This window comes from Carassius carassius, chromosome 41, assembly GCF_963082965.1.
Source record: "Carassius carassius chromosome 41, fCarCar2.1, whole genome shotgun sequence".
Classification (NCBI taxonomy): Eukaryota; Metazoa; Chordata; class Actinopteri; order Cypriniformes; family Cyprinidae; genus Carassius; species Carassius carassius.
The window spans coordinates 5,643,565-5,715,653 of NC_081795.1; the positions used below are offsets into that span (position 1 = coordinate 5,643,565).

The window sequence follows — 72,089 nt, forward strand, 5'->3', positions numbered from 1 at the left end:
AGTGACAAACAAAAATACCCTAAATACAAAAAAAGCTTCCGGAAATGACTTAAATCTTGATTTAAAATCTACAAGATGGAAAGTTTGAGTTAGAAAAGTTAGCAAGAGTGCAAGTGTAAACACAACAAGGCTGTTGAAGCAAACTTTTGAGTACCGTAGATGTTATCCTGTTAGCACCTTATAAGTATCCGCCTTTTTCAAGACAAATAAAATAAATATATATATATATAAGTGGGGAATTACTGTATTTTATGTTGTAGAATAAAACATCAAAATATCTTGAGCTTGTGTTAACCACAATCCTTATTTCAGACATTTAATAAAAAAAAAAAATAATAATAACAATAATAAAAAATAAAACCTTGACATTGGGACAGTGGAGGTTGAAATACAAAAAGGCAACTTATAACTCACTCCTGCAGCACTCTGTTGCACTTAATGAATACTGAGATTTGTTACTGCCACACTTTCTGTCATTTACTCACCCTCCAAACAGTTGATGGTAGCCACTGACTTCCATAGTATTATTTTTTCATATTTTTCCGAAATGTTACCAAAATTCTTCAAATGGTCTTCTTATGAGTCCAACAGAAGAAAGAAACTCATATAGGTTTGGAACAACTTGGGGTTGAGTAAATTGACAGAACCTTTATTTTTGGGTGAACTATCCCTTTAAGAAACCAAGCGCTTCCAAAGCATTCCAAAGCCATGCATTTAGTATGTTTCTTGCCCCATATTGTTTCACCTGATTCCAGACAGACACAAAGAAAGGCATTTACTTTCCTGCCATGTTAAGACCCTGCTTGGCTTTCTATTGCACAAATAATGCACCATGGCTCTTTGATTGCTTGGTAAAGCTATGGATGTAGTCTTGATACACAGCATCTAAGCAGAGTCTATGTGGTCTTTTCTTTCTTAGCCTTCTTAGTACCATATTTCCTGCCCTGACTCGTGTCACAGTGGTATATGAGCATGTAAACTGACAGTATGTCTGCATAGTGCTTCATAAAAGTACAGTGTCTGTATTCAAGATGTTTTCTGACATGGTAGAGGACCAGATTTATGAATTTCCATCAATCAGTCCCTGATCATTTGCAAACCTATTGAATATATGCGAACTGCCCATGCAGATGTCATGTAGCTGTTAAGACTGAACATTCAAGAAAGTTGTTGAACAGCACCAAATGTTATTCCATAAAGCAGCTGATATTAGTGTGTGTTTGTGAGTTTACAGTGCTCACAACTGAATGCACCAGCTGACCTCACTAAACAGAAAGTGCCCTCAGTTTATCAGACTCTATGCTCAATATCTGACCAACTGCCCAATCTCCAACCCAATTATTTAATAATCTACTTCGACTAATCAGACCCAACTGATATCTCAAAATCCAGCTGATCACCTTCAAGTGCAGCCCAAAAGTAAAAAAAAAAAAAAAAATAACATAGCCTGACACCTCAAGATCCAACATTTAAAGTACAGACACCAAAAAATATATTATTTTCAAATAAACTCTCCATATGAAAAACAGACAATGAACAAAAGTGCCGTTCATGCCGTCTAACCAAATGCATAGGCATCAAAATCAATGTGTTTTCTCAATGGACTTACTGCACATATTTCACCACACATTATAGATTATTTCCCCAGACACACAGATGAGTGCCAAATATAGAAACACCCCCCAAAAAAGATAAAAATAAATAGAAATACCATTTCCAAGAGGACAAATATCATCTCACGGGTAAAAGTACTATTTTCACTCTTAGATCCGATTTGGACGATTCCTCTTTATAAAACCGCTAATAATATTTAATATTCAGACAGTTATCTCCAATATAAAAATATCAAATATAAACAGTTATAGGAAACCAGGGAGATTTGATAATCCTTCACTGTGTATTTTGCATGGTCCTTCTTCCTTCTAGCTTCTATTTGTCTCCATGGCTGTAATTCGCTGGTCACCATTTATATAGCAGTGTCCCAGAAGACAGTGGTTTGGGTGGAATACGGAGGGGGCCCGAATTTCTTGCCCCCGTTGGTCTTCTTCCAGCTGGGCAGGATGGGCATGCTGTCCTGTTTGCACAGGGCTTTGTCTGAAGGTCTCTGTCTGGCTTTTATCTCCTTGCACAGATGACGTTTCTTCTCGATCGTCTCCATCATGGTGCTGTCCCCACATGCCCAGGGCATTGGGGGCATCTAATGGGTGGCAAGGGTGAGATAATGTTGGTGTTTGCAGAGCTGTCTTTAATTTCGAAACCCCTATATTTTTATGGGTGAAGGCGTTCACCGTGTTCTTTTAATAATAAAGGATGTGTTTAATAATTCATGTCTTCTGTAAGTCAGAGCAGTCAGAATGTATTGCTGTTCAGTTTAATGACCTCTCACGCACACACACACACACACACACACACACACACACACAAAATAAAACACTTCTATAAACAAAACAAAATTGCATGAGCAACCATAGCTCTGTTTCAATACCTAGGGAGCTGCCTACATAGGCAGCTGCCTTCTAAGCGAGCACTCTAAGTGTCATGTAAATAATAAGTGAGTGATTTGGATACACTCTATATGGGCAGCAACTCTGTGTCATACTAATGGGAAGAACTTATTTTAGTTAAATAAAACTAAAACCATAAAAAACTTTTCATTACTTGGAGAGAGTATATATATATACAGTACAGACCAAAAGTTTGGACACACCTTCTCATTTAAAGAGTTTTCTTTATTTTCATGACTATGAAAATTGTAGAGTCACACTGAAGGCATCAGGGGCTATTTGACCAAAAAGGAGAGTGATGGGGTGCTGCGCCAGATGACCTGGCCTCCACAGTCACCGGACCTGAACCCAATCGAGATGGTTTAGGGGTGAGCTGGACCGCAGACAGAAAGCAAAAGGGCCAACAAGTGCTAAGCATCTCTCGGGGAACTCCTTCAAGACTGTTGGAAGACCATTTCAGGGGACTACCTCTTGAAGCTCATCAAGAGAATGCCAAGAGTGTGCAAAGCAGTAATCAAAGCAAAAGGTGGCTACTTTGAACAACCTAGAATATGACATATTTTCAGTTGTTTCACACTTTTTTGTTATGTATATAATTCCATATATAATTGCACATGTGTTAATTCATAGTTTTGATGCCTTCAGTGTGAATCTACAATTTTCATAGTCATGAAAATAAAGAAAACTCTTTGAATGAGAAGGTGTGTCCAAACTTTTGGTCTGTACTGTATATATATATATAGGGTTTCTCATATTTATTATGTTAAATTTTAATGTAGTAAAGTAACTAAAACTGAAATAAAAATTACATAGACATAAATTAATTTTTTTTAACTAAAATTAAAACGAAAACAGTGAAAATGCACAATTCAAAATAATAATATAAATATTTTTTAATATAAATATTATGACAGTTTATTTCAGCAGGGTTTGATGTTACTATAAGCTAAAAAAAGTTCAAAAAGTGTGGTAAAATCTATTTTTAATTACTATTTGAGGCTCTGTTGTTATTGTTAACGAAGTGTTAAAAATCACTTTTAGTAACTGAAGTAAAGCTTAAATAAAATAAATATAACATTAAAAACTTTACACAAATAATACACGTTGCTTTGGCAATTAACTGACAGTTGAAATTAAAATGACTAAAACTGAAATAAAAATCAATTAATGCTTTTTATATAAATAAAATGAAAAGAAAAATGCACACAACAAAATTACTTAAACTTAAACTAAAATTATAATGGAAAAATGAAAAAAAAAAATATATATATATATTTCAAAATGTTAATACTATATTTGTATATAAATAATATTAAATTAGCATAGTTTTGAGGTTATTTATAATAGGAATACATGCGATACTGCATTCAATTTTGGGCAATACAATGTTTTTAGGAGGCGGCATAGAGTAAATGAAAATAAAATGAGGTTTTAGGTTTTGTAACAGAGCATATTCAGTATTTCAGACATGCACGCACACACACACACACACACACACACACACACATACACATACACATACACGTACACGTACAGTGTTCTTTAGAAGAAAGAAGCAGCAGACAGACAGAAAGTACAGTGGACGTGGAGAAGGAGAAGACATTATTTTGACAAAGTTTTATTTTATGTCTTGTTGGGGTTAGTTTTATCTCTCGCTTTTTAGATTTATTTGGGTTAGTTCAATCACAGTCACTAACAATTAAACACAACTGGGGAGTGAGAGTAGATCAGACAACACACTAAATGTGTTTTATGGCTTATTATGTTATAATATTCTGAGTGAAATTGTATGGCTATATGGTATATTGTGTGATTCGTGTATGACATATCTGTTTTGTATGGTATATTACTGTTCCTATAAAAGTTTTTTTTTTTTTTTTCAGCAGCTTTCATCAGTTGTACTATAAAAAGCGTGTTTTGGTAACCGATGCCCCAGTCTCTGTGAAAGTGAATTTATGTGGTGGAAAACATAATCATTATTACAGGATTTTTGTACATAATACAATAGCGCTTAAAACCTGTTCAAATAAGGCCACACAAAAAACAGGAGAGAGAATTTGACATGTGACACTGACATAAATACAATGTCTGGATACATATGTACACACATCAAACAGCTGTTTGTTTAAAGTTAACCACTGAATAGAAACTGCTGCACTTTTTTTATTAACAGTGGCACCTTACTCATGGCTCTTTCTTTTAAAGCAAGTAAACATTTGTAAAGTAAACAAAAAAACTAAAAATTCAATTAAACTACCTTTCAAAAAAATTGGGAAAACTAAAAATGAATTAAATAATACTTTTATTCAACCAAGATGCATTAAATTGATCAAAAGTGACAGTAAAGACTAGATTTCTACTTCAAATAAATCCTGTTATTTTGAACATTCTATAAATCACAGAAAAAAAAATATATATTATTCTGCAAATATATTAAACAGCACAATAATAATATTAAGAAATGTGTTTTGAGGACAAAATCAGCATATATGAATAACTTTGGAAGGATCACGTGACACTGAAGACTGCTGAAAATTCAGCTTTGCCATCACATAAAAAACATGTATTAAAATAGTATTTTAAATTGTAATAATATTTCACAATATTTTTACTGTATTTTTGATCAAATAAATGCAGTCTTAGTATAAGGATATGCATGCCTTTATTGTATGAACCGAATAAAATAAATGCAACTGAATAATTGAATAATTTGACAGCTTTATTGTAAGTGTGCATACTGCGCTTGTTTTTGGCCATTTTGTCCATTCTATGAGTGATTTTCAAGCAGTGTTGTAGGTCCTAGGGTATTTTGAGAAAAATGTGAATCAAATTGTCAATACTTCAGTCAATTTTGTAAATAAGTCATAATGTCTATGCTTTGGATTCGGGCTATTAAGAATTAGTTTGACCCATTTCATGGCATTACCAGCTGTGTTTGATGTCTGTACATCTGAGGAACCCAACCACAACGTCTGAATCATTGTGATAGAGGCTGAACAGACTTATGATGCTGCTGGTCGAGAGTAAAGCTGTCCGCCGCAGCTCTGAAGAGGCTCTCATTCAGATCCAGATCAGTTCAACCTTCTCTCAAGTGCTTAAACTGTCTGATAAATAAAACCCTGATTGTGGATCTGTTGGCATAAACTCACAGAGCACAAATTAAATGTGAGAGCCTCTTCAAAGCATGATGGGAAGGCAGCCCTAATCTGGACTAAACACAAACAACACACACATACGCATCTACATAGACAGACGATGAATGCCGTGAGCCAAAGGAAACAGAGCAGCAGACAGAATAGGATGTACACAAAGCTGTTGGGTCAAAGGTCAAAGACATGAAGGTATTGCCAACAGACACGGAGACAGGAACCGAACTCCACATGCATGCCATTGCTCGCTCATTCTGAGGAATAAGGGGGTTGTACCTGGAACGGAGTCCCGCATGGATGGGCGGAGGCATCGGGGGCATGTCTCTGAGGCGTTCCAACAGGGGAGGGGACTCCTGATGTGGATGCAGAGCGACCAAGTTTACACCCGGCTTTTGTTTCTAAAATGTAAGAGAATATGTTGAAGAATTAATCTATGTTAACTAAATGTCTAAAATTAACATCCTTATTCATTTTTTATGGATAGGACAGACCTCCAAGCATGGTGGTCGGGCTAATGGAGGAGTGGCCAAAGCGACTGGGTGTGGCTGTGGGCGTGGCTGATTGTCCTGTGGGCGTTTCCCAATCCTGTGATTTCGGAGAAGAGCTGCGAAGGGCTCTGTCCCTGCTGTCACTTCTGCCTTTACTTTCACCTAGAAGAGAGAAAAGGAGGTAGAGATTTCAGTATTCTGTATAAGTCTTCAGTTGTCTGTTTTTATGAGAATGATTTTGCAGATTCACTTATGAGTGCTTTAATTTATAATAACGCTGCAGTACATATATATTACCTCTAGGTGTCACAAAAGAGACAAAACAACTTATTAGCTCATCTCTATTTCTGCAGTATGCAGTATGTATATGTGTGCAGACTTTTGAGATACTAAATTAAAGATGTTTTACACATTTACCTATGCTCAAACAACATTTCTTTGTTATTATCCTCCATTTTTTCATCTTTCATACAGTCAATCCCTTTATCTTTGTATTGTTTTTCATTCCATTCCTCTCCTAATCTCCCTCCCCTCACAGGGGATCCATTAGCAGTCACATTCATCACGTCTTTCTCTGGCTCTGAAGACATTATGGAAATTGCTTTACTAACAGATGAAAGCTTTTCAATTATTTCAGCTGGCAACTGTATCTGAATGCGTGTCTGTATCACCCATATAGACGTGTGCTTAGCTATATTGTCTGACACTTATGGATGTATGAATCGAAAGTGACATCAGTGTTGTATCAGTGTGTGTGTATGTGTAGCGACTGAAGCCTTATGCTTATAAAAGGCATGAATCTTGCATCTACGGTTGCAAAACAGAATTGTTCCATGCTGTTTCATAGCGATTGCATCTTAAATTCATTTTAGCACCTAATTCAGTTTAGGAATAGCTATCTTTGCTACATGCACACAGTGCCTGTTTTTTAGATTTGAGAACCGTAAATTATCAGCCAGTTATTTTTAGTGAATCATAAACATAGTATGGTACAACCAATGTCGTCTGATTCCCAGATTAATGACTCGGATTAATACAGTACTGAGCAACCAGTCTGACTGCCGAATGAATGACTTTTGTGAGCTGATACTTTTTAGTGAAATATAAACAATAACATACAGAATTCACAACCAGTGTAGTCTGATTCTCTAATTATTTACTGTTATGAGTCAGTTCTTTTAGTGAATCAAAAACATAATATGCTGTAACCACCAGTATAGTGCGACTCCTGAACGAATGTTTCTTATGAGCAGATTCTTTTTAGGGAATCATAAACATACAGTCTGGCACAACCAGTGTAGTCTGATTCCTGACTGAACAACTCTTACAAGTCAGTTCTTCTTAGTAAATCAAACGCAAACAGCATGGTTCTACCAGTGCAGTCCAACTCGTGAGCAAATTATTCTAAAAAACTTGTGAGCCGGTTCTTTTTTGTGAATCGTAAGCATACAGTAGGGTACAGCACAACCAGTGTAGTCTGACTCCCGAATGAATGATTGTTATGAGCCAATTCTTTTTAGTGAATAAACATACAGTAGGGCACACATAGTGTAGTCCAATATATATATATATATAAAGTCTCAGATTAGCTACTCAAAAACCTTATTTACTGTACTCTATATTTCTGTAAAGACACACACTCGCACACAGGGGTTTCTGGCCACGTCTGTTGAAATCCCGTTACTCTGTGGTGTCCTGCTCCATTAGTCTACATTTAATTAGTGTCCACTGTTATTAGCGTTGAGCGCTAATGCTAAGACTGTAACAAATTGATCATATTCCCTTGTTAACATGTTCACCAATAATGCCTGGATATACTGTAGTGTTTGAGTGTGTGTGTGAGAGAGAGAGAGAGAGAGAGAGAGAGAGAGAGAGAGAGAATGTGAGTCAATTAGCAGAGGAAATTTTAGGTGTGTGTGTGTGTGTGTGTGCTGGCAGGACTGTGTTCTTGTTAGTGTTCACAGGGTCAGATTGTTCTACAAGGCTTCTCAGCTAACATCAGCCAACATAGGAACATGTTCTCCTCAACCAGTTAGAGTGAAATGCCATGCCAAATACCTTTTGGCACTCAGATGAAATGGACACAAACAACACCACTGAAACAAGACTAGGCACAGCAGGAGCCAAACAAGAAACACGTTGTAGTTTGTCTCCCAGGTCAATTCTTGTTTTGGGATCTAAAGGTCAGCAGCCGATTGCACAAAACTTACAACTAACATTTAGCTATAATTTGTTTATAATTACAGCTAATGGATTTCTTAGCTTAATGGATTTGTTGCAATCAAGCCCAGAGGTGGGGAGAAACAGATGAGTATGGAAGCCCTTTTCAGTCTCAGAGTAAAAAATAAAACAAGCTAATTGTGTGATTTAAAGTTTTAAAATAAGACATAAAGTCATAATGTGGGATATAAAGTTGCATTAGTGAAGTTTACAAAGTAGCAATTGTGACAAAGTTACAACTGGGAGGTATAAAGTTGTGAAGTTGCAATTACCCTTTATTTAGTTAGTTAGTTAGTTTTTACAGTGAGGTAAAAAAAAGGCTTCCATAGATAAGACTGAAACTGCAACCAGGACAAGTTGCTTTGGAAGTGATAGAAAGCTGTGGAGGTATGTAATTAAAATAAATATAAAATCTGCAAAAGCACATGCACAACTATGCTTAACACATGCATAATTAAGCCTTCCTAGAACTTCTTCAGCATGTATTATATCAACATGCAGTGGCTTGGATTAAAACAACAAGCTTGCTTGGATTAAAACTTGACAGAATCAATGCTGCCATAAAGGCACATTAGAAGTAATAGAAAACAGTGATGTAATGAGCTTTGAAGCTGCCCGAATGAAATTATGTCATAATGGAAAGTATAATACTATGTAAGTTGCAAATTTTGTTGCACTAGAAGTAGTTTGTCTCTGTTTAATGACACATTCTTGGAAGATCTTGATCAGAATTTCTTTTCGGTCATATTCTCTATTTTCAGCCTGACAGCTAACTGATCTGCCATTATGTTCATGTTACTCAGATCAGCTCTCTATGTCAAAGCAGGGCATAACGTAAGCAGTTCTGTGCCTCTAAATTATGCTAATTTATGACAACCTCAGAGCCATATATTAAATGTGTTGGATCATTATTAGTATATGCTAATGTAATGTGACACTTAATTTTAGAAACTATTAAGCTATTTGATGCTTCGAGAAAAGCACTATTACATTTAAATACAGCTGTAAACATTAAGGCATAACAGGAGACTGCTATCTGTTAAGAGACATTTAGAACTATTTATGGGCACTTTTATAAAAACAAACTCATATCACATTTCAATTAGACTGTTCCTTAAAACAGATTATTGCACAAACTTCATTGCGTGCCACTTGACAATGGCACATTTTCAGACTCTGTCTTTCTGGCGCCGAATGGAGTTAGTAGAATTCCCTAACAGGATTTGGACCAGGATAACTGCCCTGAACAGGAAGAGCTCAGTCACTGATTGTTTTATCCCTTAATGGGTAGATCTGAAAATACCTATTGACAGCGTTAAGTTTAAGTAAGACTGACTTGGTAACTTTCAATATAGGATCTGTAGAGAAGGAAGAAGGTTTATTCAATCAATAATAATCAGATTATTTGAATACTAAACAGGCTCTGCCATATACATTTTGGCAGATTTAATCAATAACTGTTATTATATTATGACTGATAGCTGATACAATGGTCATCCAAAGATTATTAATCTTTACGATTAAAAATATCTTGAGACATTAATCAGATAAATGCAGATAATAAATGATTATGCATAAAATTTATATATATATATATATATATATATATGTATGTATATATGTGTCACAGTGTCTGGGTTGTGTTCCCTGGGTTTCCACTAGGTGTCCTCAGTTCCCACAGTGTTTATCATTTATCACTTCCTGTCTCCTTATTTGGTCACCTTCCTCCTTGTTTAGTTAATTGATTGTTCCCCACCTGTCTCCTGTTTCCCCATCATCCTTTTGTGTATTTATACCCGGTCTGTCTGAGTCTGTGTTACGGAGTCCTTGTTTAATGTAATGTTAGTTCATGTCCGTCAGTTCTTGCCCTTGGTTTTCCGGGGAACCAGAGGAGGTCGCCGAGGAGGGAGTGGTCGAGAGGATACTCAGCACCGCTCTCAACCAGGGCCGCCCTTCGACCCGGGGCTCGTGTGGGATGGATTAGAGCCACCGTCTCACCATGGCGGACGGAGAGGAGAGAGGAAGCGCACGTCCGCCACAGTGGCGTCACTGCCCATGATGGCCGCTAGTCCAGCGCCACGAGGCAGGATGGACGCCAACACAGCACCACAACCCAAGGCGATCACGAGTCCAGCGCCGCGGTGCAAGATGGCCGCCAGCTCAGCGCCAACGCCCAAGAGGGCCGCTGACTCATTCTTGGACTATTTCGCTACGCTGTCCAAGATCCTAGAGATTCCCAAGACGGTTGACGTCATGGCTGCTGAGCCAGCGCCACAGCACAAGATGGCCGCCAGCCCAGAGCCACAGCACAAGATGGCCGCCAGCCCAGATCCACAGCACAAGATGGCCGCCAGCCCAGCGCCACAGCACAAGATGGCCGCCAGCCCAGCGCCACAGCACAAGATGGCCGCCAGCCCAGCGCCACAGCACAAGATGGCCGCCAGCCCAGCGCCACAGCACAAGATGGCCGCCAGCTTGCAACCACAGCACAAGATGGCCGACTCAACGCCTGAGTCTCCAGACAAGGTGTCACCGACTCGCCAAAATAGAGGGCGGAGGAGGAGGAGACAGGCGTCTACCATTCCTCAAAGCCCAGAGGACGTTCCCGAGGCGGTGCCCGATGCTGTTCCGGAGGCCGAGGCGGTGCCCGATGCTGTTCCGGAGGCCGAGGCGGTGCCCGATGCTGTTCCGGAGGCCGAGGCGGTGCCCGATGCCGTTCCGGAGGCCGAGGCGGTGCCCGATGCCGAGGCGGTGCACGATGCTGTTCCGGAGGCCGAGGCGGTGCACGATGCTGTTCCGGAGGCCGAGGCGGTGCACGATGCTGTTCCGGAGGCCGAGGCGGTGCACGATGCGGTTCCGGAGGCCGAGGCGGTGCCCGATGCCGAGGCGGTGCCCGATGCTGTTCCGGAGGCCGAGGCGGTGCCCGATGCTGTTCCGGAGGCCGAGGCGGTGCCCGATGCCGAGGCGGTGCCCGATGCTGTTCCGGAGGCCGAGGCGGTGCCCGATGCCGAGGTGGAGGCCGATGCGGTGCCCGATGCCAAGGTGGAGGCCATTCCCGATGCGGTGCCCGAGGCCGCTCCCGAGGCCGTGACCGAGGCAGTGCCCGAGTCCGTTCCAGAGGCGGTGCCCGAAGCCGAGGCGTCTCAAGTCTCCACAGGCAGTCCAGAGTCGAGTCAGGTTCCAGTTGACCCTCCAGAGGCGAGTCAGGGGCCAGTGAACTCTCCAGAGTCGAGTCAGGTGCCAGTGACCTCTCCAGAGTCAGGGCCAGTCACCGTTGAACTTTCAGAGTTAAGTCAAGTCACTGGGTGGTCTGCTGCTCCGCCCTGTTGGACTCCGGCATCGACCACAGGGGCGTGGTGGTCATCTGCTCCACCCTGGAGGACTCTGGCCTTGACCACACGGACGTGGTGGTCTTCCGTTCCGCCCTGGGGGGCGTTTGCCCTGACTACACGGTTGTGGTGGTCTTCCGCTCCGCCCTGGAGGACTCTGGCCTTGACCACAAGGGTGTGGTGGTCTTCTGCTCCGCCCTGGGGTCTTCATGTTGTGTGTTTTTTTTTTTTTTTTTTTTTTTTTTTTTTTTTTTTTTTCTCCCCTTTTGTTTTTGTGTTAATGTCGGTCCCTGTTCCTTTCTGTTAGTCTGGCCCTCCGTCCCTCCCCCTGAGCCTCCACCTGTCCGCCTCCCTCCTGGTCTCTGTTTTGTGTCTGTCTTGGAGCGTCTGGGAGCCGCTCCTTAGTAAGGGGGTACTGTCACAGTGTCTGGGTTGTGTTCCCTGGGTTTCCACTAGGTGTCCTCAGTTCCCACAGTGTTTATCATTTATCACTTCCTGTCTCCTTATTTGGTCACCTTCCTCCTTGTTTAGTTAATTGATTGTTCCCCACCTGTCTCCTGTTTCCCCATCATCCTTTTGTGTATTTATACCCGGTCTGTCTGAGTCTGTGTTACGGAGTCCTTGTTTAATGTAATGTTAATTCATGTCCGTCAGTTCTTGCCCTTGCCTTGTCTTCTTGTTTATGTTATGTTTGGATTTACCGGTTTTGACCCTGCCTGGACTGTGTATTCTCTTTGGATGACCCCTTATTAAAGACATACTCGCAATTGGTTCTCTCTCCTGTGTTTTCCATAACACCGAACGTGACAATATGTGTGTGTGTGTGTGACTATAGAAAGAAAAAAAGAAATACTTTTATTCAGTGAATACACATTAAAAGTGACAGTAAATACATTTATGATATAAAAAAATATAATTTTATAAAAATATACAAATATTATTTTAAATAATAATTCCAAAACATGATGTTCTTTTGAACTTCCAATTCATAGTATAATCCTGAAATGTATTTATTATTATTTTTTTAATTTAAAACTTTTTTAACACTAATAAGAAATGTTTCTTGATGAACTTATCACTATATTAGAATGATTTCAGAAAACATTTTTACACTGAAGACTCTAATGGCTGCTGAAATTCATTTTTTCATCACAAGAAAAAATTGCATGTTAAAAAATATAAAAAAAACAAACTGTAATATTTAATATATTCACAAGTAAGTGTGTGTGTGTGTGTATAGATAGATAGATAGATAGATAGATTAGAGCTAAAATATCTGCAAGGTTTTTAATTCAATTATAAGATTAAATCTAAATATGGATGAGTGCTTTCTGATCATAATCTCACATGTGCCCACAGCCGTGAATCTTAGCAAACTGATGTTGAGCTGTAAACGAGAATGAGATTCTGGTATGTTTTGGATCACTGTGACAGATTCTTCACTATCTCTGGCTTTTCTCTCTGTGTGTCAGGGAAACACACACACACACTAATGCAGACAGCCTGTTATTCTCACACACCTCTAAACTCTGTCAGGCACCAAGCCCAAATCAAAGATCCGTGGAGGACATACTGACAGGAGGAGTCTGTGTGTTTGTGTGTCTCTGCTGGACTGGGTAGCGTAAAATTGACTGTGATAGACAGACTGACCTGCTTCAGTATGTGTGTGTGTGTGTGTGTGTACCTGTGTGGTGTATATGCCTTATTATATTAAGGTGAATTTAAGTTTGGCTTCTTATGAAGCTAAGGAAAATAATAACAATAGAAATGTGTGTGTTTTGTGTGCATAGACGGTTCAACATGATAGCCTTGACTTGTTAATCTGAAGTATTTCAGAATGAATCCATTACAATATTTTTTAAATTAAGATTTGAAAGGCTCATGAGAAAGGCATTCAACAACTCTTTGCAAAACAATCTGGCAACCTTTACGTTAAACAGTGGTTTTGATATGAATAGGCTCTGTTTGGGGTGGGAGAATCTGGGTCATTGTCTCGCTCTCTCTGCCCCATACATTATGAGCATGTTTCACAGTCTGTGTGTGGGTTGATCGTTCAATTTTTAATCTGTGAAAGGGCTCAAAGACACGCTTGCACACAGACACACCTGGAGTGATGGAAGTGGACTGTGGAAAAAGGACATGAAAGCAATCTCTCCTCCACCCACGGGAAAAATAACAGTCTGGAAAAAAGTCCTTAGCTGCAGCTCTCAAGACGATTACACACGCTCTTTAAACCCAATCAGGCTTTGCTCTATGAGACAACATCCCTCACTTTGAAGTTGTAAATGAGACAGCTACCAATCACCCCCAGATATCTCACAGTTAACCCTTCAGTTCCAGTGTTTGCCAGGATTAACATTTGTGGATCTAATTAATTAAAAGGCATAGTATTCTAGTTTGCTTATTTTCTACTTGCACTGATATTAATAAGGTTATAAGGTATAATAGGAATTACTGTTCTTTTGAAACTGCGGGCATTTGAACATTAACATTGTGGCCTCATTCACTTCCATTGTAAATGTCTCACTGTTGGCCAGAATCTTTTTTCTTTTTTTTTTTTCTTCTTTTTTTTAAATGAGACAATGACGGACAAGTTTTCTTCATTATGGGAAAGGTGAACAATATGTAAACAATGGGAGAAATGCACAACAAATATCTTATTAGACTGAACCCATTATTGACCAATGCATATAGTTGTAAAAAATGTATTGGCAATTTAAAGACTTCTAAAACCTGTCAAGTTCTTGTTCAACAGTTTGGGGTCAGAAGTATTATAATTTTTTTTTTTTTAAGAAAAGACATTTATAATGTTACAAAAGAGTTAAATTTAATATACATTTAAATCTAATTGAATACAATCTTTTGAATAAATAAAATCAAAGAATTAAATAAATCAGTATATTAGAATGATTTCTGAAGGATCATGTGACAGTGAATACTGCAGAAATAGGTGCTCAAAAATTCAGCTTTGTCATCACAGGAATAAATTACATTTTAAAATATATTAAAATAAAAAAAACAGTTATTTTGAATGGTAATAATATTGACCAATATTACTACTTACAGTATTTTTGATTAAATAAATGCAGCTCTGATGAGAATATAAGACTTACCGACCCCAAACTTTGTTTTTGGTACCATGTTTAGATCAATTATAACATTTTCACTCACCATCTACTGACTCCTTACTCTTGCGGTTTCCAGAACCTTTCTTCAACATGTTACGTCCGGAAGAGAACAAGTTGCTGAGATCATCCAAAGGACTGGTCGGTGTACGACTGCCTCGACCTCCCGACCCTGAGCTTGAACCCGAAGCAGTGGAGACGTTTTGCATGGACCCTCCATGCACACTGGATGAATTCGAGAGCCGTCCACTTTCACGTGATCCATGTGGAACTCCAGATGCGCTGCGAGGAATTGTCCCGGTCATGAGAGCGTCGTATGGTGGGGGGCGCTTCAGCGTGAGCGGCGTTAATGCGCGACCCATACTGACGGGGGATGGGCAGGCGGAGTGGCTCCTTGGGTAACCGTGTGCTGCGGATGACCCGTCACTTTTATAAAGCGCAGATGGCAGAGGAGGAGCAGATGATCGTCCTGATGCTGTGATTGTTTGCTGCTCCTTAGTCTCTGCAGACTTCTTATGATGATGTTTATGGTGGTGGTGGTGTTTACCAGACACCTGCTGCACCTCCAGCTGTGGTCCAGGCTCGGCACTAGTTGGGGATGCACCAGATTTCCCATATCCGACATTCTCCAACATGGGCAGTTTGGTGACATCTAATGGAGTAAGAGGGGATTCGTCAGAGTTGGGGGAACACTGGGCTGGTGCAGGTGGAAATACTAATAGAGGAGGTCGATGGGAAAGCAGATTCGGGAATGGGGCGGGAATGTCACACAATGAACCACGTGGAGTGGTGGGTCGTGTTAGTTCGACTTCCGGCACCAAAGCAGTGGGACATTGCTCCCATCGTGACTGTAAGTGGTCTAAAGATGAAGGTAAATCATCGAAGGCAGGATATTTCATCTCCTCATACACACTTTCATCTTGGTCATCCTCTTCGTCGCCATTAGCGCCGGCAATTCGACTAAAGTCTCGTAAGATGTTCCCCACCATTTCTATATAAACAGGCTCTGCCTCATCATCAGTGTCGGGGGCAGGGCTTTGATTCTGAGATGCCGACTTCTTTTTGTGTTGACGCGGCAGAGAGGCAGACTTAGCTTTGCTGCCGTGGTTTTGAAAGTAAGACTCGTCAAAGGATGTGCTGAGCTGGGTGTTGGGGTTGCGTTTGGGTTTGGGTGGAGGCATGCGACGGTACTCCTCACTGCAGGGCTGCGATTTCGATGCTGTTGGTGAGAGATCGGAAATGTTTAGGAATTCAACAGTGCAACTAATATAAAGTAGATAGCATAGCATAGCAGGAAAGTATTACATTATTGAAAGGTGTTATCAGAGTTTCAAGACATATAGTAGCATGATCTATTAGCACTGCTAAACCTTAGAAGAAGGGTAGCCCAGTCAGCATGTATTATTTTTAATGTCATTGCTTACCCACAAAGGCATATGGGGCTGCACAGGGACATTAATTGTCTATTGTGCATGTGATCGTCTTTGATGCTTCACGTTTTGTTCGTTGTGCTCGCATCACTTCCCACCACTGCCCTCTCAGTACAGTCACTAATCCTGAATGTGTGCGGTTATGAAGTGAGTTAATAGGCTTCTCTAAGGACTTTTTAATGAGAATAGAGTTTAACACTCTGCTTGAGACAGGATTAATTATACACAGTTGAGCTAACAGTGCTGAGAAACGAGAAAAGCAGGCTACGCTCGGCGTGTTCTCATTTACTGATCTCATCTCTCATTGCACTGAGTAGGGCTTACCTGAATAAGTTGACTTTATTTTGTTTGTGTGTGTGTGTGGGGGGGGAGGGGGTATAATAGGATATATATGTATGTATATATATATATATATATATATATATATATATATATATATATATATATATATATATATATATATATATATATATATATGGGGTGCACCGAAATTTCGGCCGCCGAAAATTTTTGGCCGAAATGGCATTATCGGTTTCGGGCCGAAATAAAAAAAACTGCCGAAAACGTAAACCGAAAATGAATGTCACCCGCCCCTCCCATCCGTGAGCAAGCGCTTAGGTTTCACTCACGGTCGAGCTGTTATCACGCGTCTGCCTATCAAAGATTAAGCATGTCAAAGGGCTGTCACAATCAAAAAAAGCTTGTCACAAAAGCTGCACAATCGATCGGACCAACCAACACAAGTTTCGAAAACGAAAACAGGGAATCGATTTTAACGGCCTTCTCTCGGAGCGCGTCCAGCTCGTCACTATACGCTCGCAGCGAACGCGCGTCACACAGCAACTGCAGGTTCTGACACACACTTACACACACTCACACACACACACACACACACACACACACACACACACACACACACACACACACACACACACACAGAGCCTATTAGTGCATAATATCAATGTAGACTTCAGTAATGTTTTTCATTGATGTTATGGCAGTCCACATTGCTGACTTGTGCGCGTCTCAAGCGCCCTCTTTACGTTCGCCCTAATGCCTGTTTAGTTGTCGGTGGATTTGTTGAAAAACGGATCAACGCCAAATATAGGCAATTTACTAACGATTCAATGAACACTTTGCCTATGTCTCAAAAATCGAACAGGATTTTTTTTTTCACAAAAGTGACAGCCCTATACGAGAGGACACCAAAGTTGCAATATGTAACATTTGTTCTGCAAAAATCTCCAAAATTGTGGATTTTTTTGCACAATTTTTAAAAAACTATTTTATTTGATGGAACATAAAACTTGAAGAATAATTATTATTTATATTTATTGTAAAAAATATTTTATGTTTTGTTATGTAACTGTTAATAAAAGTTTGATTATTATATTGTGATTTTTCAAATCAGATCCATTAAATCCAAGCAATATATATATACGTTTTTTAAAGAAGCCATTTTTGGCTTCAGTTTCGGTTGTCGGCCAAGTGCATCCTAAATTTTCGGTTTCGGTTTCGGCGCAGAATTTTCATTTCGGTGCATCACTAATATATATATATATATATATATATATATATATATATATATATATATATATATATGTATATGTATATGTGTGTATATATGTGTATATATATATATATATATATATATATATACAGTGTTGGGGAGTAACTAGTTACATGTAACGGCGTTACGTAATTTAATTACAAAATTATTGTAACTGTAATTAGTTACAGTTACTAAGAAAAAATGAGTAATTAAATTACAGTTACTTATGAAATTTTTAACGATTACAAAGGGGATTACATTTGAATATTTACACACATCCACATACAGATTTAACTCATTTCTTTCCCAATTGCACTGACTATTCTGAGACATACCGCCCTAATCATTTCCGGGATGCGGAAATACAGTCTGGTTCGTAGAATCCAGTCATAAAAACGAAATGCCTAACGCGGACGAATATGCCACATTTTTGATGACTAAATCAAAAGTAGGTCAGTACACTTGAATCAAAACATGACATCGACTAGTGTCTGTGAATATTAAGCCCCAAAAATGCAATATATGACTTGCACATTCTGCGTGTCTGTGGAAATCAGGCGCGGACTGGACACCGGGAGAACCGGGACCGATTTTGCCCCAGTATTTAATATCATTATTGTATAATTGCCTGCCGAATGTACTAAAGCGATCATTTGCGAATCCGCCATTTGATAATTAAATCTCTAATAAATCATGAAGTGTTAGTCATGACTCGCGCGCTCTCCGCGCCTCCGCCAAACAGTTTGGATCAGACTCAGAGTAATCAATGCGAGAGAGAGAGAGAGAGAGAGAGAGAGAGAGTGAGAGAGAGTGAGAGAAAGACTGAGAGAGAGAGAGAGAGAGAGAGAGAGAGAGAGAGAGAGAGTGGACTGCTGGAGCAGAGAAGCAGAACTCCTGTTCAGGGTTTCAGGTCAGTTTCATTTGTAAAGATGCTTTTTTGTCTTTGTTTTTTTATTTATTTAATCAAGCAGCAGCACGTTGCTCATCCGTCATCACTCAAAATACTATATAAAGGACATCATTATTATCTGTTGTAATGTTACAGTAGTAATTTAGCTGAAAAAAAAAATCAGATTTTTTAAATAGGTTTAGGGGGAGCTACGACAGACAACAACACAACCCTTACGAAAATTAACATTTTAATATTTAACTATAAATCCAGAGAAAATGGTTACTATTGGTTAACTGTGGTAACCAAAAATGTAAAATTATTTTACAAATGTATTTATTTAAAAATCCATTTGCAAAAAAAACAAGGTTATTTTACTTTTATATAGGCTAATAAAAGCATGTTTAACTTTTGTAAGGGAAAAACATGAATCGTGTACAGTATTAGGATTTTTCTATAAAGATATTGTAGTATTGTAGAGTATTGTATTGTAAAGTATAGTTTTGTTCAATCTTGAGTATTAGTCATGAGAGAGATGGATAACAGGGCAAAATAAAGAGACTGAAGAGAAAAATGGAAGTGAAGGTGCAGTTCAGGAGACAACTTTTAATTATTTTGCATGTCCCCAAATTAAAGATTTAAACCTTTTTTTTATGTCAGGTCCATACAAAAAATAGTTTTGTCCATGAAGTTGTTTGTATGAGGTTGAATTTTCCAGTCTGAATTTTTTTCCCAGTCCGCCCCTCCTGTAAATTAATGGCAAAGACATGGTTTCATTTACTACACATAGGCCTACTGAAGCTCACATTGTTTTCAACCTCTGCCGCCTCAATATAGGAGTACACGAGCACATAAACATAATTTCTAGAACTGTTCTGTGTCACTTCATGTGCATTTTACTTATTTTGAGAAAACTATCATCATATACAGAGACAGCAGTTTAAAAAAAACACCAATATTTCAGGAGTTTATTACACAGAATACGTCACATGCTTATTAGATAACTGTATTTAAGTTGATGTATATGCTTTTATTTATTATTCATGAATTTTCACAAATTTATAAAAGTAATCAAAAAGTACTCAAAAGTAATTAGTTACATTACTTTAATAAAGTAATTGAAAAAGTTACACTACTATTACATTTTAAACAAGGTAACTTGTAATCTGTAACCTATTACATTTCCAAAGTAACCTTCCCAACACTGTATATATATATATATATATATATATATATATATATATATATATATATATATATATGTATACACAGGTGCACCTCAATCAATTAGAATGTCATGGAAAAATGTAATTATTTTAGTAATCCAGCTTAAATTGTGAAACGCACACAGACTGAATTAGTTTAAGTCTTTGGTTCTTTTAATTGTGATGATTTTGGCTCACATTTAACAAAAACCCACCAATTCACTATCTCAACAAATTAGAATATGGTGACATGCCAATCTACCAATCAACTCAAAAATACCTGCAAAGGTTTCCTGAGCCTTCAGAATGGTCTCTCAGTTTGGTTCACTAGGCTACACAATCATGGGGAAGACTGCTAATCTGACAGTTTTCCAGAAGACAATCATTAACACCCTTCACAAGGAGGGTAAACCACAAACATTCATTACCAAAGAAGCTGGCTGTTCACTGAGTGCTATATCCAAGCATGTTCAGAACAAAAAAATGCAGATGAGCTGAAGGCCACCGTCAAAGAAACTTGGGCTTCCACACCACCTCAGCAGTGCCACGAACTGATCACCTCCATGCCACGCCGAAATGAGGCAGTAATTAAAGCAAAAGGAGCCCCTACCAAATATTGAGTACATGTATAGTATATGAACATACTTTCCAGAAGGCCAACAATTCACAATAAAGGTTTTTTATTTTATTTTTATTTTTTATTGGTCTTATGAAGTATTCTAAATTGTTGAGAAATTGTTGAGAGGTGAATTGGTGGGTTTTTGTTAAATGTGTACCAAAATCATCACCATTAAAAGAACCAAAGACTTAAACTACTTCAGTCTGTGTGCATTTAATTTATTTAATACATGAGTTTCACAATTTAAGTTGAATTACTGAAATAAATAAACTTTTCCATGACATTCTAATTTATTGAGATGCACCTGTATGTATGTGTGTGTGTGTGTGTGTGTGTATACTGTATGTATTTAAAATAAATAAATATAAATAAATGTGTGTCAGAAAATGTATTGATATAGATATTAGTATTGTTATTATTATTATTATTATTATAATACATTAAAATATTTGTATTATAATATATTTAGATATTAAACATTATTAATATATATAATATATAATAAATTAATGTATAAACGCGTATACAATTACATATACATACATATATATATATATATATATATATATATATATATATATATATATATATATATATATATATATTGTTATTGTAAATTAATTGACTATAGGAATATATATATATATATATATATATATATAAGTGTTGTCATTTACATATTTTTTTATTAAATTATAACAGACATACTGGCATATTATTGCCAGTAACTGGTGATGTCAGCTAGAGATGCTAGGCTTTGCTTTCTGAATGTGGTGGGAAGAGTTCATGCAATAATCAAACAGGCACAAACGGGCGGTTTTCTACACATACTGGAGGGCAGAGAGAAAGATATAGAGTGGAGAAAACTAGGTCATTTTAACTTCATGAACGAATTTCATCCTGACTAATAATTTCAGCGGAAAGCGACTGTTTCAATTTCTTTTCTGCCCTCCCCCTCTTGTTTACTCACTCGCTCATTCTCCATCTTTATGTCATTTCTCAGCTGAGCTCAGTGAAGGGCAACTTGACTGACCCGTTTCTTCCAGCAATGGCAGAGCGAGGTGTGCGTTTGTATTTGTGTCTATTAGCGTGTCTCTTGCCAGCAGCAAGATCAAGTAATAGTTAATGGGGCAGCATGGAATGTATGCTAATTTTTTATCTCCTGTAAAGCTGGCTGAAGCTATAATTACGTCATTCTCTAGTGTGTGCATGGATGGGTTTTTGTTATGTAAAGGACATGACAGGGATTTATATCAGCTTTGTGGGGGAACTTTGTGATTCACAGATGAAAAATCAGCAAGAATGACAATATAATTTCACTTATAATTCAGAAAAAGTCTCAGAGAGAGATCACAGCACCTCACCCAAGTGACAGAATGAGGACGATTTTACACACATAACAAACTTGTACACCTTGTAAGAACCTCCTATATACTTCTATTATTTTTAAATTTAGTTGATTATAATTACTGCACCCCAACACTACATGGGTGTTCACACTGAAGAATCAAATATAAAGACTGACAAATATAATAAGATGAAATAAAATAAAAGACATTTTTGTAAATGGAAAATACTTTGGTATGTTTGGTACTCAAAAAAAAAAAAATTCTTACAAGATGCTTTTATTAAGAGGCCAAAGAAGTGCAACATGTTCAATGCACAGACAAGTATCATGAGATTTTAATAATAATAATAATTTTATGTATATATATGGTTATGTGTGCAAGATTTTTTTTTTCACACTGACAGCCATTTCAAAGTCAAAGTTATAATTCAGAACTTCACAGAACTTTCACAAAAGTGGTACTGCTATAGTTTAGCAAATTGTTAGGCCTCTTCATGGTTGGCACAAGTGCCCCCTGCTTCAAAAGCAGAATCCTGTAGGAAATGCTGGAGTGTGGACATATGCCTGTGGATGTTAATGTGTGTGTATGTGTGTGCAGTGTTGGGGAGTAACTAGTTACATGTAACGGCGTTACGTAATTTAATTACAAAATTATTGTAACTGTAATTAGTTACAGTTACTACGAAAAAATGAGTAATTAAATTACAGTTACTTATGAAATTTTTTACGATTACAAAGGGGATTACATTTAAATATTTACACACAACCACATACAGATTTAACTGATTTCTTTCCCAAATTGCACTGACTATTCTGAGACATACCGCCCTAATAATTTCCGGGATGCGGAAATACAGTCTGGTTCGTTGAATCCAGTCATAAAAACGAAACGCGGACGGAATATGCCACATTTTGGATGACTAAAGTAGGTCATTACACTTGAATCAAAACATGACATGGACTAGTGTCTGTGAATATTAAGCCCCAAAAATGCAATATATGACTTGCACATTCTGCGTGTCTGTGGAAATCAGGCGCGGACTGGACACCGGGAGAACCGGGACAATTCTCGGTGGCCTGGCAGCCGATTTTGCCCCAATATTTAATATCATTTTTATATAATTGCCTGCCGAATATACTAAAGCGATCACTTGCGAATCCGCCATTTGATAATTAAATCTCTAATAAGTCATGAATTGTTAGTCATGACTCGCGCGCTCTCCGCGCCTCCGCCAAATGGTTTGGATCAGACTCAGAGTAATCAATGCGAGAGAGAGAGAGAGAGAGCGAGCGCGAGAAAAGAGTGGACTGCTGGAGTAGAGAAGCAGAACGTACTCGGTTACTAACGTAACCTCGGTTCCCTGAGATGAGGGAACGAGTACTGCGTAAGCTAGCTTACGCTATGGGAAAAGGTCCCCTTTTCTCGAGAATATGAAGCCAAAAATTATCCTTAATTTTTAAATAATGTAAAACGCAGTGCTGCAGCACAGCAGACCCAAGCGAAGCGGCTCGCGCGCTTATTGGCTGTGCTGCGGCAACTGCAGCAACCTATGGTGAGGCGGCGGAGAGTAACGAACCAATGGGGGCGCTTCGCGCCCATTGGACGTCAGAGCGCGCCAAAATAGGCGTGGCTGGAACTATATAAGCCACCGCTTCACCATAGGGATCAGGTTTTAAATCGACTGAAGCGATCACCCGGTCCGAGCACATAGCACGGCAGGTTACGCAGTACTCGTTCCCTCATCTCAGGGAACCGAGGTTACGTTAGTAAACGAGTACGTTCCCTTTCGAGAGTACTCTCGTACTGCGTAAGCTAGCTTACGCTATGGGAACACAATGTAAAACGCCGTGTGTGCTCGGGAACTTCGACCTGTCACAGCCCGAGGCGAGAGCTCGGGGCTTTATAGCAGGAGAAATCCCAGTCCCAACAGCCAACCTTAGTGAGCTTTATATAGGGAACGAAAAAAGGAGGAAGTGATAAGGCTAGCACGTCTATATAGAAAGTACCCTGGCCTGCAGGGCAGGGACTTGCAGATTATAGAATCTAATAAATGTGGACGGAGAGGCCCAGCCTGCCGCCGCACAGATATCATCCAGTGGTATCCCGCAGGACCACGCCCATGACGAGGCCATACCTCGGGTGGAATGGGCTCTGATGCCGAATGGGCAGTGAAGGCCTTTAGATTTGTAAGCCAGCGAGATAGTGTCTACTATCCATCGCGATAGGCTTTGCTTCGTGGTGGCGAGACCTTGGGTGCGCCCACCAAAGCATATGAAGAGCTGGTCCGACCTCCTGAATAAGGCGGAGCGCGCAATATAGGTTTTGAGAGCCCTGACGGGGCAGATGAAGCTCGCGTTGCTTTCGTCGCTTTGCGAGGAAAGGGCTGACAGCGAGATGACCTGCGCTCTGAACGGTGTTGAGAGCACCTTGGGGACATAGCCGTGTCTTGGTCTGAGAATGACTCTGGAGTCATTAGGCCCAAACTCGAGACAGTCAGCGCTTACAGATAGCGCATGTAAATCCCCCACTCGCTTGACTGAGGCCAGAGCCAGTAGAAAAGCGGTTTTGAACGAAAGAAGCTTCATATCGACAGACTGAAGCGGTTCAAAAGGGGGCCCTTTAAGGCCTCTAGGACCGTAGACAGGTCCCAGGAAGGGATTGAAGGGGGTCGGGGAGGGTTCATCCGACGAGCTCCCTTAAGGAAACGTATGACCAGTTCGTTTTTTCCCAGTGATAGGCCGGCCACCGGAGCATGAGAAGCAGCAATGGCTGCCACATACACTTTGAGCGTAGACGGGGATCTGCCCGCATCTAAACGCTCCTGTAGGAAGGAGAGTATCTCCGTCACGTCACATAAGTGAGGGTCTAGGTTCCGTGTCCCGCACCAGGTGGAGAACACTGACCATTTCTGCGCGTACAGGCGCCTGGTTGAGGGCGCTCTGGCTTCCGTAATGGTCTTTAACACTCCCTCAGGGAGGTTCCCTGGTACCCGTTGAGGGGCCATACATGAAGGGCCCAAAGTTCGGGGTGGGGATGCCAGAGCGCGCCCTTCAGCTGCGTGAGGAGATCTTTCCGCAGCGGTATTGGCCATGGGGCTGTACTGGACAGCTGCATCAACTCGGAGAACCAAGGTTGGGTCGTCCAGAGTGGGGCTACTAGCAGCATAGCACATCTGCTCTTCCTGACCCGATCGATGACCTGCGGTAGCATCGCAACCGGTGGGAAGGCATAAAGCGGGCGTCTGGGCCAATCGAGGGCCAGCGCGTCCCTGCTCTTTGAAAAATATATTGGGCAATGAGCGTTGTCTTCTGAGGCGAAGAGGTCGACCTCTGCCCTGCCGAAGATGCTCCACATCAACTGAACCGTTTGTGGGTGAAGAGACCACTCCCCAGGGGGAACATTCGCCCTGGAAAGCATGTCCGGGCCCCGGTTCAGGATGCCAGGTACATGCGCTGCCTTTAGCGAGCGCAGATTGTAATGTGCCCATGTCAGAAGACGTTCGGTCAGGGTGTGCAAGGTTTCTGACCTGACACCACCCTGGCGATTTATGTAGGCCACCACTGACATGCTGTCTGATCTGACCAGAACGTGGTGGCCCTTTAAAAATGGGAGGAAAGCTTTCAGGGATAGTTCGACCGCTATCATCTCCAGACAGTTTATGTGTAACAGTCGCTCCGGGCTCGACCAGAGGCCGGAGGCAGACCTGCCCTCGTACAGGGCGCCCCAACCGAGGTTGGATGCATCTGTCGAGACTACTTTCCATTTCGAGACAGCGCCCGTGCTTACGCCTAACTGATACCAGTTGGCTATTTTCCAAGGGGCCAGAGCTGTGATGCAGCCGTGGGTCACCCTGATGCGCGCACGGCCGGAAATCCAGGCGCGCGCTGGAACACGGTCTCTCAGCCAGCGCTGTAGTGGGCGCATGCGCAGCAGGCCCAGTTTGAGAACCGCAGAGGCTGATGCCATCAGGCCTAGCATTTCCTGAAATCGTTTGAGCGGGTAAAGAGACCCGGCTTTGAACGACACGGCTAGATGCTGAATAGTGAGAGCGCGCTGTGACGTCAGACGCGCTGTACATGTCACAGAGTCTATCCCCAAAAAGGAAATCCTCTGGCTGGGAGACAGAGCGCTCTTGACAGTGTTGATCGTGAGACCCAGGCATTCTAAATGGCTGAGGATCCAGGATCTGTGTGTCGTCAGTAGTTCCTCGGAATGGGCTAAAACTAGCCAGTCGTCGAGGTAGTTCAATACTCGCACTCCCCGCATTCTCAGGGGTGCGAGAGCGGCATCCATGCACCGTGTAAACGTACGGGGCGCTACGGAGAGGCCGAATGGAAGAACCATGTACTGATAAGTCTGCCCCTCGAAGGCGAAGTGTGTCTTTGTGACACTTGGGGGAGTGTGTATACATGTAGGGGTGCGTACTGTGTAGTGGGCACACTGCCTACATAGAAAAAGCTCTTTTTGTGCTTTATTGAGGTCGCCGTGAAAACGGCGTTTGTGTGCAGGCGTGCGTGCATTGTAACAGGCTCGTTTACTGCAGTATATACATCTCCAACCGCCTTTAGTGAGGGGATTGGAGGAAGCATGTGAGGTTTCTTGTGTGGTGGTCCGGCCGCAGCGGGACTTAACCACGGTCTTTTCAGCCCGAAGGTCAGGAGGGCTTCGGAGGCTCGGGTTCAGCACAATCCTGGGCCGAGGTCCCCGTCTCTCTGGCGGTTTGCGGCTCGTAGAGCAAGAGCGGTGCTGGGTTTTGGTCGCTGGGCGAGACTGTAAGTCTGGCTGCGATGGCTTCGAGGTCTGAGGGGGCGGCGCATTTCTACGGCGTCCCGCAGCAGAGCTAGAGCGTTTCGGCAGGAAGTGTCTCATTGCCTGCGACGTTTTCTGAGCCTCAGTGAAGCGTTCAGCGAAACCCTTAACCGACTGGCCAAAGAGGCCGGAAGGCGAGATAGGAGAGTCGAGAAAGGCGGATTTGTCGGCGTCTTTCAATCTCCGTGAGCGTGAGCCAGAGGTGTCGCTCTAAAACAGCGAGGCTTGCCATGCTTCGGCCGATCGCTTGTGCTGTGGTCTTTGTCGCACGCAGGGCTAGATCAGTAGCGCTGCGGAGATCTTTAAAGTCATAGGTATCTGGGGCAGACTCGTCCAGGTTACGGAGAAGTCTGGCCTGAAAAACCTGCAGCACAGCCATGGTGTGTAGAGCCGAAGCAGCTTGACCAGCGGAGGTGTAAGCTCGGCCAGCGAGAGCTGAGGTGGTGTGGCACGTCTTGGATGGATGCACAGGCTTCGACCGCCATCCTGCGGCTGAGGGCGGGCAGAGGTGTGCAGCAATAGCCTCCTCGAGAGGGGGGAGGCTCTCGTAACCGTGGTCTCGGGCGCCGTCGACAGAGGAGAGCGCTGACGAGACAGAAGTCTCTAAGCGTGCGGAGAATGGGGCTTTCCACGACTTCGTGAGTTCATTGTGAACTTCCGGGAAGAAGGGGGCGTTTCTTTGCGGAGGGGCCGAAGGGCGCCCCTGCAGGAACCATTCATCCAGCCTGCTTTTAGCGGGCTCGTCTGGAGGAGACCAGTCGAGCTGAAGGTCGCTGACAGCCCTTGTAAGCACGCGAGTAAGCTCCGCGTCGATATCAGCGCGTTGTCCGGTGCAGCTGGGTGCTGTAGGGGGGGGGGTCGTAGAAGTAGTGTCAGTTAAGCTCATTAATGAGCAAATGTAGGGAGGTTTTTACCAGAACTGTAACATGTACCAGCATCTTTTTAAATTCGTACCAGTATTTTTAATATGTATAGCATTTGTAGTGTGTTCGAATGTGTATCAGTACTGTATTGTGCACCGCACTTTAACATGCACCAGCACTTTATTGTGCATTGCACTTTAAATGTGTAATTGTAATTGCAATGTACTTCAAGTATTGAAGCTCTGATCCTCTTGCACTTTGGTCCCCATCTGGTTGCCAGTTATGTACCCTCCCCTTTGTTGGATGTTTTATGTTTTATGTAGTCTATATGTTTTATGTCTGCCTATGCAGCAGTACCCTGTCTCTAAACCAAATTTCTCCCAAGGGAGACGAATAAATGAACTTGAACTTGAACTTGAACTTGGGGTCCGCAATGGAGCCCGACCATTCCTCACTACTGGACGCGGCGAGAGAAAGGCTGTCGTGTCTGTCCTCTTCCGCCTCAGGCGCTCCAAAGGAGAAGGGGGCGCTGGTGAGCAGGGACTGGCGCTGCTCGTCCACGAAGAGGACAGGCGAAGGAGAGAGAGCGGGCGAGGCACGCGGGGAGTGTTCCGGCGTGAGCTCGCGTGTAGCAGTATGCTCAGGCATTCTCTGATCGCGGCGTTTCTTACGCGGCACTTGAGAGAGAAGAGGCGGAGCGGGTGGAGCATCGTGGCTGGTTCGAGCTAATCGAGCCCGCAGGGTCGATATAGCCATGTCGTCGCACTCAGGGCAGCCGCCCTTGGAGAGTGCGCTCTCAGCATGCTCGCGGCCCAGGCAGGAGACACAGATGATGTGGCGGTCCTCGCTGGGCAGAGGGCCTCGGCAGGAAGCGCAGGCCCGAGGCATTTGAAACAACGCCTCGAATTCTGGAGGAAAAAAGTGTGATGCAGCGGCAAACACACTAGCTTTGTAAAGGATATAGTCACACCGGATGGCGCAGCAGGAAGCGAGTGCTGAAGGCGGCGTCGAGATGAAGCACGAGCCGGCGTCCTCAGATCTGCGTTGCAGTGCTATCCCGCTGAGAGGCTTTTCGATGGCGTGTAGAGGCTTCTCCGGAGAAGACAGCGAAGTGCAGGTGAGATCGCTGAAGGAGATGAAATCTGATCCCTATGGTGAAGCGGTGGCTTATATAGTTCCAGCCACGCCTATTTTGGCGCGCTCTGACGTCCAATGGGCGCGAAGCGCCCCCATTGGTTCGTTACTCTCCGCCGCCTCACCATAGGTTGCTGCAGTTGCCGCAGCACAGCCAATAAGCGCGCGAGCCGCTTCGCTTGGGTCTGCTGTGCTGCAGCACTGCGTTTTACATTATTTAAAAATTAAGGATAATTTTTGGCTTCATATTCTCGAGAAAAGGGGACCTTTTCCCATAGCGTAAGCTAGCTTACGCAGTACGAGAGTACTCTCGAAAGGGAACTCCTGTTCAGGGTCTCAGGTCAGTTTCATCTGTTAAGATGCTTTTTTTGTCTTGGTTTTTTTATTTATTTCATCAAGAAGCAGCACGTTGCTCATCAGTCATCACTCAAATTACTATATAAAGGACATCGTATTATCTGTTGTAATGTTACAGTAGTAATTTAGCTGACAAAAATTCAGATTTTTTTTTATAGGTTTAGGGGGAGCTATGACAGACAACAACACAACCCTTACGAAAATTAACATTTTAATTTTTAACTATAAATCCAGAGAAAATGGTTACTATTGTTTAACTGTGGTAACCAAAAATGTAAAATTATTTTACAAATGTATTTATTTAAGAATAAATACAAATCCATTTGCAAAAAAAAAAAAAAAACAAGGTTATTTTACTTTTATATAGGCTAATAAAAGCAAGGTTAATTTTTGTAAGGGAAAAACATGACTCGTGTACAGTATTAGGATTTTTCTATAAAGATATTGTAGTATTGTAGAGTATTGTATTGTAAAGTATAGTTTTGTTCAATCTTGAGTATTAAAGTCACGAGAGATATGAATAACAGGGCAAAATAAAGAGACTGAAGAGAAAAATGGAAGTGAAGGTGCAGTTCAGGAGAGAACTTTTAATTATTTTGCATGTCCCCAAATTAAAGATTTAAACCTTTTTTTATGTCAGGTCCATACAAAAAAATAGTTTTGTCCATGAATTTGTTTGTACGAGTTTGAATTTTCCAGTCTGAAATTTTTCCCAGTCCGCCCCTCTTGTAAATTAATGGCAAAGACATGGTTTCATTTACTACACATAGGCCTACTGAAGCTCGCAGTGTTTTCAACCTCTGCCATCTCAATATAGGAGTACACGAGCACATAAACATAATTTCTAGAACTGCTCTGTGTCACTTCATGTGCATTTTACTTATTTTGAGAAAACTATCATCATATACAAAGAGACAGCAGTTTAAAAAAACACCGATGTTTCAGGAGTTTATTACACAGAATACGTCACATGCTTATTAGATAACTGTATTTAAGTTGATGTATATGCTTTTATTTATTATTCTTTAATTTTCACAAATTTAGAAAAGTAATCAAAAAGTACTCAAAAGTAATTAGTTACATTACTTTAATAAAGTAATTGAAAAAGTTACACTACTATTACATTTTAAACAGGGTAACTTGTAATCTGTAACCTATTACATTTCCAAAGTAACCTTCCCAACACTGTGTGTGTGTGTGTGTGTGTGTGAGAGAGAGAGAGAGAGAGAGAGAGAGAGAGAGAGAGAGAGAGTGTGTGTGTGTGTGTGTTGTAAGTGAATTTGATGACAGTGACACAGGAAAATATAGGGCACTGTGTTCCAGAGGACAGCAGGTGCATGATGTACCTTCCGCTCATAGCACAGCACATCCATCTCTCTCTCTCTCTCTCTGTCTCTCAATCTCTTTGTCTCTGTCCCTCACTCTCTCTTTGAAGCAGAAACATTGTGATGTTGTTTCCCATAGAAGATATAATTTAATACAGATATTTATCTGTGTTTGTAAGTGTACGAAAATGCATTTATATTGATCTCCCTCTAAATTAGAGGTGAAATAGTCCCCACAAATGAGATATACAACACAGATATACGCCTAGGGACACCACATGCCACATTTCATGAAGTTTAATATGATGCTGTTTATAAAACACAGCTCATTATTTATGATGATGAGGTTTTGCATGTGTATCAGTAGCTCTCTCTCTATATATACGACATACGTGTTCTCTTGACAGTAGGTCAGCACAAAGGATAACACACACTAACATACACAAACAAACTTTCACATATGCTTAGAAAGATCATAGGGATCAGATGGAGGAAGAAAGAGGGTTGTAATATTTTTTAAATATGGTGCTACAGCATTTCCATGTTTATTTGGATATGGACCATAGTAATTCCATGGTCTTAAAGTCCCATGTAAATATAATCATATTAATCATATGCTATATATCAAAGTACCATGGTTTTACCATCTGATACTATCACTTTACCATGGTACCATAGTATTTTTGTTAGAGGAATCATATGGAGGAAATGTATTTAGAGAAACATGGTTTTGTACATGTACCATGGTTATTCCATGTTTTTTTTGCACATTTACCATAGTAATTAAGCTGTATTTTTTGAAGTACCTGCATATCATGGTATGTGAGCATAGTAGTCAATCAGTACTATGGTAAATATCAAAGTACCATGGTACCAGTAAAAATAAACAGTAAAAGCAGAAAGTAAAGAATAAAGAAAAGTTGGAGAAAAAATGTTTTCTTGACATATGCAGTTGTAATCCCATGGTTTTGGTTAAATTATAGCACTTTTTATGTTAAAATGGCATGTTTATGAATATGTAGCATCAGTGTACCATGGTGCCACCATAGCTTTTTTGTAAGAGGAGTCATATGGAGGAAAAAGAGGGATATGAACAAATGTATGTAAAGTAACATGGTATTACCCTAATTTTGTACATGTATTATGGTTATTCCATATTTTTGGACATATAGCATGATAATTCCCTAGTAGACTTTGAAGTACCTTATACATAGTATGGTAATTTAGCATGGTAGCCAATCATTACCATGGTTTTACAATCTGATACTATCTTTGTACCACATTAAGAGTAGAAAGGCAATTCTGTTTCTATAGCATGAATGTATAAATTCAGAAGGTTCTGAAAAAAGTGGGCAGGTCTTCGAGGATCCTATATGATTTTAAATATATACTCAGGGTATGATCTGAAAGCAGAAAAGAGAAAAGATTGGCAGAAAGAGGTTTATATGTGACGGCTGGACCACAGAACCAGTCTTAAGTGTAAATTTTTCAAAATTGAGATTTATACAACATTGTTGAATAAATAAGCTTTCCATTAATGTATGGTTTATTAGGATCGGACCATATTTGGCCGAGATACAACTATTTGAAAATCTGGAAACTGAGGGAGCAAAAAAATCGAAATGCTGAGAATATCGCCTTTGAAATTGTCCAAATGAATTTCTTAGCTATGTATATTACTAATCAAAAATTAAGTTTTGATATATTTACGGTAGGAAATTTACTAAATATCTTCATGGAACATGATATTTGCTTAATATCCTAATGATTTTTGCATAAAAGAAAAATCAATAATTTTCACACACACAGTGTTTTTTTTTTTTTTTTGGCTATTGCTAATAATATACCCTGGCGACTTAAGACTGGTTTTGCGTTCCAGGGTCACATATGTGTTTGAAGTGGTAGGGTGTTCCATTTCCTATCTTTAAGCCGTTTTGGATAAAGCATTACAAAATGAATTTGTTTGTGTGTGTGTGTGTGTGTGTGTGTGTGTGTGTGTGTGTGTATGAATATATTCTTGAACACCTAATGTATTTATTTTTTAAGAAATGTATACTTTTATTCATCAAGGATGCATTCAAATCAACAAAAGTGACACATAATGTTAAAACTGTCTATTTCAATAGTGTTCTAACTTTATATTTATCATACAATCCTGTAAAATATGTATCACAATTTCCACAAAAATACTAAGCTGCACAACTGTTTTAAACGCTGATAAAAATAACAAATGTTTCCTGAACATCAAATCAGCATATTATAGGGATTTCTGAAGGATCATGTGACACTGAAGACTGGAGTAATGATGCTGAAAATTCAGCTTTTCCATGACATGAATAAATTAAATTTTAAAATATTTATATTTGATATATATTTGATCAAATAAATTCAGCTTTGGTGAGAATAATGCTCTTTAAAAATGAATAGAAAATGGGGTTGTATATTGTATGTGTTGGAAGTTTAATATAATAAAAGGTTTGATTAGCTGTATATAGTACAGTGAGGTTGGCTGCATTTCAAATTTCATTGCAAAGAGCCCGTTGATGTTTTTGGGGTTAATGTACTTAAATGAGGTTGCAACATTGTAAAATGAGGTCAAGTGTTGGAGTGGGATTAGATATGTTGTAATGTGTGCTTCTGCTTTGGATTTAAAAGAAAAGCACTTTAAATGAGCTCAGCTCTCTGAGTGAGATATGTAAAGATCAAGTTAAGTGTTAAAAGGAAGACTAATGTGCGTGGAAATGTGTGTGTGTGTGTGTGTGTGTGTGTGGAATATTAAAGGACTCTGAGGCATTTGTTCACTGTATAATATTAAACAGCCTAGACCAGCACATTTTGTTTTAAGCTTGTATTAGAAATATGTAATATGCAAGGTATAAAAAGCTAAAAGGTACATCTCATTTACCCCTAAGGTGTACATATTAGTAGGTTTTGAAAGGCATCCGCCCAGCAGAAATGTTGTACCTTTTTTCTGAGAGTGTATACATGATTTGCTCTGACTTTAATTCAAAGTGAAACAGGGTTTTACATCTTTGTGTGCATGTTGTGAATGCAATTCACAACTCAAGTTTCCTGCTTGTTGACCTTGTAGCTGTGAACTTGTTTATAAGAGGCATCATCTGTGTTTTGGTTGATTCTGTCTAATGCTGTCACTGCCAGTAAAACACTTAGGCCAGGAATGTTGCCCATGGCAATGGTTGCCCCATTCATAAAGACTGCAGCTAGCGGGTGACCAATGAGAGGGCTTTTGCTGGCTCAGGGTGACCAGTCAGAGGAGGATGAAGAGTTGATGTCACCTATTCCTAGAAAGATACTTGGGTATATTTACAGGCATCTGTAAAAGCAAATATATGTGTGGTGACCTTTTATCTGTGAGGCATTTTCCATTATGTACAAAGACTGCACTGTCTGACACTGACTCATTACAAGTGTACAAGTGTGCAATGTTGCTGTTAAGTGTGTATCAGGGCCTTCTCAAAGCAAGTCAGTCCACTCGATAGCCACCTTGGTAATGCTATTGCTTGCCTCAGACAGAGCCATAACTGTCAAACCGTCATAGACACTGAGTGGGTGCACTTACATCCAAATATTCAGAAATTAAAAACAACAAATATTCAGATCAGTCCTTAATTAATATGGAGCATTGTTTATAGCATTTATCTGTATGTGTACATTAGCGTAATGGCATCTACCTTTCAATTTGTATTTTTATTTCAGCTCTAGGTGAATGCAATTTTTTCATAGCTGTTTCAAGTGTTTTTTATTAATATGCATGCATATTTACTTTTTTTTTTAAGCAAAGTTAACCCGATTATTGGTGATTTACATTTGTGATATAGAAATTATATTTATTTTTATATGGCAAGTGATCATATTTATAAAATATCTACCACTTTTATTGTCTTTCTGTGCGATGTGGACTGCCTTGAGGTAGAGAGTTTAGTGTGTGTGTGTGTGTGTGTGTGTGTGTAGCTCAAAGGAAGTGTTGCATGTGTAATGATCCATGTGAACGATGCAGGCATGAAAGGGATGGCAGAAAAGAGGAGATTTGTATACAACAGTGAAGTAGAGGGAAAGAATAAGACATGCCGTTTTTTTCTAGAGGCTTGTGACGTGTGTTTGTGAGTGTGTGTGTGTGTTTATTTTAATAGAAGAAATGCATGCTGTTTTATTATTTCACAATAGTAAAAATGTAAATTCTGTCAGGACCACTTTCGTCAAAGATGATTGACAATTAGCATACAGTTTGGATTGGCGGTATGGTAATGTTCTAGGCAAGAATTACCTGCACATTCATGCAGCCTAACATGGATAAGAGCAGGGAAAGCAGTGATAACCCCCCTAGGGCAAACAGAAAAGAACCAACACAAATGTAATGCAGATATCATTAATGTTTAATAATTTAATGTACACATTTTAGAAATTATTCTGATTCAAAGGAGAATCAGAAGGCCAAATCCTGCCTGGACGAGAGGAGGAGCTGGGGATGGAGGAGGGTAATTAATTAATTAAGTCCAATACAACTAGATAGAACAAGCGGTTCCAATACTCGAACAAAATAAACGCTGAACTGATTTCAACTGAACAACGACTGTTTACCATTTTCTCTTTGCAGCAGAAATAATTCTGTTTGCACCATGTCTACTGTAGTATCCTTAATATTAATCAAAGACCCTTTAAGTCCCAGTTGCTATAGAAACATTCAGCATTCTGAGAGGCACGCTTAGGACTGCGCATGAAAAAAAAGCTTTTTTATGTTATTTGAGCAAAAGAAACAACATTTATGAGCCAGTTGTTGTCAGATTTCATTGGTGATTTCAAATATGAAATTTAATCATAAGCTTGGCGAACAGTTTTGGAAATTTAATTTGAATGTTTCCCCATTCAAAGCTCCACTTGAATGCCCGAGAGGAGAAATGACTTCCCTTAAAGGAACTTTGCAGCGGCTGCAATGACTCGATCACTTATACTGATCATTGATTGGCTCTTTTTTTGCCAATCAGTTCAACAATATTACTGCTGTAGTGAATTTGTCAAACAAATTTTGCCCCTTCCTCTCCCTCAGTGGAGAAAAATCATGTTCAACATAAAGGTGTGTGATGCTGTAATCCAAGCGATGGTAGTATTAGACGTAATAATACATGTGGGATGACCCTTTTATGAAGTTAATTTTTTCATTTTTTACAGTGTTTTTTTTCATCTATTAATTATCGTGGGCTATAATAAAAAGGTAGGCCTATTCTAATACTAACAGTAAATTAATTTGGTTTGAATATATTTTATTAGGCTATAAATACATGGCTATGTTACAGCTCCCCCTTGAAGCACTTGTTTTATTCTCCATTTTCATCTCTCCAATAGTATTCATACTTTTTTTTCTTGAGCACCAAATCAGCATAATAGAATGATTTCTAAAGGATAATGTGATATAATGTGCTAAAAACTCAGCTTTACTCTCATAGGAGTAAATAACTTATTCACTTTCTTTAAAATATATTGAAAAAGAAAACGTTAAATGTATTTTATATATTTTAAGTTTTTTTATCTAATTTCTTTAAGCTGACTATTCAAGTTATCATGCTAATATTATTAAATATCATTGTAAAATATTACAATTGAAAACTGCTCTTTTCTATTTTAATATATCTTACAGAAAGATATATTTTGTGATTATTATCATTTAAAATACTGTAACAGTTTTCTGTTAATATATTTGAAATCATAATGATATTTCAGAAAAATAAACCCTAAAAAATTTATTAAAATAGAAAACAGCTTTTCTATATTGTAGTATTTCACAATATTATTGTGGTTTATAGGGTCAGTAATGGTCACTTACTGTATATGATCAACTGAGAGTGAAAGAGCAGGAGAGGAGAGTGATCACCTCACTAACAAAAAAGTAGCAAAAGTATCTTTTGGGGGGGGGATACAGTACCATGGTATTACCATGTTTTTTGAGTCATACTTGCATTGCATTCTGAATTATGTTCTGACACATTTCAAACACAAAATCAAGCTTGCATACAGTAGCTAAAAGCATTAGTGTATTGTGTGCACACACATATTTACCGTCACACTTTCCACATGTTTCCGTCCCGCTCTTCCCAGTGCTGAGCACAGTGTTGACGGTCTCAGAGGAGGTGCTGAGTTTGGTGTTGGGATCTCGTCTGGGTTTAGGCGGGGGTTGTTTTCTCGAGGTGGGACTTCCTTCATCCTCCTCTCCCCCTCCCACTGAGTGCAGAGACTGTGAGCGTACGGTGAATCCTGGCCCACAGGAAGAAGGAACACGGTCCTGAGGGGCCGGCATCGTCATGAAGCCCATACGAAAGTGTTTGCCTGCGTATCCCCCTCCTTCTGTCACACGGGCCACATCCTCGCCAATCCTGAAGATAGAATTTCACAAAGTATTACATTTGCACCTGTCTATGAACCCCATATACTTTGTAAAACCTGGACGGATTTAAGCATCAGACACTGTTCCAGAACAGAGCAGAATATATATATATATATATATATATATATATATATATATATATATATATATATATATATAACATTTTATAATATTCTTTATTAGACTTTGTAGTGAAGGGTTATAACAATCTTATAAAAAATAACTTTCATCTCTGTTCTTTGTTTTCCAGTATAAAGATTATTTAATTCTCAGTGGTTTCAAACATGTTCACAGCTTTAAGCAATATAAATGTGCCAAAATATACTAGGTTTGTAATGTTTGTATTGAAAGTTTTTTTTCTGCATAATCCAATTCAGAGCAATTTGGCTAGATTTTAAGATGATTTCTGCACCAAATATCCTATAAAAATTGAATTACTTTCATCTGTCTGTTCATGTGAAAGAGAGAGAGAGAAAGAGAGAGAGAAGGTGGCAGTCAGTTCAAATGCGGTCTCTCAAATTCTCTCTGTTGGAGGAAAACTAATCATACTAAAGGACAGACAGGATTTACTCACGTTGGTTTTAAGTAACCATTCATTCACACACAAAACACACACATATATTGTGTGTATGTAATCAGAGCAGAGGGTGTGGTGCTGTAGTGCTTCATAAAGAATGATTGAGAGTCTGTCTGCCAACCTCACTGCACCAGCATCCCTCATCTCTCCACACGGCTCTCTGCTTCTCTCCTTGCATCCTTTCATCCATGTGTTTTGTCATCCGTCTTGTCTTTCTTGTATTGTCTGCAGTTTTTCCTTCCCTCTCCGATTCACACTGTCTTGAGTGACCAGTCATTGTTTTTTCTTTCCTTTCTCTTTTCACTCTGACATTTTTGGAGGAAAATAATATTACCAAATGGCCAATCAGTCACTCATTTTACTTTTTCGTATGCTGATTAATGTGATGAAACAATTAAAACTTTAATGTCCAAGACAGAAAATCCAGTTGAGGCTTCGGATGAAAGACTAAATCACCAGCAAATATAGAAAATAGGCCAAAAAAATGTCTGAAAGGATGCATTTTACCTCTGTCTTCTAATTTTTACTTTGTCCATGTCATACTGTTCAAAAGATTAAAAAGTGTATACTTTTATTGAATTAAGAGTTTGTTAAATTGATCAAAGGTGACAGTAAATGCTTTTATATATTGCAAAGGATTTCTAGTTTCTTTTGAAATGTCTATTTCTCAAAGAGAACTGATAAAAGATGCATCAGGCTTTCTACAAACAGCCCAACTGCTTTCAACATTGATAATCATAAGAAATGTTTTTTGAGCAGAACATCAGCATATTACAATGATTTCTGGAGGATCAAGTGACGTAATGGATTTTCAGCTTTGTATCACAGGAATAAATGACATTTGAAAATATATTTATCAAGAAAACTGTTCATTTAAATTCTTACTGTATTTTTGATCAAATAAATGCAGCCTTGATGACCATGAGAGATTTCTATAACATTTATAAAATCTTACAGACCCTAGTGTAAACCTGTCACTATTTTGTATTTCAGAAAGACTGAAAAAAAAAACCCTCCCTGTCTTAAAAGCCTCCACATCCCTCCATTTTTTCCCCTGGACAATAATGTGTCATCATTTCAGTAAGAGACTAGATCATTATGGTGACTCAATCACTTAACTGATGGATGTTCACATTAGCACAGAAGTGTAGTGCTTACTATTCCTGCTGACAAGACCAGCTCAGACCAGCATAGCCTAGTTTATGCTGACTAGTTTGGTGTGTGTGTGTGTGTGTGTGTCAGGTTTCGCCTGCGTTATGTGGAGCAAATGTCCCACTTAAAGGTAGTAGGTCCTTAAATCACTTAAATTGTGGGGAGCAGCTAATGGCCCACACAAGGATAATATATTAATAAACATAATAAATAATGTCTTAATGAAAATGCTGAAAGGTTTGTGTAAGGGTTTAATGGTTAGGAGATATAAAATATCATTAGCTCAATATAAGTCAATAGATGGATTTATATGGAAAGTCTCTTCCTTGACAGAAAAGGTCATGAGAATAGCGGTCAGTAGGGCAAAGCTCGGGTTTCCAAAGCTAAAGGATATAAAGGAATAGTTCACCCAAAAAAGGACATTTTGCTGAAAATGTACTCACCTTTTGAACATTCAATATGTTGAGTTTGTTTCTTCATTAGAACAGATTTGGAGAAATTTAGCATTACACCACTTACTCACCAATGGATCCTCTGCAGTGAATGGGTGGCGTAAGATAATAATCCACACGACTCCAGTCAATCAGTTAACATCTTGTGAATTGGAAAGATGTCTATTTCTAATAAACAAATCCATCAAGTTATTTTAACTTTAAACCGTATGCTTCTGGCATACGAGTCCATAATCCATAATTTCCTCCAGTCCTGTTGATCTCTCATATCAGAATCCACCGACATATTTGTTTATAACAGTTTCAAAAAAGATAACTTTTTTACTGTAGAAAGCCAAATTATGGATAGAGGACTCTATCCATAATGGTTTGCATCCATCTTAGTGATAGATTTGTTTCTTACAAACACACATTTTTGTGTCACAAGATGTTAAATTATAAATTTCTTGTGGATTATTGTGGTGTTTTATCAGATATTTGGACTTTCATTCTCGTGGCACCCGTTCACTGCAGATGATCCATTGGTGAACAAGTGATGGCAATGTTGAATTTCTACAAACGTTTGGATGAACAAACTCATCTGCATCTTCGATGGCCTGAGAGTGATATTTTCATAAAATGTATATGTTTGGGTGAACTCAGTGCTTTAAGTGGGCCGGTACGCACCGGTACTCAGTACCGCCAATTCCAAATATATCTCTTAAGCGTACCGCCACCTCTCCGTACGCCCAGAACGTGCTTTTAGCGTACCGGTACGCTCATTTGGACATCTGTTTTAATAGAGGTTTAATCCTTTTGCGCTGCCGCTTTTCAGAGCGCCCTTCACAATGCACGCTTCCTAATACGTCCCACCGAGAGCAGAGACTACATTACCCATACACCCTTGAGTTTTACAAGTGAAAAGCGCATGCGTTGCTTTTGCAGCTGTCAGTATCAACAACTTAACGTGGCTGGAGAGGGTGTCTGAAACGCGCACACTCGGCTCGGTAAAAATACAAATACAGTGAACAACACTTAATATGGTCTCCTGGCTTCAGACTCTGAGTACTAAAAGAACACGGTCAGAATCAGATGACTCGCTGGCTGACACCCCACCAAGCCTGAATGATATCGCTGCAGGTCAGACGCAAGCTAATGAAGTAATGCAGTAGCTCTTTCTAAGGGTATTTTTTCAAAATCCTTTTGCACATTTTATTTATGTTCAGTAGCTCTTTCTAAGGGTATTTTTTCAAAATCCTTTTGTACATTTTATTTATGTTCAGTAGCTCTTTCTAGCTCAAGCAAATCCACAATCGAATAAAAGGATTTATTATTTTTTATAAGGTCGTCTGTTGACTGATGTATATAAAACCCCTTCAATATAGTTGTTGTTACCTCAGGGGATGAGGGGAGTCATCAAAAAAAAAAAAAAGTATATATATATATATATATATATATATATGTACAGGCACCTCTTTTGGGCCACTTAAAGCACCGGGTGAACTATTTCTTTAATGGAAATAAAAGTGGCTACCATTTAGTTAGCAGTGTTTGCCTATATACTTAGATATAGAGGATGCATTAAATTAACACACTACTATGAATTTGAAATACTGTACACACATACATGCATCCATTTACAGAATTGACCGTTTTGTACTAAATCTTTTTCAAACACAAACTAATCTCAGTGGAGGGAGAGATGCAGGTGTGCCTGAAGCTGCTCTGTACCTGTGTGTGTGTGTGTGTGTGTGTGTGCAGTACTGATGTGTTATTTTTGTCTGTATTGATCAGAACTCAGTAAATAAACTTCTGTCTTTGCCTGTCCAGCGGTTTACACCCATTGGCCCTCCTCTAAATAATCAATCTCTCAAGCTTTCATCCTTTTCTCCAATCTTCATCCTGTAATGTTTTTTCCATGCATGCTTTGAATCATTTTTAAATATTTTTGTCAGTCTCTGTCTGCCTTTTCAACCCTTTCACCTTTTTTTTCTCTGTGTTTTCTTGAGTTCTCACCCAGAGACAACTTTCTGAATTCATGTGACTGAATCAGTTTAACACATGCACTCTGTCCACCATGGTAATGCACTAATCAAAGTGGCCTTTCCTTGACCTTCACTTATATGTCAATGCCCAAAAACACCGCTTTTCTGTAGCATTTCCCTTTGGTTTTGTTGTTGATGTTTACATCAGGTCATAGTGGCTGATGTCAGAATAGACAATACAATTGACTGCGGTTTGGATTAAACACCAAATTACTTTCAGGGCTTCTGGCTGCTGCTATGGCAACCATGTCAAGACTATTTCCAGGCAATTTATTGAATATGAATTATCATTGATATCTGAAAGCTGTGTTAGACGTTTCACTTCCTCTTTCTTCTATACAGTTGTGATGCAACATGTAAACACACACTACTAGAATTAATCTAACTGACAAGAAATGTCCAGGTTATTTTTTTTATCCCAATATTAAAAGTTAAATAATTAATAAATCAATCAATGGATTGATTGTATTTACCACAATGAAAATGAAGCTTATTTTTAGAACCAGTAAGACATTGCATTTTGAATATTTTCATGACAATTAAGCAAAACCCCCATTCACAACTGTCATTGGCCTAATGTTATGTGAAAAATGAATGTCTTATTACTGAAATGCAAAACATGTGTAGATTGCAAAAGTAACGGTACAACAGTTAAACTTTAAATTGAACAAAAGTATTTTTCTTTGCATTTTATGATATTTAATATTATTTGTATTTTTTGTATTATTATTCATTTATTATTATTATGAGTTTACAAAAATGAAAAAGCATCTTGACTGTATTACAGTAATGACATGAAAATTGTTATGTTAGTGTTCTAAAAATAATTCTGCATTGAAGAAAATGCTTAATGGTCTTAAAATGTACTTTATTTTCTTTATGCAAAATAAAATTTCTTATTATTTTCAGATCATTTTCATGGTGAATTCTAATCTGTACATTTCATTATGACATTATTTTCATGACAGTTGAGCATATTCACCCCTCCCCCAATTCTCACTAGCCTACTGTTATGTGTAACAAAGACCATTCTCATTACTTGAATGTGAATAGTGTTCTGATAGTCAAATTGTAATTATTTTATAGTTGTCAAGTTAATGTTTATCATTATTTTGTATTTTATAGTATTTGTTATTGTTTTTATAGAGATTTTTGTATTTAATATTTTTTTTTTTATTATTTATTTATTTTATAAGACATAAGAATTGTACAGACATACAAATTGTTGTGCTAATGTTCTAAAAAATAATATATATATATATATATATATATATATATATATAAGAACAGTCCTAGTAGAATAATTTATTATTTTCAAATGATTTTCAAGGTGAAATATTACCTGCGCATTTCTTAGTGAGATTCGCCAACCTGTTTTACCAACACAACATAGAAAGTGTGTTTGCCTTAATTGAAGTATGTTATAAAACAACTTATAAAACCTACTTATATCTCTGTGTATTATATTTCTGTATACATAGCAACAAATATTGGTGTATTATAGAATATTTGTGATTTTTAATTTCATATTCATTTCCCAATCCAGTCATATTCAAATTAATTTTAAACCTCATCGACATGTATACACACTCATACATAAGAGTGAGGTGAGTTATAACAGGATTTATTGTATCATGTAGTCCCTTTAAGGTCATCAGGTCCAGATTTTCCATTGGCCAGTTTTCTCTAGTGTGTGTATCTATGTGTGTGATAACAACTGAATGACACATCCAAACCTGCCTTTTGTTGTGTGTGTTTTAAGGGAGTGTATGCATGTGTCCTCAGGGGCTAGCAGTCTAAATTTAGAGACGAGAGGGAGACGAGGGCCAAGCCCACTGTTGCCATAGAAACTCACCCCTCTGTCTCCATGGTGACAGACCCTGTTTTTTCCATCTCCAGGCTGAGGAAGTGTGACTTTAGGCCCTCCTACTGTCACTGTTTATAAGCGTGTGTTTTGATCCTCTTTCATGAGTCATATTAATGACATTTCATCTGCATTCTGTAATCTGAATCCTGACTGAAATAAATCTTTACTGAAAGTAAAATGGGTTGCATACAGCATTTCTGTTCCAAATTTAGCTACACACAGAAGTCAAAATAACAATAAAGGAAATACAAATGCACTAGAATATCATTACACACACCTCGCACACCTCGGACTGCTGTTAGACTAATCAAAGCATCCCTTATTGTCTGTCTGTTCTGTCTTTTATTAGACTGGCAGAACTGTCTGTTATAAATTACTCTCTGTCACTCACACATACTCAGCATAATGCCAAAGGTTTTCATTGACTCTGTGTTTGTCTCTCTAATATTCAGCCTCATTGACTTTTAGAACTCAGGACCAGTGACCTTTATCTCCCTGGCTTTCTCTCGCACTCTTTGCACACATAAATGCCTAACATCCCAAATGTTAAAGAGCATAACATACTAAGAAAATGAAACAGTCTAGTTAATATATATCCATGCTTTTAACATCTGGTATATGAGCACAATATGACAGTAATATTAACTATACTTCACATTTTTTAAGAGCTTGTCCAAATAGGAGGCCTTGGGATTACTTAAAAGTATTTAAACTAATTCAACACATATTAACAAGATGTGAACTAAAATCATATATATTTTTTTATATTCCCTCAATAACTATGGTCTTAATTGAAGAACACACAGTTCACAAAATTAATGAACCATGTTTTTGTACCTTTTTTCTTAGAGTGTAAATCCTTCAGTGTTCATGTATGGGATATTTTTGTCTATTTTATTGTCTACCAGGTGAAAAATATAAGACTGATTAGAAGGTGGCAAAAACTTGCAGGACAAGCACTGTTTACTTAGATATAGAAATTTGTATGAACAATATAATAGCCAATATCATTATTATGTGCAGTATTTGCATTTAAATAAGTCTATCCCTAGCTGTATGTGTGTGTGTGTGTGTGTGTGTGTGTGTGTGTGTGTGTGTACCTCTTGATAGCTTCTTCCTGCCGTCTCTTCTTCTGGTTTTTCTCCTGGAGGTATGTCCACTGTGTGTGGTTGCGGACGCGATCGCTCTCCCTGGCGATGTCAGAGGCGTTCTGGATAACCAGCTCGTCATACGCCCTCAGACCACTGTCCTCCGCGTACTGCAGGAAATGTGTGCACTCGCCTTCCCCTGAATCCATCCTTCAGCACAGAAGAGAGACTGCCTGGAAGATGGACAGAGAGAGAGCGAGAAAGAAAGACTTTAGTCTCACACACAATGTCATTGCATCCCTCTTGAGAGCTTGCTCTTTATTAAAAAACAATGAACTTTGGAGGTACAGGTGGGACGTATGCACACACACACACACACTATATATATATATATATATATTTAAATATATATATATATATATATATATGAATATGTTATCCTTTAACACAGAGGAGCATGTTTCACTGCTGGGAAAGGGCAAGGGCTAGCACATTTACATAGCTACTTAAAATGATGATGAGGAACACTAAAATATATTACAGTTATCTATCTGTCTATCTGTTTGTCTGTCTATCTATCTAACTTCTAGGAACAATTTTGTTCACCAAGTATATAGATTGAGACTAGTAAGATCAGTCAGTTTCTTAGCATAACATGCAAACAGTGGTAACATCTGGCCCAACATTATGTGCCAATCACAGGTCTTATTCTATCCTACTGATTTTTTTTCCAACATGTGCATGGGTTAGGGTGCCTTCCCTTCCTTAGTCACAATCCCACCTACACATCTGCTTTTCCTCCATTTCACTTCTCTCACACACTTTTGTGCACACCCATGTGAGCATGTACACACACACACACACCTGTCCATACAGTAGATGCCCCCACACTCTTACATCCACAGGGACATACAGCTGTATTCTATAAAAGTTTGGCAAGTGAGGAGAAGGAACTCTAGGTTTCCAGGCAACAGTATCCTAGTGTGCTGACATAATGCAGGATGCTGAGAACCCAATTCTGTGCTGAAGATGCATTAGTTCTGCTTTACAATGGCAGGCATGATATCCCCACCATGTGTGTGTGTGTCTCCTATAATGCCGAAAGCATGAAACACGATAATCGTCTCCTCTACTCTGTAGATGGTTGCTACAGATGGATCATATTTCACAATTATGTTTTATCACTGTTTGCGTATGTATTTTAATAAAACATCTAACACTAAATCTCTTTTTCAGAGTAATGAGGTGGCAAGATGCCACATTTCCAATTTGCTGGTGCTCACACACACACACACACACACAAAATAGGTCAACGAAACCACAGCACCAAATCAATGGATCCCGGTGAGTGGAGCTTTGCTTCCTTATTCATTCCATTACTCTGTAATTCACAGGTTCCTCTGCACCGCACTACTGTACATTGATAGTGCCAATTTATAACTGAGGAAAAGAAATAGCCTTCAAAACTGCACAACACACCCAACCTGAGTACATGCAGAATCATTGAAACACAAGATAATCACTAGAATACACCAAGAACAAATTGGATGTAGGGATTGTCACACAGCACACACTCATTAAAAGGGATAGTTCACCCAAAAATGAAAATGCTGTTTCATTTACTCATCCTCATGTCATTCCAAACCTGACTAACTTTTATTAAGAAGAGAAGATATTCTGAAGAACACTGAGGTTCTAACAACATTGAACCCCATTGACTTTCACTGTATGGACCAGGGCCCGGTTCCCCGATAACGTTCACTCTTAGCTTGCTAAGAATACATCGAAAGATATATCTTACCAAAGTTGTTGATGTTTCTAAGTGTGTTCCCCGAAGTGTTCCTTAGGAAGCTTCTTAGCACGTTGCCTCTTACGTCCGACGTTACAAGAGCGCTGTCCAAAGTCAGGGTGCTGAATTAGTTGGCATCGATTGCTCATGAATCGATTTTCCACTTTACCGAAGGTGCAATACAGCGTTAAGAAAGACAACACGTTCTATGCAAATGAAACATTCCTCAAATTATTACAGTAACATTTATTTTAACAGTTTAAGTTATCAGTAAAATATAGACTATAAATTAAATTATCAAAGGGTCAGTAATGTTCACACGATATGTTGTGACGGTAAGACAAACCGGGTATCCCTCGCTAATCATCCATCCCGTTGTGCCACTTGTGCCGCTTCTTGACATGGGTTTAACGACTTATAAAAATTATATAATACACTTTTATATTAATGGCAAGGTACTTTACAATTAGAATTGATTGGCAAGCAGCTGCAGTTACTTCTGTTTAATGCGGTATTGATTGCAATTGGTTTATGTTTTTAATAAAAAGCAACCTATCTACAATGAACAGAGAGAGAGAGAGAGAGAGAGAGAGAGAGAGAGAGAGAGAGAGAGAGAGAGAGAGAGAGAGAGAGAGAGAGAGAGAGAGAGAGAGAGAGAGAGAGAGAGAGAGAGAGAGAGAGAGAGAGAGAGAGAGAGAGAGAGATACAAAATATGCTGGGGAAGCAACGTAAAAAAGGGCACCAAGCCTCTCGTCAGAGGAACTTGAAGTGTTGCTGGACCTTGCCACCAGGTCAGATATCACACCCCTATGGTCCACTATAACTTGCACATTTATGGCCGCGTCTTCCTTTCGCGATAAGTAGCCTACGCCTGATCATTCACTGATGGATTGGCGATAGGGATGAGTGCCATCCACCAGGATGCAATCCCCGGCATGGCGCAGAAGGGCGTTGGTGACAGTGTGGACGCACTTCCACACAGAGGTCTTGATTAGGCTGTAGTCCTCTCCCACGACCTCGATGAATCTCTCTGTAGAAAAAAAAAAAAAAAGAAAAAAAAAAAGAAAAAAGTAGCGCTGGGCTTCAGGGCTTAAAGCAGAATTCCGCCGCGTTAGCCTGGCCAGCGCAGGTCTGGGAAGGTCCAGCTGCTTGCTGGATTTTTTTAATATAGCAACGTCAGGCAAAATGTCAAAAGGGGTTAAGTTTTGCCGAATAAAAAAACTGACATGGACTAAACGGCTCCGAGTCCGGCTCCGTCTTTGATTCAATTCAAGAACACGTTGGATCGCTGCCATAGTTGGTCGCTTACTGGACACCACCATGATTACCCATTTAAAGATCTTAGCCATTTAGAGCCAAATTGTTTGCCAGATTTTAATTATCAAAAAAATGATTGCCAATTATGATTGCCAAGGCTAATTACCACCTTATTAGTTCTGTAACCACATAAAGTCAACTTCATAAATAGGACTGTATCCATTGCGAACATAATTTATTACGAGTCTTAAAAAATAACAGAAAATCATTGTTGAGCCACAAAATTGTCAACATACCATAGTTTGACTTGTACTTCGCTGCGCTGGTTTCTAAAGACTGCTGTAGCGTCATGAGCTCAAATAACGCTAAGAGAGAGCTACGAATGGTCCAGACCAACCTTACGAAAGTGTGCCTTACAGAAGATATACTTATCGTACGAACCTGTCGGGAACCGTGCCATAAGGTTAAGAGAGCGGTTAAGGAATAGGTTAAGAACTACTTAGCGATAAGAACGTTTTGGGGAACCGGGCCCAGGTCATTTTTAAATTTATGTTCTACAGAAAAAAAGTCATGAACATTCCAAATCATTTAATTTACATGTTGTATAAAGATCACATTTTGTACAAGCATAAAAAAGAGGTCGATTTCATGAATGAATCAGAAAATATTGGGAATTTTGGGCAATATGCTATTTTGGATCCTGTATAATCAATTGATGTTAGTTTGACTCCTCCTGTCACACAGATGATGAGGAACTGATGAAGACAAGGAAGAGCAATGAGATGGAATTAAAATATTCTAAGTCATTTCATCGAAACGTTGTGTGAAGATGTATGCCATTCTGTACAAATGTCAAAAAAAGAGGCTAAATCATGAATGAATCTGAAGCTGGGAATTGTGGGTAATATTCTGTTTTGGATCCCATATGATCCACTGATGCTCAGTTTAACTCTTGCTGTCATACAGATGATGAAGAACTAATAAGGAAAAGGATGAGATGGAAATGAGACAAAGCAAAACATCTGGATGGACACACATACACATAATTATACTCACAGTATCAGTGAATCTGTTCTCCTGGAACAGCTGAACTCCAGCTGTGTTCAGTGTGTGCGTTTCTCAACACCACACGATATTGAATCCCCCTGCAGCTGACAGACAAGCCAGGCAACAGCAACGCAGCATGGAGGAAACACACACTGGCTTGAGGAAGAGAAGGATTAAGGACATGTCCATCTTTGGTATTTCCAGAGCCCTGAAGTAAACCGAAGGTGGTTGTGGTTGTGGTGGCAGTCGGCGGTTCGACCCTTCCCCACCTACGACCACTCCTGCTGGGCTACGACCATCAAGGCTGTCCTTTCCCCGTACCAAACACTTCTGGAAGTATCCACACCTCCCTTTGGTGGTTGCCTCATCTGCGCTGTCCCCACACACGCATGGGGGGTGGGCTGCATATAGTATAAGCGTGTTTTTGTTTAGCTGGCTGTGGTATGTGTGCAGAGAAGTTAGGCAGCTAAATGCATGGTGTCCTACAATCTCTTTGATCCATCTTCCCTCTACTGCTGCTGCCGCTGCGGCTGCTGTCACAAGCACACACACACACACACACACACACACACACACACCCCCGTGTGCGTCACACACACATGCAGAGATGAACCCAGCTTGTGTGTCAGTAGGCAAAAAGAACAGCTATAACATCTGTCTTTTCTTCTAGTTCCTCTATCCTTCTTTTTTTCTCTCTGTCTCTCTACATTCTTTTTTGCTGTCTGATCTCCTTCCCTCCAGCCCTCACTGCTTGCTTACTCCATCCCCTGGTGATCTCTTCTCTCTCTCTCTTGCTCCATCGCACTCTCTCTCTTTTTATGCATCCCTCATGTCTCTCAACCAATCGTGATGGTCGCTTAGAGCTGTCCATGGTTCTGAAAGAGAGTGCGAGAGAGAGAGAGAGAGAGAGAGAGAGAGGTTGTGTGTGTGTCAATCCTGTCCCGAGGGCATGACCGCTGCTTGTACAATCTTATCATTAGTATAAAATGGCTGATGCAAAAACACCCAAGAGGCAGTCAGATGTGTGTATGCAGTTTGGTGTTTAAAGGTGTAATGTTATTTCTTCACTAAAAATAATGTACGTTAAGTCTCTAAAGATTTGGAATATATAGACTATTGTTCAAATGTTTTGGGTTGGTATGATTTATTAATGTTTTTGAAAAAAGTAGAAACTCCTATGCACACCAAGGCTGCATTTATTTGATCAGAAAATACATAAAAAAAATAAAACCATTTTAAATAGCTATTTTCTATTTTAATATATTTTAAAATACTATTTATTCCTTGGATGGCAAAGCTGATTTTTCACCAGACATTACTCCAGTCGTCAGTGTCACATGATCCTTATCTTATTAGAATTATTCTAATATGCTGCTTTGGTGCTCTAGAAACATTTCTTATCATTATCAATTTTGAAAACAGTATTTTTGTGCAAACCGTTATGCAAATTTTTAAGGATAAAAAAAAGTCATAGCACTGCATTTATTTGAAATATTAATCTTTTGTAACATTATAAATGTCTTTGTCAATGTTGATTTAATGCACCCTTATTGAATAAATATATTAACTTTTAAAAAATGAATGATTCCAGGCCATTTTCCATCCATTTCTATTTTCCAGCAAAAGTCGTACTGTTCTAATCCAGGCTTTCTTACATTTACAAAAAGTAGCAGAGATATATGGGTGTGTTTGACAATATTTTTCCTCTCCTCACTTCATTAACTCTTACTGACTTACACACTTGTTCTCTGAAAACAACATTACTAGAATATGCCCTTATAGACATTGTACTATAGAATAGTTTGTGTACATGCGTAAGGATGCTTTGTATCCTTTGCTTGCCTCTCCACTTCTCATTCTCACATTGTTCTATTCTCACATTGTTCTGTCTCCTCTGTTCTATCTTCCTGTCCTTTCTTGTCTCTAAGACAATATCTCTATGTGTGTGTGTTTCTTTCTGTTTATGGGATGAATGATGATGATGATGAGGGATTTCGTCCATCATTCACTTGTCCTATGACATCACTTGAACTGCATGCACTGTACACATACACACACATAAACAGAGGTCAGGATTTGCTGATGCCTGTATTCACATACACACACACACATGCATAGCTCTCCTGTAGATACCGGTCTCTTTTGTGTTCAGAACTCACTGACATTAAGAGCTGAATAGAGATAACAGATCACATTCTTTAGCTTCTGGAGTAAAGGCAGGAGACAAAGACTGCACATGGTTAATGGAGGAGTGAGACACCCACGTTGAGTATTCATGCACACACTTCTTGCTAGTGAATTCTTCAATAGAAATGTTAAAGGAGCACATTCCACAGTTTTGAACTTTACGTCAGATCTTTTGAATTTTTAAGCACACCTCCTGTACATTTTGCACAAGAATACTTTGTAGAGACTTGCTGAAGAGGCACAGGCACACATAGAAACATATAAAAAATCCAAACCAAACCACTTACTTGTATATGTGTCACATGAAACAAAGAAAATGATCAACCAACAAATTATCTAAATCCAGATCTATCAAATAAGTCACTAATTCCCAAACATTTTTAGTCTTATGTTATGTACCCATCATTGCAGCTGAAGTACATCTCCAATGACAGCATGTGGCCAGAAATCTGTTCCATTTAAATTTAAACTCTGTTTAGTATTTAGCATTATCAACAAAATCATTGCATTGTTTCTTTGTTTATACATATATATACACACACACACACACACACACACACACACACGTTTCTGTTAAATAAATTTAATGATTTTCTTAGATTTATTTTTATTTTAATTATGAAAGAATGGTTCTCTGTACATACACTGAACAAAATTATAAACCCATTTTTCATGAGCTGAACTCAAAGTTTTAAGACTTTTTCTATGTACACAAAAGGCCTGTTTTTCTCAAATATTGTTCACAGATCTGTCTAAATCTGTGTTGGTGACAGCTGCTGCAACAATCGGTTTGCACAACCAAAGAATTTCTGCACAAATGGTCAGGGAAGCTCATCTGCTTGCTCGTCATCCTCATCGGGGTCTCGACCTGACTGAGTGGGCAAATGCTCACATTTGATGGTGTCTGGCACTTTGGAGAGGTGTTCTCTTCACGGATGAATCCTAGTTTTCACTGTACAGGGCAGATGGCAGACAGCGTGTATGGTGTTGTGTGTGCGAGCGGTCCATGGTGGCAGTGGGGTTATGGTATGGGCAGGCGTATGTTATGGACAATGAACACAGGTGCATTGTATTGATGTAGTCTATTTGTAGTGCTCACTAACACAGATTTAGGAAGATTTGTGAACAATATTTGAGAGAACTAGGGCTTTTGTGTACATAGAAAAAGCCTTAGATCTTTGAATTCAGCTCATGAAAAATGGGGCAAAAACAAAAGTGTTGTGTTTGTAGATCTGTTCAGTGTATAAAGAAATTAATAAAATGGATCGTGCTGCCTCTTGTGGCTATTCACTAAACTGTGCCATTCTCTAAACTGTGACAACAGCCACTAGAGTCAGTGGTCAGTTTTTACAGTTACATCCTTCTTTTATAGTTACAGTACATTGAAAGAGGGACCTGAGAAATATTTAGGAAAATAAATAGCACGAATAGCATATCACAGCTGGGCTCTTTTGACTTGTGCAACACCACTGCAACCACTATAGAACACTAAGAACCCAGAACCACTCAGAAAAACTTAGCAACCACAAAGCAAAGCCCAGAATACTGTAGCATTGTGGTAGCAAGTTCTGCACAGACCAGCACTCATTATTAAGTCAACATGTCATTCCAAATCCTTATATGCTGTCATTTTTTCAATTGAACACACTGACACACACACACACACACACACACACACACACACACACACACACACACACATATACAGTATAGTTTTATATATTTAGTGTGTATATATTATAAAATAAATTTTTGTGTGTGTTCCATGACAAAAACAATATAATATTGGTTTGGAATAACATGAATCAGTAATAATGATTTACCATTTTCTTGAACTATTGCTTTAATGGAATTGGATTTCAGATTCAAAGTCTGCACACATTGGTGCTGTACATACATTCTGTGCCGATAGCGTGATTCAGAGTTGATTTTTTGAGGTAAGACTGAGCCAATTATAACTCTGTTGAATTATTAAATCTCTCTTTCTCTAGCATACATACACATCTCTTTCTCTCGCACAAAAGTACATAATGCTCCAAGGTAACAAAATTGTCCAAATACTTGAGTCAGTGAAGACACACACACATACCCTCTCCATGGTCACAATTATGCATAATTCAGTCTGTCACATACCTCGGCGGATGTCATGCCAAGCTCAGACATTGAGCCTCCCGCAGGGGTTTAAGAAGCTGCCGCATGCATTTGGTTCTGGATTGCTGCTTCTTCAAATGAACATTAGCCTAAACACAGACAACACACTAAACAATTTAGTTTAGAATATGGAGTGAAACCGCACACACATCCAGTCACATACAAAAACACCCACACATACAGAGATACTAAAGATCATTTTCCTGAAATACATACATCGGTCAAAAGTTAGTCAAAATAATTATTTTTTTATGTTTTTGAAAGAAGTCTTTTTACTTATCAAGGCTGTATTTATTTGTTCAATTTTACAGTAAAAACAGTAATATTGTGAAATATTATCACAATTTAATATATTTTAAAATATAACTTATTCTATAAAGACAAAGCTGATTTTTTTAGCATCATTACTCAAATATTCAGTGTCACTTGATCCTTCAGAAATCATTATAATATGCAGATTTGCTGCTCAAAGAACCATTTCTTATTATTATTAAAAATAGAAACATTACACGTATTTACTGTCACTTTTGATCAATTCGGTACATCCTTGCTATATAAAAACATTTATTTATTTTATTTTTTAATCTTCCACAAATGTTTTCAATATTAATAATTGATAATAAGAAATGTTTCTTGAGCAGAAAAACGGCATGGTGATTTCTGAAGGATCATGTGACACTGAAGATTGGAGTAATGATGCTGGAAATTCAGCTTCGTCGTCAAAAGGAGTAAATTATATTTTTAAAATATGTTTTAATAGAAAACACTTATTTATAATTAAAAAAATATTTCACTGTATTATAGTTTTTTCTGTATTTTTGCTCAAATAAACGCAGCCTTGGTGAACATAAGATACCTTTCAAAAACATTTTAAAATCTTAATTATTCCAAACTTTTGACCGATAGTGTATAGATATTTACAGTTACAAATCATGCTGTTGTACTGAATATCTGAATATGATATGATCACTCTCATGTGATATTACTTAATTGTAATAAAATGTTTGTATTTATACACTTTAAAGGAGATTTCCTACACATGTGCTGACAAATGGGTGGACGGATGGTTGGAACAAATTAACAATTAGACACATGAATCAAAGAACCTGAAATCCCAACATACTAATATTATAAAAATTGGACATCAAACCCCTCTTCTTCCATATGCATGGCCTGCATGTTTCTCAGCTCTTGTGTTTACAATACTGAAGGAATGAGTATGAATCTCACAAATAATTTAGCTCTTGAAATTTCCAGTGAGTGTTAATCCTCTTCTGCAGAGAAGATGTGTTGGTTTGTCCTTTGTCTGATACAGCAGGCGAAGGAGTGAAGCTCCAGGGCGGAGAGCGATTAGGCTATTTTCGGCTCTTATCGACATACTTTAAATCGTTGTGCTCTGATCGGGCCAGAGTAAATAATTAAAGGTTTTATATAGAAACTGCACACTAGTCTTTCACAAGGTCATTTCTGTGCATGCAATATACACATAAGTGGTTCATTGCATTTGCTACTCACGTAATATTGTGTCACATTGGAGAGCTTCTTAAGGTCACAGTCTGATTATAGAGGCTTAATTTTAAAGTGTATTACACAAAGACACACATAGATGAAACATACACATACGGGTCTATTGCAAAACATTCCACAAATATGATCTCATCCTTTGTCATCCATCATTCATCTTGCTCTCATTTGAACTGTGTCTTGTTCTGGGCAGATATCTGTTCCTCAGCTGGCCTGCCCTCGTAATGAATTGTTTATGGTCAGTGCACTCTCACTGCTGCAGCGTGGATCATCCTAAAAGAGAGAGAGAGAGAGAAAGATAGAGAGAGAGAGAGAATTCCCCCATTGATTTTGTTCTATTTTTTCTAGACAGTACCTCAAACTGATTCAGTACAGTAATGGCATTACACAGCTCACATATTAAGATGATAAAATCATAGGCCTATGACCTTAACTCACCCATAGCACTGTAGAATATAGACTGTCACAGGATTGTACATAGATCATTTTGATCAATGCTACCGTTCTCCTAAGACGCCAGAGTCATTCTCTCTTCTTTCTTTCAGTTCTTGTTTTAACAGTTTAACAATAAAACTAAATTAAACATGCATTATTATGAGTATGAGCCTTTCTGTATCAAGGGCTCTGCTTAAACCGAATCTTTTCTTATCTTTTTAAATCTTAGGCAATGCTTAGCGCTTCAGTTTTCTTAAAGGAATAGTTCAACCATTTTATTCAGTTCTCTCAGCATAAAAGGAACTAATCAAAACTCATTCTCTTATATAACTTTAAAATAAAAGAAAATGAAAAATACAATAAAATAACAAAACAAAAAATATTAAATTTATACATTTAAGGTTGTTGCAATTATTAATAAGTTTAGCTATTTACTAAAAATGTGTGCCTTATCATGCTGCTGTTTCAGTTTTCTAAAATCAAGTTTTATTAACCCATGTTAAAAACCAAAAATATATGAAGAATCTATGTTATCTTTTAGTATTATTTACATCCTATTATAGTATATATTAATATTTCAAATTGGCTTTAATTCGTTACAATTATATATATATATTTTTAGCTTGTTTTAGTATTTTTATTGTGTGCTTTTGTCATTTTTATAAGTTCTTTTTATATTCATGTTTAGCTATATTTTTTTCTGTTTTAGTCATTTTAGTACTTCAGACTACTACTTAAACATATTTACTTCAGTTAGTTGCCAAGGTAATGTTAATATTTATATATAATTGTATTTTATCGAAATCAGTGTTTATTAGTTTGTTTTAGTTAACAATAACAGCACTGTTAAGGGTTAAGCATGGTGAGAAACTAAACAGTTTCGTTTAGAATATGGAGTGAAACAGCACACACATCCGGTCACATACAAAAATACCCACACATACAGAGATACTAAAGATCATTTCCCTGAAATACATACATCGGTCAAAAGTTAGTCAAAATAATTAGGATTTTTTTATGTTTTTGAAAGAAGTCTTTTTACTTATCAAGGCTGTATTTATTTGTTCATTTATACAGTAAAAACAGCAATATTGTGAAATATTATTACAATTTAATATATTTTAAAATATAACTTATTCTATAAAGACAAAGCTAAATTTTTGTTAAGTGTTTATTAGTTTGTTTTAGTTAACAATAACAGCAATGTTAAGGGTTAAGCATGGTGTGAACAGCCTTTAATTGCCACAGGCTTAATTTTTATTTTCTTTTTGGCATATATTTTTAGCTTTGTGAGAGCCAATTCCAGAACTTTAGCTGAACTTCACTTGGAGGGAACCACTGGAGGGATCACTTTGATAATTCATGAGTGTGAAGATTTTTCTCTGATACCGCTCACACTGCTGTTAAATCTCAGAAGATAATAGCCACTTGGGAATATTAGAAAATGTAGGAATATTGCTCTGGCTAAATCGTAGAGACACTGAGAAGAGCCGCTGTGGACTCAAGAGAAAGCTGAAGAGAAGTTTCTTGAAATATGAATCATGTGTGCATCAGCTTTCTATTAGTGGAATATGCATATAACATCCCAAAGGGGATTCTCAACCACTTTTTAATTGACAGTCTTTATTTAGAGTGGGAGAGAAAAAGATTACTCTACCCCAATCAATCAATTCTCTTGCACACAGTTGACCTTTTAGCCTTTTTAGTATCTCCAACCGACACTATCACATTTTTAATCTTTGTTCAGACAGTCCATCAAAGTGTAAGCCATCCTCTTAAGTAACAGAATCTATTCATTGAAAGAGAAGAAATATGTTTTGCATAATAGTCGATGTGAGTAATGAGATAAGACTAAAGACCAGGAAGTAATCAGTTTACAGACTAACGATTGAAGTGTAAGTGGATCTCGTGAGGGAACTGCATCAGGCTTAGTGTCTCCTAGTCCGATTCTGTTTGCTCAATACTGGTGTCTTTACTCTGACAGTTGCATTAAACCACAGTATGTCCATTTGCTTAACATGGCCTGGGGCTCTAGTTTTCTGAATCAAACCACAAGAGACGCCTGAGCAAAATGGCTCATTATGCTGTTGCCCAATTGCTCCCAACAGCATAAGACATTTTGCTGCTTCTTTACTTGATATGCTATATCTTCTTTGAACACACACTCACATTACTAAAAGTAATTGACTCGGTATATCTATACAAATGACAGACTATGCTATGTTTGCACTGTACATGCTCTAACCATATCAGTATACGGTAGACTGAATTGTGAGAGTAGATCAACCATATAGCATTTCTCTGGGGACTTAATGGCACAGAATTGGCTTTGGTTATACTGTATGTACTGACACAGAGGTCATGATACACCCTTGACCTCCACATGCCTTATATATTTCAAAATGTCCTTTTTGTGAGAATGATATTTTCTCATTATGTAAATGGTGGGGGGAAATTGGGTTAGAAGGATGTTGCCATTACTTTAGCATAAAATGTATGGAAAATCTTCATGTGCATTAGGTTCTGCAGATTTCCTCATTCCCAAAACTGTCCTTATTTAATATAAATGTAGCCTACATTTTCAAATTAGCCTACTATAGTAAAATCATGGTAAATTAGAGCAAGGAAATATCCTAACTAGAAAGGTAGCCTATTGCGTTAAGAAGAGCTTATTTGCTCCTGCTCAAAAAGGGAACCGCTATGACGTTAATGGCACTCCGTTATGACGCTGTTATGAGAGGAGGCGGTTTCCGTTGTCACGGATTAACTACAAATCCGTGAGCAAACCGCCAGCTTCTGTGAAGGAGAACCTGGGCTCTGATGCGCTTTGCTAGCTGCTTTCAGCTGCAGTTAACATGGAAACGGAACTTCTCCCAATCCTCAATCCTTATCCCTTAGTGGGAAGGGTAGGGAATGGGATGACACTTGGATGTTGGTAAAAGAGGGGTGAATGGTGATAATCCGACAAATCAGTCATAAATAAAGTTGTAGTGTCAGCCAGTGAGCAAGAAAATGAGGAAGATATGCGATTCGTGAACGATTTGTTTTGAGTCGACTCTTTTGAATGAATAGTTTTGGGGTTCACAGAACTTCACTCTTTTTCCTGATTCATTGAGCCGAACTATTCGAAAGAACCGATTCGCCCCAGTAAGTCGGACCTTTCGTTTCGAATAGTAGGCTACGCATGCGCAATGACTAGGTAAACACGGCCTGACACAGTGAGGTTTTCATCGACGGAAACTTGTATCATTTTGTATCAGGTAATGTATCACTAATTCGCTGTTCTAAAAAGTAAGTTAAATGTAATGTAATAGTTTTACTGGAGTTTAAGGTTATGTTGACTATGTTACAACCTTTGATGTTTCTACTAAACTGAGGTGAGGCCATGAGCTTTTTAGCAGTTTGACATCTTTTTCGAATTCTGTTTTATTAGATTATGTTTTAATTTGTTGTTTGGCTGTAGTCGTTGTATGTTCTTTAAAATAACAGTGATGTTTCAAGGTGTGTAGCCTATTCATTTTGATTTTAACAGATTATTTATACAGCGGAGCTCATGACCCAGTATTGTGTTACCACTTTTCGTTTAAAGAAAGACAGGTCAGTGCCATTAGATCATATGTTGCTAATCAATCATAACGGAATTGTTTAATTTATGCAGACCATAGGGATGTAGTAGGTTGTTTTTTTTTCCTCCAATCTTTAGGCCCTAGACCGTCACCAAATCCTGCGTGTTTTGTGAAGTTTTGTCGCCATCCATTGACCAAAGCCAGTTACTGCAACTTGATATGTGAAGAGTTGTTGAAATTAAAAATGCAAATCGTTTGAAGTAGCTTGTTCTTCCTAAATGTAAATTTCACTGTAGACATCACCCAAAATTGAATATGTCAAAACGTTGGTTGGCTGTTGCCTACACATATTTTATTTAAAGGCTACGCTGTATGTAATGAGGAGTGTTTGGTTGCGTGAAGTGATATTGATATTGAGAAAAACAAAACAATAATGATTGTTCACGCCCGGTTTCGAACCGAGTTCGCGTTTTAGGCGAACGTGATAACCATACACATAATAATGGTATAGAATTTATTATGTCTATGGTGATAACCACTACACAACGGGAACTGAGCTGTGGTTTTACAGGATGTGACGTCATTTGAGTCAACACCACTAATCTATAATAGATCAGTAAAAAAAAAAAAAAAAAAAAATAATAGATCAGTGGTAAAAAAAAAATATATATATATATATATTTAATAGATAACTGGTCAACACTGGTTTGTTATTTATTACTATTGTTTTTTTTTGTTTTTTTGTTTTTTGTTATTTGTATTTGTATATTTGAGCATGACTGGAATGGTGGTTTGCTATTTTACACATTAAACCTTTCAGATTGATCTTATAAAGCCTGTACACATGGCAAGCAATCACAATTAGCCTATTCGATTATGTGGCAATACCCTAACTGTGTGATATAAGATTCAGTATCGTTTTTTTATTTATTTATTTTTTTTTATGAAAAAAGGAAAATGTAATTCTTGAAGATAGCCATCTGATTTTCTATTGGCAAAACAGGAATAAAAACCAGAGGGCATTTGCATAAGAAGACCAGTAAATTATAGAACGATTCAACTTCAACTTTATTTATTTTTTATAGCACGTTTTAACGCAATTTGTTGCCCTAAGCGCTTCACAAAATAATAGAAAGCATATACAAAGATTAAAAACAAATAAAATCTAACATAATAAAAATAAACCTCTTTATAAACCAAGCAACAGATGACAACTACCCTGTATCAGGTCATTACATTTACATTAATTCATTTAGCTGATGCTTTTATCCAAAGTGTCTTACAATTGCTATATATGAGACTTACAATTGCTTTATATGTCAGAGGTCACACGCCTCTGCAAGTGTCTTGCTCAGGGACACATTGGTGTCTCACGGTGGATTCGAACCCGGGTCTCTCACACCAATGGCATGTGTCTTATCCACTGCGCCAACACTACCCCTTTAATTTTAATTTTAATTTTAAATTTTCCACCCCTTCATTACACAATGTCCTCTAAGGTCTCTTCGAAGGTCTTTCCTCTGCGAAAGCTAATGTAAAAGGATGAGTTTTCAACTGAGACTTAAAATCTTCTAAGGATGGAGCCTGTCGGATATGAAGTGGAAGACTATTCCACAATTTGGGGGCCACAACCATAAATGGTCTATCACCTTTGGACTTTCTTTTGGAGCGAGGAACTGCCAGTAACAGTTTATCTGCTGATCTCAGTGTCCTAGCCGATGTATGGTACTTTAAAAGATTGCTTATATAACTTGGGGACATGTTATGAACCGCTTTAAAAATCATCAATAAAATCTTAAAATCGATCCTGTACTGAACTGGTAGTCAGTGGAGAGAAGATAATACTGGAGTTATATGATCTCTTTTTTTTTCGTGCTTTTCAAAAGCCTGGCTGCAGTATTCTACATTTGCAGACTAAATAGTTGTCGCTGACAGGTCCCAACATAAAGAGAATTACAATAATCCAATCTAGATGTAATAAATGCATGGACAACGGTCTCTAAATCTTTAAAACTAAGTATGGGTTTTAACCTGGAGATTATTCTAAGTTGGTAAAACCTACTTTTTACTACAGACTTCATCTGATTGTCAAAGTTTAGAGTTGAGTCAATTATGATACCCAGGTTTCTTACACTGTTTTTTAAAGTTAGTTCTAAAGGAGCAATAGTACTGGAAATCATCTCTTTAAATTTTGGTGCACCAAAAGTAATTAATTCAGGTTTTTTTTTTATTATTTATTTAGCTGAAGAAAATTTTTTGACAACCAAATTTTGACCTCTTCCAGACAGAGCAATAGGGCTTAACTAAGATTAACTAAGTACCGAAAATTGTGACAGATATGTAACAATTACTGCTATATATGTTTTTCCAGTAACGTTAATAAAATGAATGATTAATGTTATCTGGTCTTTAATAATATTATCAAAACATTAGCACACACACAAAAATATTTATGCATTGTTCATGGAACATTTTTTGTAATGTTTTAGATAGAAGTTCATATAACATTTAAAAAATGTTAAGAGAACATTTAAAAAGTAATGTTCCCATAATTGCAAAAAAAAAAAAAAAACATTTGTATAACTAATAAAACAAAAACTGGACGTTTTGAACATTGAGAGAACATTTAGAAATAACGTTTTCACTTTCTGAAAACATTAGTAAAACGCTGTTATCTATTTATTTATTTCTCAACTAGGCTATCGTTCAAATATGTCACCACCAACTTAAGGAAGTGGAACTGGACTGAGTGTGTAACTCTCTTAGAAAGTGTTGATCGATTTTAACAAGTGAATTAAGTTCCTACATTTGCCTTAACTTTACTTGCTCACGTAGAAGCAACGACACAACCGGGAATTGCCGCGCATCGCAACTGTCCGTTTTTACTGGAATCGGGGATCAATCATTCTGTTCGACTGTCCCGATTGATTACTGGTCAAGACTCTTCACGCTGGAGCCCGTGGGAATGGATGAGCATGGTGTTTATGTGCTTTAGGATAAACGACTGCCTATAAAGCTGGCGAGGCCGCTCTCAGGGCCATAAATACGTCCACAGATTGTCTCGAGAGCGCATCGCAATCTTTGTTGATAGTCAGTTGCCGGGAAGAGTAGTTGCACGCAGACGATTCTCCATCAATAGATGTCAGTCAAGAGAGAGTCGGTCATGCTTGCAGAGATGCCAAAGTTGGCATTGTTATTCCTCCCAATCCAGTTATTCCTTTTTCAAAGCTGATAAAGAGCACAATTCTTATAGCATTCTTATAAACCTAAGTCATGAAAAAAGTATATACATCTAAAATGATCGTCTATTCTTGTCACTAGATGTCAGTAAAACCCTAATAATTATCCGTGTATCACAATACAGCTCCTAGAGTTTAAAGCAGTTGTGTGGTCAAACTCACTTATTGCATAACGGGACAATGCACCTCATTCATTCTGTGGTAAATGTTTAGTCTCAAGCACTTCTTAATTGTTTTGGGAAAAAAATTAATGTAGTTTTCTGCAAACGTTTTTATTAGAACACTTAGTAGCACGCATCGTCTTAAAACTTTTTAGAAAAGTTACTATTATTCATTGTGTGCTTTTATGATATTCTTTATTATCATGTATCATGTGTTTTTCTTCGTCGTTGCTTTTGTTTAATTATTAAGACCTTCTATAGCCTATTAATTGATCGATGTATCCGTTTATAGAATCATTTTACATATTACTATTTTTTTTTCAGAGTATGTAAATTAAGACATTAATTCCGTAGGCTAATTTTGATATATGAATTTTGTTTGTTTGTTTGGTGGCTGCAAGAGGATTTCATAAACGATTTCAAATTCTCTCACTGCGCGAGCTCTTTCAGTCTTCAATTTCCCGCGGGCGCGCGCTCGTCAAATGTTGAGAGGGCATAAAATTCAGTCTTGGCTATGCAACAAGCACTTCAATTACTAAATACCCTTTCACTCAAAAGAAGCGGTACACAACATATGAATTAGTTAAATTCATTATGGGATAGCGATGAACAGACGTGCTAGATCAGCACAATGTCTTTCCACACAGCGAGTTTAATGGGAGAGTTTTTCACTGTTGTCCCACGATCAGCGTCTTGTGGCTTGGGTCTCCTTTTGCTCACAAGCAGATTTTTTTTTCAGTGACTGTTTAACGTCCGCCACCCGGCCATATCAAGGCAGTGTGTTGCTTTTTCTGCTTTGTAGGTAATTGTTTGGGCTATCAGCACTTTTTATTACCTGCAAAAAAGAATTGATAAATCATAATGTTGCAGTTGCTTCTGTAGAGATGTGATCAAAAGTTCTAAAGGAAATTAGTAGGCTACGTTTGCTAATATCATTCGATTGGATCCGTTTTCCATGTGCCACTTTCCATTCATAATTAAGCTTGTTAACTCGGATACTTTTTAAACCATTTAAGCTTGACGTGATATTATTAACGTTGATTTATTAAAGTCATTTTCAGTCGCCATTGATTTCACAGTAATCACACATTGTTTCTGTTGGAACATGAGCCTCACCGCAGATGTGTAATACTGCTCGCCAAGCATCCTCAACCTATATATTTTCTACAGTATGCGAATAATTCAGTAACTTGAAGGGGGATCCACAATTGTAAAGGAATTTCAATGGAATATTTTCATCGCTATCTGTTGTGGTTTGTCTCAAGCTACCCAGAGTGTCTTTTGGCCCCTCTAGCACTCAAACCTTCGAAATAAAAACGTATACTTTTAGATATATTTATAAATGTGTAATAAATGAGCCCAATGATGTCATCGTCCGCGCGATGACGATTCGAAACAAAAGCGTTCTAACGCCCTACTGTTGCTATGATTACCGCCTGCGCGGGATTTTGTGTACAGCATTTACTAACTTGTAATTTAACTTTTTGGTGCCTGAAGTGTTTTAACATAAGTTGAAACGTATACTTATTCTGTAAAATAAATAAATAAATAAATAAAGCCTTCTTATATACACTTAATCGAGACTGCACAATAAACGACCAACGTGCAGTGTGCAAACTTCTAAGGTACGAATTAAATCAAAAAAGCATTGCATTCAGTGTTTGCAGCCTGCCTGGTCTACCCACTCTCTCTGCCGTAAAGCCTGTGGTTACGGGATGTTTCCGCTCGTTTGAAGCGAAGTGGCTGGGCAGAGGGAGTCTCCGCGGAGGTGAAGAATGCGCCCGTGTTCGTTACGGGGCACCGCTGGATTTTCTTCCTTGTGCTGCCTGCCTGCTATGTTTTCCGCGTAATATTTTTTTTCTGCCAAACCAACAAGCATTATGATTTTGCAGAGTTAAATAATAATTAAAATATAATTATATTAATAAAAAAAAACAGGGAAAAATCGTTTTTTATGGTCGTAAAAACTGGACTAATATAATTATTAGTATTACCCTTCTGACGTGCTTAACATATTTTCCTCAGCATCATTCTTTCCTTGTCCCACTTGAGCAATGAAAATAGGCCTATATTAAACATGTTGCAAGCTTTTGATCATGGTCAACTTTTTCTTATTATTTATTAATTCGACTTTTGTTTGACTTTGGTTGCTTTGTTTTGTTGCTTTTCACGTCTAAACGTATACAAATGTATCATTGTCAGATACCAAAGGGTATATAGACTATAACTATTGACCACTCACTATAATCACTGACATATATAAAATAATTCAGCCTGTTTCACACGCTCTAGTATCTGCACTGATTTCGAGTTTGAAGAACAGCCGACAGGATGTAGCATTGATAAATATCCCTGTTGATCACTTGATTGATTACCTCGTGCAAAGGTCACGCGGGCGCGCGGTAATTTCCTTGTGCCCGCGGCTCCCATTTCACTTTCAGTCTGGCGCAAGAGCCCACGACTTTACAAATTGTGTTTTTATTTTAACCCTTCCCTTCCCTCTTTAACATCGCCGAATCTCGCCAACGACCTCTGTGTGCTGCAGCTACATCAAACGACAGAAGAGGGCAAACCTTTAATTAGGTTGGAGTATTAATCATAGAAGGTAAACCGTATCCTCTCTTTTTGATGGGGTTGAATTTAAACCCGACGACAAGCTAATAATTTAGGCGCATTTCCAAAAGGGTTCTGGCCTCAATTAATTTTCAATAATTACAGCCCACGGGGTCTTGACTGAACCTCAGACCAGTGCGCCAGCTATACGCCATCTCTGGCCGGCGGGGCCAGAGTATCATAATAAAACATGTAGCCTACTGTGAAAATAAGGAGGATGAGATATTGCGAATGGATAAAAATGTGTTGATTGTAAACTAATGCCAACGCACGGCAAAACAAAAAGCAGAATACAACTGCATTAACAGCTTTGAAGCCCTCTTTCTTTCTCTCTGTCTGTCTGTCTGTCTGTCTGTCTTTGGTTTGTTTCTCATGGAGAGAAGTTGCATTGGGTCACTGCTTGCTTATGACGCTTACATTTTATGATTTGTTTCTTATGAAACATTTGAAGACTTTGTTTATTCAGTATCTTTGCAGCCTCATAACTGAAAGAATGCACCGAGGAATCAATTTAGCCATAGCAGGATATATTTATTTTGATTTAGCTATTAGAAGCGATAAATTAATTCTTGATGATTTTAGAGTTAAAATATAGACTATGCCTATAATGAAACAAATATAACTGTGATCACTGATATTTGTAATAATTGTGAGTTGTAATTTGACAAAATATTGGATGACATTTCTGACATTTGACATTTCAATCGTTTTTTTCTTGTCTTTTTTCGTTTTTTTTTTACTTTAAGAACTTCTTTGCTCATTTTGTGTTTACTATTGAGGATTTGATGTGAGCAGCCTAAGCGTTGTATTTGTAAGTGCTGGTCAGCTCATAGCTCAGGGGGGCGTGGAAGGCAGCTGCTGTTTGTTCTGCACCATTCATTTTTATGCAGAGTGATGCCAGATTAATTGGATCCGTTTTAGAAATACTTAGCAATCAATACCGCCAGTGAGAGCAAAGCAACCGTTTTAAAGGGTTCATGGGCAAGGTCAACATGATGTCACGCGCTTCTAATTAATGGACAATTAACTTAATGACCCAAGAGTTACCCAAATTCTCACCCATCTTGAAAACTAACAATAAAAACCCAAATAAAATTAAAATGACACAGTTATAGCTGATATGTTTGTTGTATAATGGAGGATCATATATCAATATCATGTCAGCTAAAGGCCTAGATCTGATGTATTTAATTTGAGAATTGCTGGACATCTGCAAAAATGTGTCCCAGAGGCATCAGAGATCACTTTCAGCTTCACGTTACACTGTTTTAGAGTAAATATTACTTACTAAAAACATTAAAGTTATCAACCCAATATTTTACGCTCTGGAAAATAATTGCTTAGGTTTTACAGTTTTTAGTGGGGCTATAACCTACATAAATTCATGGAGAGCAAGCCCAACTCCACAGATTGATAATTGTCAGTGCTGCATGCTATAAGAAAAACAACGGGCTGCCCTCGGTACCGACTGCCCACGCGCCTGGCTGAGGGAGGGGGGGAGAAGTAAAAGTTGTTCATTATAATACATTCATAACGATATTCAAATCTCAATTAAACAACAGAAAACGTTTAATGAAACCGTTTTACAATAGTCATCTACACGAACAGTGATTAATGTGTCTTCATTTAAAACACAAAAGACCGGGTGCCTTGGACGCTCGAGACTGCTTCATTATAATTAATGTCTCCGGTTCCTCGTGCACCCAGAGGTCGCGAATAACTCCGTCCCCGCGCCCAATGATCTCTGAAGATCTGACACGAGAGGGATCTCGCTGGCTATTGCAATCTGACAATATAAGTAATACTTGGGTGAAGAATTGTTCCAAACTTTTTTGACGATGCTGGCAGCTCGGGGGTGTGCGCATGTGCGAAGGTGTCCAAACTGACAATGCTGGAGAGATAGTGCGTCTGGGATTGAGAATCACAGAGAAAAGGGACAGAGGAAAAAAGAAAAAGGAGGAAAAGATTCGAGAAAAAAATCCGACAAACCCACGCCGAAAGACGGGCATCATGAGGTCCAAAGGCAGGGCAAGGAAACTGACCACTGGTAGGTGCAACATCTCCTTTTTAGCCCTTTTCAACTGCCATCTTGTCCATGTGTATGATGCATAGAAAGATTTTAGTCACTAAACAGTTACAGTCCGCAGACTCCAGCGGTTTCAGTCGCTTGTAAGAGTTGAAGACAAGCTGAACGCGAACCGCTGCGCGCGGTCGGGCATCGCAAACCTAGATTCGAAACTGGCATAAAAGTTGCTTGCCGCACAAACTTTTTAACTGTCGCATGTTGTAAACGCGTTTTCTATTCAAGACCCGAGCGCCCCGGTGTTCGATAAAACTCGAGCATGTTTCTAAGGCTCCGGTCACATCAATTTGCAGCCGCGACTTTGAAAAGACAGATTCGCCTGTAGTCGACAACAGAAAACAGCTGCGAAGGGAAGCTTTTAAATGCAAACAGGTAGCTTACAGTTGATTTTACACCAGGTAATCCAATGAATTGAATATATGCTAGATTAATAAAACTGTGGTTAAAAAAGTGCTTTGAAGTATTTTGATATGTAGACATTAATATCCTATCCTTTATTTCTGTGTAATTGTCGATTCTGCTTGTGCAACAAGTGATCAAATCCCGTTATGAATTTTTGTTCCGGTATGAACAGCCTGGAGAAATGTTTTTGTTTGTTATGGCCCTCAGTCTAAACGGTCGACTGTAATCTTAGCTTTTGATTACTGGTTTCCTTAGGCGTTTGTTTGAGTTGAAGTTCAATGCGTGTGTTCAATGCCACGCCACAGCACAAGCTCAAACGCCGAAACTTAACATCAAGTAGTTAGTGGGAAGTTGTTCCCCTCCTCGTTGGATTTATTCGGAACGAATGTATTTCGCTCAGGTCTGTGAATAATTCGGCCCCCCTCGTGCGCAGCAGGCTGCTGACTCTCTGATTTGAGCAATTTTCTTTTTTGCTGTTTTGCAATAATCTCGCACTGTAATCCTCACCACGAAAACCCATGCAAATATTTTACAGTGTTTAAAATTATTTTATACTCTCGGGGCATAGCTAAACGTTTGTTTTAAAGCCAAGAATGAAGCGCAAAATAAAAACTATAAACAACCTTAAAATGTGATTTATGTATTCCTTCCATTTATTGCTATATATATTTTTTTTAAATAATAGAGCAAAATGACAGCTGGTCAGTAACTTTATTGTTGGCTTTATGTGTGAAAGTAATAAAAGAGGCAGTGAAAACAAAGTAAAGGATCATTTTGCTCTTGAATTATTGTTTCCTTTCCTGTCGACAGCACCGTGATGGGCTAGACACTGCGCGCGCTCCGTCTGGACAGAGACAGGGGTCGCGCAGGTCTTATCCGTTCAATAAACTACCTCTCGAGCCCTATGCCCTGCCATTGTACAGTGAGAGGGATTTTTCTGCGCACACCAGCAACTTGTCAAACACACTCACGTGCACGCACGCTTTCTTGTCCACGCATATCTATATGACCAGACCAGCGCAATTTCACTTTTGTGTTTTTCTGTTGCTGCAGGTAGGGTCAATCATCACTTTCTGTAAGACTGCTACAAGTGTAAGAAATTGCATTATTCGAGAGAGATCTCCCTTTTTTCAGATTTATAGGCTGCCATGCCACTGTTGTATGCTAGAACACGTCTTTTCTACTGTTATAAACTTGTTTTCAGACTTCAGATTTGTATTAATCTGACAGTCAGTTGAATAGTAGCTTCACAATAAATGTAATTATAACACAAATGAACACGTTTCATTTTTATTAATATATAGAACGGGAATGGAATGGTGTTACACATCGCCCCTTTGTTTTTTTTTATGTTTTTTTTTTTTTTGCAGAAGTTTTGGCTAAAAAGCAAGTCGAGAGATACTCGCCAAGATTGTTACAGAGCTTCCCACCCTCTCCGTCATTATTTAGCCTACTATCTGAGAATAGCGGGATAATTGTCAAGGGGTGTATTTAAAGATTATTATTTACCCAAGATGTAAGAAGAAGATTTCTACCTATTAAGTGAAAGGGAGAGAATGTTCTGGACCCCTCGGGTCCCGCGAGACACTGGCCTCTCTGACCTTGCGCCAGTCCTGCGCTATGTCAACATTGAATATTTAAATTCCCAGACTCCTCATAACGGGGCCCGTTTGCCGGTAAAGGTGCTTTCAGCGTCAGTCTGAGTTGTTGCGGACTCGGTTTCCTTGAAAGGGGAAAAAAGGGAAAAGTAATCTCCTCTCCGTGTGGCCTTTGCCGCGCGTGCACCGCACATCACTCTGGCTGCACGCGCTCGCACTGATGTGTGTGAGTGTTGGAAAGGTAATAAAAATCGGTCGTTTGGCTGGTGTGTGTGCACGACATGTTTTGTGGATTTGGCCAGCGGTGCCGGACATTTCACCTGCAGGCCCAACAGTCTTAAATTGTCTATAATGTTTTTTTACGCGCCGTGCCAAGTGTCCTATATCCCTCAACATGATGTTGCAGGTTTACTATGAATGAGGTAAAATTACACCCTAATGAACGGGAATAATAACCATGACCTGCCAGAAATCCGATCATGTTGTCAGGTGAAACCTTGCCAGTGACACACTGACGGATCTTGACAGTTTTAATTCCACTTTTTATTACGTAGCTTCGTACACTTAAAAGTCTGCCAAGTTTAACTTGTCTCAACATCTTAATGAAAATGGTTTCATTGCGCATGGTAGATAATGTACCTGTTTATGGATTAGATTAAAACTTTATTGTCATTGCGCAGAGTAGGCATTGAAGCATTGAAATATAGCAAGTGCAAATAGCGTAGGCAATTACACGTGCAGCTGAGGTATAAATGATGTACTTTCAAATAATATTTACATGTAGATTAATTTATGTAAAAGATGCTTATAAGACGTGTGATGTATAAAGTAACAATTTGTATGAAGCCAGTGAGTGTACAGAAACAATAAATGCAAAATGGCTATTATTAATTACAGTTGAATGGAAGGATGATTTATTTTCATTATACATAGCATTACATTAGCAACTCCTGTTAAATTCTGTATGAAGAATAAAACTGTTGATATTTTTGAAGCCTTGAAGATTAAAACCTTATTTAGGTGTCTGTGAAATTATTTGAAGATAAATACAGAAGCATTTCCCTATGCTCGTTGAGGTCTAACGATATAATTTCTCTTTTGATGATAACTGCATTTGATAAGCTGCACATGTTCAGAAAGACTTTTGATTGTCCCATTGTCCCACTCGGCGTCTTCGACATCTCCATCGGTTTCACGCCACGACTTTCGTTTTGACTTTGATGTGACTCACTTTACCGTGAAAGTGTCCAAACAACGAAAATCAACTCGACGCTGAGAAAGGAAAAGAAAAAAGACAGGGCTCCAGATTTAACAATGTGACATTCCGCGTGAGTGAAGCGCGTGAGAATAAGCTCTGCGCGCGAGCATTCTATCCACCTGTCAGCGCGCGACCACAGTCCGCTTCTTCTTAGACGCGGGCGCGCGTTAGATTCTGCATTGTGCAATGGGCCGTGCTGCTGCGTCCCGCGTCCGCCGCACCCTGTGCTCATTATAGAGCCCATTCAGAACGGATTGAACGGATCGAGCAATTTAAAAAGGTGAGCGCGAACCGTATTAAACGCTCATTCCTTTGCCCGATGCTGAATCTGAGAGCTCGATGGAAAAAAAAATGTCTGTGGACTGTGTCTGCCCAAAACGTTTTTCAGACTCACTGGTGACGGAAAAAAGCAAGAAAAAATGTTTATATTGTCTTCACTTCTCAGACTGAAAAAAAGTAGAAATCTACAATGTTAACATCTCAGTTTTTTACCGCTTTAGTAAATATTTACTCTTTCTCTCTCTCTCTTTCTCTCCCCCCCCGGCATGATATACTACAGAGTTTTTAGTTGAGTTCCTGGGATTGTAAAGTTTTCCCTTGGAGAATTCATGTGCCTCTTTTCAGATTGCATGCATGTCCTCTCTGAAAAGATCAGTGGGTCTAAAACTGAAGACTCTTGTTTCAGAGACAAAGTCGAAGTGACCGATGAGTCACTTACGAGTAAAACAGTGGGCACTGATGGGGTCAGCTTGAAACATGGCTAGCATTCCCAGGCATTGAGCGTGTGCATCTGCGCAAGATGGAGACAGTTGCAGGCCACTGTGGGTTTTGATCATGATTGATCACATGTTCTCAAAGGATTGATTGATTAGCCAGAAGCTGCTGGGTTTAGCCGAAAGGTCTGCTTATGTCCTGGGAAATTATCCCCTTGTCTGTTTGTTTGAGATTTTATCTGAGTGAAAACTGGAGGAGATGAGATGGAGAAGGATGTATATATGATTCTTTAAATTGTGCGTCATAGTGTCCCATAGATGCCAAAGAAAAGAGGCAATTTCCTTGTATATGTTAAGAGAGGAAGGAGTGGATGTAGGTGACAATAACACAGTTACCCTCATCCATCAACAGCCTTATAATACCACTACTTTCTCTCCTCTCTCTTTCCTTCTTCCTCTTTCTCTCCCTCCCTAATGACTCAACGAGTGTCTGCGTCTGCCTAGAGTGAATTGGAATGGCCAGGTCAACGGTTTATTTATCTTGTGCTCTGATTGGTCAGGGGTCAGGTCATATGGATGTTTATTTGGAGATTTGATTGGTGTAACTGATGGCTATGTCGTTTGGGTTCCACAGGGAATTATGGGGGTTCACTAGTCCAGTCATTTTTATCCCCAAGCGACAGGTCCTGAATCAGTCTACCAAAGCTCTGCCTTGACTGAAGTCAGCAGGAACTATGAACAGAGTGCAGGCAGCAGACCAGTTGAGTAATAAGTCAAAGTTAAGCCAACACCCCTGAAACCATCAGATGTCACTGTTTGACTGGTCTTGACTCATCTTTACTTGGAGAGGAAGCATTATTCAAGCTTATTTGTTCTGTTCACTATAGTGTATATGCATCTCTAAAAGTATTTTAATTGAAAACTAAATGTATTTTTTTTTGTGGAAATGTAGCACAAGTTATAATAGTCAACCTCTAGATTTCAGTTCAAGTTTATTAGTTTTTATGTTTTCTGTTTAAGTTTTTGAATTAAAAATTTTGAAACTAGATTTCTATATCATAACTTTTTATTATTTTTAAATAAGTAAAAAGAGCCAACATCCAAGACTGCTGCCTTATGTCAGAATGACATTCATATTTATGAGATGAGTGCACATGAATGCCACCACAATTACTGGGGAGTAAGCGTAGTGCTTTCTTTGAGCCTCTTTGTTCTGAGTTTGGGGGCGTTTAATTATAGAATCATGACGGAAGCAAAAAAAGGTATTGGTCATTAATTTAGTTTTAATTGTGAATGGTGACTGTACAACCAAAAAAGTTTGCAAGGAGATGGGTATTTGAGAGAAAAGTACATTTCCCATCATTCTGTATGGCTGCGGGACATTGCATAATGAATACATAAGTAACATTTTACCTTAACTGCATCTATTGCTTTTCATTTTGCATTAAGGCTAAAAGTGTCCTACTTTTCTGAATAAATGGAAAATAAATATGAAATGTTCCAACAAAACTTACTGTGGGATGATAGAGCCTTTGCTTGTCTTTCACATAGTTTTTTTACCCTTGTTAGGAGTTCGTTCTGTATCTTCAAGTTTAGTTGTTTCATACTGTATAAACCCAGAAGTTCTAAACCTGCAGAGCAGCTTTTCGTAATCAGGGTCAAAAGTTCAAGTGTTAAACTTCTAAATTACAAACATGAAACATAAATTTATTATTTCATTGAATGCAGTATGAAAAGTCCAAATTTGTCTACAAGCCTACAAGTTTAACAAGTTTAATACCTACAATCCTAACTATGAGCCGTATAATAAGAAATGGCTGAAACTTTTCACAATTACATTTTAACTTGATGTAATGGTATAGAGCACAATGTTCATCTCCTCCCTTCACTTCTCAGCTGAAAGTCACCCTACAGAACCAGCGGAAGGTCATTGTGAAGTTGATGTCCCTAAAGTGTTATAGATTAAGTGGAGATCTGTCTCAACCAGCATGAACAAGTTCCTATAATGTGGTTTTGTGCAGGAAGAAGCAGGTCGGTCATTAGCAGATTCAGTCAGTGGTGCCAGGCGGTCTTCAAGGGTGTGTTCTCTGTGAGTTAAATGTTTGCACAGAATTAATATGTGTTTGTGCGTGTAGGTGTGTGAAAGAGTCCGAATGGGTCTG

General features: G+C 38.7%; 2 protein-coding genes across 14 annotated transcripts in view; one reads left to right on the top strand and one right to left on the bottom strand.

Annotated features, from left to right (window-relative positions):
- Positions 1 to 834: 834 nt before the first annotated feature.
- On the bottom strand, positions 835 to 48,340 carry LOC132123024 (neuronal tyrosine-phosphorylated phosphoinositide-3-kinase adapter 2-like). Its single transcript, XM_059533556.1, has 8 exons — positions 48,035 to 48,340; positions 43,917 to 44,133; positions 36,316 to 36,733; positions 36,187 to 36,199; positions 14,862 to 16,034; positions 6,145 to 6,303; positions 5,930 to 6,051; positions 835 to 2,197 (listed from the first exon to the last, which is right to left on the bottom strand). The coding sequence occupies exons 2-8, from the start codon at positions 44,111 to 44,113 to the stop codon at positions 1,967 to 1,969; spliced, it is 2,313 nt and encodes a 770-aa protein (XP_059389539.1). The 5' UTR covers positions 44,114 to 44,133; positions 48,035 to 48,340; the 3' UTR covers positions 835 to 1,966.
- A 17,247-nt stretch (positions 48,341 to 65,587) lies between these two features.
- Positions 65,588 to 72,089, top strand: part of LOC132123495 (MDS1 and EVI1 complex locus protein EVI1-A-like) — a 159,608-nt gene continuing 153,106 nt past the window's right edge. For 5 of the 13 annotated variants that reach the window (XM_059534132.1, XM_059534127.1, XM_059534136.1 and 2 more), the window contains exon 1: positions 65,589 to 65,920. In XM_059534132.1, the coding sequence (XP_059390115.1) occupies positions 65,737 to 65,920 (184 nt within the window). In that variant the 5' untranslated portion in view covers positions 65,589 to 65,736. Of the gene's footprint in view, positions 65,921 to 72,089 lie in introns of all 13 variants that reach the window. The other 8 variants (XM_059534126.1, XM_059534131.1, XM_059534128.1 and 5 more) reach the window with 3 other exon arrangements.

What these genes read in the sequence shown, in the direction of transcription:
- LOC132123024 (XM_059533556.1), bottom strand. Translation starts at nt 44,113, where the DNA reads ATGGATTCAGGGGAAGGCGAGTGCACACATTTCCTGCAGTACGCGGAG. An exon ending in CAGGAAGAAGCTATCAAGAG is followed by an intron (nt 36,734 to 43,916) that starts GTACACACACAC and finishes TTCTATCTTCAG; the next exon opens with GATTGGCGAGGATGTGGCCC. An exon ending in CATGCGGGACTCCGTTCCAG is followed by an intron (nt 2,198 to 5,929) that starts GTACAACCCCCT and finishes GCCACCCATTAG; the next exon opens with ATGCCCCCAATGCCCTGGGC.